This window comes from Homarus americanus, unplaced genomic scaffold (assembly GCF_018991925.1).
Source record: "Homarus americanus isolate GMGI-L3 unplaced genomic scaffold, GMGI_Hamer_2.0 scaffold37032, whole genome shotgun sequence".
NCBI lineage: Eukaryota > Metazoa > Arthropoda > Malacostraca > Decapoda > Nephropidae > Homarus > Homarus americanus.
Window position 1 is genome coordinate 10,651,192 of NW_024731852.1, and position 72,089 is coordinate 10,723,280.

General features: G+C 39.4%; 2 protein-coding genes and 1 long non-coding RNA gene across 8 annotated transcripts in view; 2 read left to right on the forward strand and 1 right to left on the reverse strand.

Moving 5' to 3' along the window:
• The window catches only part of LOC121868047 (lysine-specific demethylase 3A-like), an 83,228-nt gene extending 77,011 nt beyond the window's left edge, over positions 1–6,217 (forward strand). For all 5 annotated transcript variants that reach the window (XM_042368313.1, XM_042368311.1, XM_042368312.1 and 2 more), the window contains 4 exons: positions 625–881; positions 1,604–2,301; positions 2,545–2,861; positions 4,506–6,217. In XM_042368313.1, coding sequence (XP_042224247.1) covers positions 625–881; positions 1,604–2,301; positions 2,545–2,861; positions 4,506–4,772 — 1,539 coding nt within the window. In that variant the 3' untranslated portion in view covers positions 4,773–6,217. The remainder of the gene's footprint in view (positions 1–624; positions 882–1,603; positions 2,302–2,544; positions 2,862–4,505) is intronic.
• A 6,486-nt stretch (positions 6,218–12,703) lies between these two features.
• LOC121868050 lies at positions 12,704–36,678 on the forward strand. Of its 2 annotated transcripts, XR_006089294.1 has the most exons (5): positions 12,704–12,827; positions 14,721–14,839; positions 31,555–31,641; positions 33,819–33,937; positions 36,133–36,678. It is a non-coding gene; the product is annotated as an uncharacterized LOC121868050 (long non-coding RNA). The 2 variants fall into 2 exon arrangements; XR_006089293.1 differs by lacking the exons at positions 31,555–31,641; positions 33,819–33,937; positions 36,133–36,678 and adding an exon at positions 17,160–17,447.
• LOC121868049 (transmembrane protein 209-like) lies at positions 25,237–39,243 on the reverse strand. The gene is made up of 12 exons (XM_042368316.1): positions 39,217–39,243; positions 36,748–36,913; positions 36,372–36,553; positions 34,329–34,559; positions 33,803–33,918; positions 31,244–31,424; positions 30,654–30,785; positions 30,091–30,209; positions 29,681–29,860; positions 27,515–27,673; positions 26,968–27,120; positions 25,237–26,637 (listed from the first exon to the last, which is right to left on the reverse strand). Exons 2-12 carry the CDS (start codon positions 36,870–36,872, stop codon positions 26,446–26,448), a joined length of 1,770 nt encoding a protein of 589 aa, XP_042224250.1. The 5' UTR covers positions 36,873–36,913; positions 39,217–39,243; the 3' UTR covers positions 25,237–26,445.
• Positions 39,244–72,089: the final 32,846 nt, after the last annotated feature.

The window sequence follows — 72,089 nt, forward strand, 5'->3', positions numbered from 1 at the left end:
TAAACTCCTTGTCTCATGCTATCACATAGTGGGATGGAGGATATCGCTGATTTTTTATGTATTGCCTCCAAGATATTTGTTACCAGAGTTTCACATGTTAGTTTTTTCTTCCACAGGTGTGGAAATTACCAGAGATCAACACACACCAGTTATTATACATTAAAATATAAATACAATCTATTAAATACTAAAGAACTGTAGTGATTCTTTGGGTGTCTTGTTTGCCATCCAACCAGCTGCCCTTGCTACAAACTGACCGCAGGCTTCAGGAGTGAACAGTCAGTAGGTGGGGAGTGAAATTTTGATGCTAGTTATTCTTTTGGGTACATTGTACATATACAGTTGCTTCATTTATCTGTTTGGAATATAGGCGTGTCCACTAGGGGTCTAGCCTGTTTGCAGATATTTCAGCTTTGTATACTTTGCAAAATTGGGGAGTTTATCCATGTTATAGTCCTAAGGGTATGCCTCTTACCAATTGATCTGGAGAAAAATTCTAAAGCCCAAGCCCACCCTTGTTATAGGTACTTTGCTACACTACACAAAGCTGTTGGACCACTTGATATTCACCCTTGCTTACTTACACTGATTGTTACATAATTAATGAAGTACTTTTGTTTCCAGAGTTCTGATTCTGACTCGGACTCGGATTCCGATGAGAAAGAGGGCAACTTTTCTACATTACGGAAGCTGTTAATCCAACCTAATGGTAGCACGAAGGAAGAAACGGGAAGCAGCACAAAACCCAGCAAGGAGAATAGTAAAAAGAAACCCAAATTGGACACAGTGGATGAAGTGATTTCCTGTGTAATAGAGCACAATTCTGACAAGGATGATGTGAAGGACAACAACCAGATGGTGCTCAAACATTTCATTAGAAAGTAAGTTCATGGGGAATTCATACAAGACATTACATGTTTTATCAGTTCATCCCTTACAAGCAAGCACACATACACACACACATTCTTTACATGGTGCACATACTGCAGTAAATGACTACACTTCAGTTTCTCATATTCCCACTTAGTTTCCCAAAAGTCAAAATAAAATGTGAACATTTGATCTTTTCATACTGCACAGCCTCCCTTCAGTTTTCATCATGACTCATTCTCACTGCTATAGTAGATACGTAAACCTGTAGTACACACTTTAAAAACGTCAAAACTTTGAATATCCATCTAGTTTTACCCTTCTATTCTCAAGCCAAGCACACCCTTTCGCAGCCATCTCGTATTATCCATACAGTATATTCTTAAGTCAAGTACACCCTTTAGGAGCCATCTCGTATTACCCATATATTCTTAAGTCAAGTACACCCTTTAGGAGCCATCTCGTATTACCCATATATTCTTCAGTCAAGTACACCCTTTAGCAGCCATCTAGTATTACCAATATATTCTCAAGCCAAGTATACCCTTTAGTAGCATGTCATTCTACTTAAGGCCATTAACACCATAATTTCCATTGAGTCGTTCATTCTGCTGTGCCAAGGAGTCCCATTCTCTGTGTAAAATTTTTCCACTAAATAAGTCAGAGGTGGATTATCAAATACATCAAAGCTAATGATGATAGATTTTTAACATTTAATGTGTATATTTTCTAGGTACAACTACGGCCCCCGTGGTCGTGATCCACTGCCAATCAGGATTATGACCAAGACTGAAAGCAGCTTGTTATACCCGGGTGTGGCCCATTCTTGGTTGTGTGATGGGAAACTCTTGAGGTTGCTAGAACCCCTAGCACCTGGCAACACTCCACTCTTTCAGGACCAGTGGAAACGTGGTCAGCCTGTTGTTATATCAGGTGTAGGACTAAAGCTCAATCCTGATCTCTGGACACCTCAGTCCTTTTCTAAAGACTATGGAGATATTAAAAATGATTTGATAAATTGTCTCACTGGAAATATAGTGCCCAATCAGCCAATGAAAAAGTTTTGGGATGGTTTTGAGAACTATGGAAAACGACTTAAGGATGAAAAGGGTCAGCCTATGGTACTGAAACTCAAAGACTGGCCTCCAGGAGATGATTTTGCAGAGATGTTGCCTTCGCGGTTTGAAGATCTAATGAATGTCCTACCAATGGGAGAATATACAAGAAGAAATGGGCGTCTTAATCTTGCGGGCCGCCTTCCAGATTGCTTTGTCCGACCAGATCTTGGACCCAAAATGTATATTGCATATGGATCAGCCATGCATCCTAATAGAGCTTCCACTAATTTACACCTGGACATATCTGATGCTGTTAATGTTATGTGTTATGTGGGAGTTCCAAAAGATGCAGATTATGAAGATCATATAAAGGGTATGTATTTGTTTTAAAGATGGTTTATGTTTATTCATTTTATAAATAAATCTCAAGCTCTGAATCTCATCCAGTATTAATACAATTTATTTCTATTTGGTAACCAGTGCATTCTTGATTGTGAAGGGGAGGTACAGTGCAGGTATATAAATATTTTGTTAAGCATGAAGCAATGGGCTTACAGTAAAAATATATACAGTATGTCTTGTGTTTACTAAAAATATTGATCATTTTCCTTCGCAGAAGCTCTAAAGGCCATAGATGAAGCAGGTTGCGATATCTTGACTCGGCGGCGAGTACGTGAGAAGGAAGAGGTACCTGGAGCTTTGTGGCACATCTACCATGCTCGTGATTCTGACAAAATTCGTGATTTGCTCAATAAAGTGGCCATAGAACGTGGGGACAAATTGGAACCTCACCATGATCCTATCCATGACCAAGCATGGTACCTCGATGGCCCTCTTCGGGAGAGACTTTATAAGGAATATGGTGTTGAAGGCTATGCTATCATCCAGTGTCTTGGTGATGCAGTCTTCATTCCAGCAGGAGCTCCACATCAGGTACGTATCACTACCCAGTGTACTATATTAGTTTGAAATTGATTGCTTGCAAGTTATGGGTTTTTAAAATGTGTGCTTGGGTAAATTGGATAAATGACTTTTGGAGTAAGAGTTGATAATGTACAAGATTTTTATTGAACCAAAGCAGGTCAGCATCAACTTAGCTGTGTCTGTGTTCTAATCTTAGAACTAAAACACGAAAATATTGCAGATAGGTCCAGTATGCAGATTAGGATTGCATCATATACCTGTAATGAAACTATAAACGTTCTGGAAAAATCATTATAATACAGGTACTTTAATGTGGCTTATAAAGAAAATATAATATAAATTTATCAAATAAGAAAAATGAAGAGCGTGGGTTTCTATGGGAACTGAATGGAAGTGTGTGTAGGCGGTGTGCTATGACTACATTACCGACTTGTCCGTCCAGCCACCACGTATATTGTTACTTGTAATGAAACTATAAAGTTGTTGAAAGGTCATAATAATACTCTAATATGGCTTAGAAATAAAGAAAATTTAATATAAAACCAGAAAAATTAAGAGCATGGGTGTATTTGTGTGAGAAGTGAATGTGTGGAGGCATTTATATTCAGGCCTTGGCTAATAACTACACAGCTGACTCGCCAGCCTCTTACAGTATAATTGTTACTTGTAATGAAGTAATAAAAGTTGTGGAAAAATCATTGTAATACTCTAATGTGGCTTATAAATAAAGAAAATGTCCGGTAATATAAAACTATAAAATAAGAAAAATGGTGAGCATGTGTGTGGAGGCAATGAGCTACTAGTGTGTAGCCACGCTCCATCCTGTGATATCATGGCATACACAGTGTAGAGCAGCAGCCACATGTCTGCAAGTCAGTTGGTTGACTGCTTGGTTGAAATTGTTTGAGTGTGGATGGATTTTTTTTTTTTTTTTTTCAAGGTACATAAAATATGTGTACTGTACTATTGTATTTTATGTAATGCTGTGTATCGATTTTATTGTTTCTTATAACAATAAATATGGCAGCTCATCCCTGTTGAGCACGGTATTTAAACATAGGATACTAGCTGATTTTGGAGGAATTTTTATTATTATTACATTTTAGTGCCGGTCAGTTGAATATACCAGTTGCCCGGATAACTTGCTGGAGCAAGTGGGGAAAACTATGCTATCACTTACACTAGCTAATACTTATATTTTTCTACATTTTCTGTCATTCTCACTAATTCAAGGCAAAATATTCTATTTCTAATGATTTAACTTTCAAGTTTTTGTCTTAAGTTTCTGTCCTGATATTAAACATAATTAAAAGATCAACCTGACTGCACCACTGTATGTGTGCAAGTTGGCATGCGTGCCTTGCAGGTGAGGGAACCCGGGCTTGATCCGCAGGCATGGTAAAACTATGGACAAGTTTCTTGTCATTTGCCTCTGTTTACCCAGCAGTACTTGGAGACCTAGACGTTAATCAATTTGTGAATCTTGTACCGGTGTAATAGTTAGCCAGTGCAGTTGGATACCGTTGTCAAATCATAACCTTTTCTGAAGTAGTGAATTAAACAGTACAATACTGTATTCTTAAATTACTTTCAAATAGCAGATTAACAATGCATACATGACACTGAAATGTAATGTACATTCTTTCTTTTCAGGTTCGTAATCTGCACAATTGTGTCAAAGTGGCAGAGGACTTCGTCTCGCCAGAGAACATTTCTTACTGCTTCCACTTAACACAAGAATTCCGCCACCTTAGTGATACCCATACCAACCATGAGGATAAACTCCAGATTAAGAATATCATTTATCATGATATGAAGGACTCTATGGCCTGCCTTATGGCTGCCAGCAAGGAATTACAAATCAAGAATGAGCCTGAGGAAGATACGGACATAAAAGTGAAGAAGGAGTCAGATTCATGAAATTAGCTCAAGTGACTAGAACTTTGTTTCAATGAAATCGTGATTCTGTGCTCTTGAAAGTGTTAAGTGTTTTTCTTTGCAACTCTTGGGAATTATGGAATATATATAACCGTGAAATGAGAAAGTGACTCCAAATGCGGTAATGCGTTGTGCTGTAATCGAACTGACGTTGCAGTGAACGAACGTTTCAGTGGTCTCAAAACTTTTGTTTTTATACGAAATGTTTCCTATTTTGAGTGCAAATAATCAATTCCACTTTTCATTTGTAAGGAAGATGTCATGATTTGTATGGAACACAAAAAAGTCCAGTTCATTTTGGTGTTTATTAACAAAGACAAGTAATGTAAGTAGAAATGGTGTAATTATTTATTAATCCTATATGATGTACTAATCACAATGGACCTTATTGTTAAGGGCCCACATTAATCTCTATGTATCCACGGTGTACTTAAACCAGTGATGTGACATAGAGTGCGCAAGATGGTGTGCACGTTAAAAGTTTTGGGCCAATTTTGGCTCCCCACTTGACTTGAGTGTGTCCACACAACTTAGGATGTGCACTCTGATTACTGGTGTTAGGTGTTGATAACTCCAGCTGGGAAGCCAAATGCAACAAGTGGTGTAGTTGAGAGCCTCCGTGCTAACAGGCTGGGAACCCTGTTGTGGCCAGGCAACTGCTCCCCCCTCCCCCCCCCTTCCATGCTCTTTCTTTTTATCCATAACTTGAATTGTATCTCTGTAGTAATCTCTGTATCTGTCTGTTGCACACACACAACATACCAGTATACATAATACCCAGGCCTCATCTATTAACACACAGGCTGAGGCCTTGATTACATCCATATATGGGTGGGACTTTGCCCAGCTATAACATTGGTAGTGATGGTGGAGCAGGGAGCTCAAGACCAGGGGGGGGAGTATTGGCTGTGCAGTAGTGACAGTGATCAGCTCCACAACGACCCTCCACCTAAGCTGCTGCTGCTGCCACCTCTCTTCTCCCCCACCTCGCTCCCTGCTGACCTTAAACCATGTCAATTCATTTTGTACATTGATCTCATTGTTGGTGTAAATGTGAGTAGTCTTGAGGGATGGATGTTACTTGTAGTGTGTTTCTCACATGTCATGTTGTTATATTTGTTTATTACTGAAGTCTGTGTTTTATTTGAAAAGGAAAAATTACAAAACACAAGTGATAGGCATATTGTTGCCATTGACCTTTCTTTTATTAAAATTAAAACTTAAAAGAAGAGAGAATAATTTATTTGCTTGTAAAGTGTGGGCGGATGTAGAAATGTACATTGATGTAGGCGTGTAGTGCGCGAGGGGTGAGCAACGCCCTGAAGACTGCCCCTCACCCCGCCTCACCAGGAGGACGCAACTCTACTACTTTTTTGTACTGTCAATATGTAAACAGATCACAATTTGAATAGGAAAAATGATGCCAAGATTGTATTTCTCTTTCCCTATTCTCAAAAAATGTAAAATACGTGCATTTATTATATACACTGTACAAGTTTTTATACACATGTGAGGTGATGTATTTACATGGACTGAGAAGTATATAATTCATATCTGCCACTGAGCTAGGGGGGATTTGGAAGGAAAAGAAACAAAGCACAATAGGCAGAGATTATCTTGGGGAGCTGCAATCCTGCCTCCTGGCTAAGAGGGTGCTTGGAAGTCCCACACATATTTGTCCAGTTCCCGCTTTAAAAAAGTGGGTTGGTGAGTAACTAGGATTGGAAAACTTAGAAATTTTCCAACCTTTTAATCCAAGATCTTTTTATCAGTCTGCCATAATGGCAGATTATATCTTGGTTGAAACTCCCTTTCTTTTACAATTTAATACTAGCCTATTTAATTTGCAACATCCACATCACCACCAAAAATCAACAAAATAATTACAGAAGGCAAATAATTAGAGTTGCAAAGCGAATTGAATTATTCTTACTCATTAAGATAAGCAATAACTCGATCAGAAATCGACCCCCCACTTGTTTTTGTCTTATTACCCCAGTTCCTTAATGTGTTGAGTATCAATAGTGATATTTGAAGAAGGTAAAGTAAAAAAGTTTTCAATAGTTTGACCAAATGTGAGGGGTACTCCTAGCTGCTTGAAGAAAATACTTTCTCTTTGATATTGGCTTATATCATTACCTTTATATCCGGGTGAGTAATTCGGGTTACAAAAATATTTCGAGAGCTTGAGATGCAAACAAGCTATGGAAGATTGTTTTGCAAGAAAAATAAGAAAACTAATGGCAACAAGTAAACCTTGCCAAATTCTAACTGACTGAGCACACCGAATTGAAGTACATTACCATAATGCCCCCTGATATTTCTTTTACTACAAAGCTCCCAAAATACTCCTATGGAGGTACACTACCAAAAATATTGCAGAATTTTTGCTAGAGACAGCAGGAGTCCTAGCGTTCATTTTTACATCTATCGGACCCTGCCTTGCAGATAGTTTCTGTAGCAAGTGTACGGTCAATTTAATCTGGTTATATTCCCAATGTTTCCCCAAAGTACATGTATTGCCATTTTGGATCGCACCAGATAATTATTTTTGTTAATGTCCTAGGCCAGACACCCAAGCATGCCCATTGCAATGGCTCACGGCCTGACTGGGTTGAGGTTGGGTTTTGAATGAGTTTCGTCCAGTTTTACACGACTGTTTTATTCGTTCATACCTGGAAATACATGTCCCACTATCTGTTGTAAATACCAAACACAAACAGTAATCATCATACCTCGTATTTTAATTCATTTCTCATACTAGCAATCAAGTGAACTTCTCAAGTTGGCTGAATACAATTGCTCAAACTCGCTTGTGACGGATCTGTTATGACACGTAAGAACAGTAGCAGACGATTTTGGACGAGTCATCACCGTACCGTACACTAAACTCCGTAGCTGGGTCACTGACACACAGTTGCTCGATATTGGTTAGAAGTCGTCGCCGGACACGTAACCAGACTACCTCGTGTGCTCACTGTCCTCACACACTGTCATCCTATAGCTAAAACCCACATCTGGCCACCACGTCTCATTCTCTTATCGAGTAGTTAATGGACTTGGCGCTGAAGCTTCAAAGTAAAACCCTCGTCTCTTTCCTTCTCCCTACTGCATCTCATGTCCTATAAGAGGGCAGTAAAACCTATACAGGGGTATTAATATTTAATAAGGAAAAGGCAAGACTCTTGGGACCATAATAGTAAACATCCCTCACATGGAAGTTGTCATATTGACAATCCTAGTTATGAAAAATTTGAGTCCCAACTGCAGTCAGCCGTAGATAGAGATCTTTATCTTAGGCACTGAGTGCAGCGCTCGATGGAGAGGTGTGGAAGTAAGACGAACTAAATGTTGTATTGGAATTTGAAGGGATGGGAAGTAGCTCGTCTTTGTCTCATTGGTTCCTTATAATGAACTAAGAAAAAACCTATTTTAAAAACCTGTTTTTATTGTTACTATTTTTAACTTTTCAATACTTGTGCTGTGGCTGCCGCCAAGGGACATACCTATTCAGCTTTTGGAGACTTCTCATTCTACAAACTGTTACTAATCAAGTAAGTACATTTCAGATAATATATAAAACTTTTTATATGTTTATGAGTTTTTGTCTAAAAAGCATAAGTTGGCGTGTTCCTGAGCTAGAATTCTCAAAATGGAGAGCCAAAATCCACTGGGAAGACTATATACTAATGCACCTCCGGCATACTAAGCATACGAGTTATTTATCTGATGCTTTTTAATGACTATGCTGGGATAAATTAATAACAGAATTAGGCCCAGCCCTCAAGGTGAGGATTTCTCGGTTTCAAACTTGCAGACCCTGGCTAGACATTAGTGTTACTACAAAAGTAGTTTGCGTATCTAAAAATTTTAACCACATATATAAGCTAGACAAAAGCAGCTATAAAAGTAGAGTGAAAGAATATATGGCTGAAGCATAATTGTGATATTCTCGCTTAAACGAATTATCCTCTTTCCCAGTAGTGAAGTCTGTAGTGTGTTTCAGTCCGTACATTGTAGTGGAGAAATGTGTTTGTGTTTATATTAAAAGCGAAATCAGCAATGTTTACTGATGTCCATTTGGCAGTGGAACTCAAAGTAGGTATCTATCTATACCTACCTTGGTGGGACTTGCATCATGTTAATTTAGTTACACTGGTATTTGGTTGAATATCACTTGAGAGCCTAACTTGCTGTTAATTAATTGACAACTAGGTATTATTTTACGTTCGGACATAGCGCCCCCGAAAGTTATAAACTACTGGCGGAAATGGATAATAGCGACAGAATTGAATTTAATTGATTTGAAGTAGTTTTCAGTCTTCGTCTGTGAGATGATGTCATCGGCGCATCATGCATGGGCAATGTTGACTGGCGTCATCCAGTCGTGACCAATGAGGGTATCGATATCTTCACGCGATTTTTTTTTTACTAATCACATTTGATTTTTTGTTTCAAAGGAAGCAGCTTGGGTAATTTCATAGATCAGATCAGTCTCACACTGGGCGTGGTGGAGGTTGTTCGTCATTTGTGATCCTACGATTATTTTAAGTTTATTACCAGTTTTACGAGAAAGACCAAAATGGTAGTGAGAAAAGACACCAAGGAAACGCCAACAGCTTAGTGTAAAAACTCTTTTAGTCCTTTGATAGACGAATTGGACGTTAGCATAGCCGGGGACAGGGCTGGCAAGGTAAGTATGAAAACCTTAATTGTTGGCGATTCCCAGGTACGGTACCCATTTGTGGTAAAAATGAAAATAGGATGAGGGTTTGTTTGGATCAATACCATGCATTTGGAGTTTGACACACTATGTAAATGGCGAAAGGAGTTTAGCAATAATCTATGCAGTTGACATGATTTTACGGATTAAATGCAAAGTTGGGGCTTTACTCTGAAAAATCAAGTTTATGGTGTTCAGTTGCGACAATATGTAATTCAAAATTCAAGTAGCAGAACACAAGTCTCTCCTCAATTACCCTGCTATGGAAATACAGTTTAGGGGATTTGCTACTGTTGGAGCATTCTTGCAACGGCTTTCTGGAGTGACAACCACCTTGAGGCACAGGCATGAAATATTTGTGTGGTTTGAGTTGACAAAACCCTGGAATTTCTAAACTCGCATTTCCTTTTGGCACTATGGGAAAGGTAAATGTACACATTTCTCAACACATCTTCACGGGTACGTGGCAAGGTCTTCGCTGCTTCGGTGGCACAGAAATGCATACTATGTGCAACACGTTTAAATATGGTAATGCCAGGCATTTGAACTTTCATTCTGATAGTTACACAGTTATATTCGCCCATAAAGTTTGATGCACCATCTGCAGCAGACCCAGTGAAGTTGTTCAATGGTATATCATGTGTAGTGAGGCACTGTAATAGCATGTTATATATTTTCACCAGTCGAACCCTGATTACCGTCAAATAAGCCAATCAAATCCAGCATCGCGATTTTGTTATCTCTCCGGATCAAAATACTTCACTATCACTGTACGTGGTTTACTTACTGAACAGTCGGTACTTTCGTCAGTAATTACATTAAATTTATTTGTAGTTTCCTAACCAAGTTTTGAGTAGCAGATACCCCAAAGGCTTGCACGATGACCTTGCACCTGGTCCGTTTCGTTGCCGTTTGAGCGGCTGTCTTGGAATCGGGATCATTCGCTTATTGAGGTCGACAAGGTGGTCACATAAGCTAAAAGGAATATTACAATTATTAGGCTATAGTTGGAATTGAAGATTGCGAGATCACATGTTGCTAAACGAGTAAGGTTTCTGCCTTGAGTCAGTCTGGGTCGACCTGTGGCTTTCTTCTCAGGACACTCACAGCTTCGGAGCACAAGCTCTCTTCTGTCGAAAAGGAGGTCTACGCCACAGTGGAGTCATTGAGAAAATGGAGACACTACTTAATTGAGCAGCATTTCGGTTGATCACGGATCAGAGGTCAGTCGCCTTCATGTTCAACCCCAAAAGTTCAAGCAAAGCCAAGAATGAGATCACTAGATGGCAAATTGACCTATCATGCTTCAGTTTCGACGTTCTCTATCGTCCTAGCAAAGCAAATGCCGTCGTGGATACGTTCTCACGCATGTGCAGTTCGGTATCTGCTACAGATGATCTGCAGACTTCACAATAATTTGTCATCCAGGCGTTACAAGGATGATGCACTTTGTACGGAGCAGAAATCTACCATACTCTAAGCACTTGCCAACAGTGCGTAACAGAGACGTGGCCGATTGCCCAAGCGTCTAACGAGCCGATCAGTGAAGAGGATAAAAGTAAAAAAAAAAAAGGTAAGTAAAAAGTTGGTTGAAAATGCCTGCACTTCGGCACCTCAACTACCCTGAGAGATTGGAGTGCCTGAACTTGCTTAGCTTATACTACAGACGGGCAAGGGGCGACCTAATTGAGGTGTATAAGCATCTCGAGGGGCACTACTCAGTCGATTGTCCTTACTTGGAGCTGGCGGACGCTCGCCCCACAAGGGGTCACAGCTCAAGATTGAAGAAGCCGCAAGTCCAGAAAACTGTACGGGCCAACTTTTTCGGAGTGAGAGTTGTGAACTCTTGGAACAATCTACCAGAAAGTGTTTTGACGGCCCCAAGTGTGAGCTCTTTCAAGACCAGACTTGACCAACACTGGGGCAGGTCCAGGAACATTCAGGAGCCGGTGCATGCCCAGTACTTGCCAACAGTGCGTAACAGAGACGCGACCGATCGCCCAAGCAGCTAACAAGCCGATCATTTGGTGAAGAGGATAAAAGAATGAGAAAATTAAGAGACGTGACCGATCGCCCAAGCGGCTAACGAGCCGATGAGTGGTGAAGAGGATAAAAGTAAGTAAAAGGTACTGTAAAGTTTTCTAGTGTACAGAAATTTATTTGCCATTTTGTTTTCAGGTTCAGGATGCAACTTGAGCAAGGTGGAATTGGCTACACATTGAGCATTGTTGGTTTTTCCTTGGTGAGTTACTTTTTTATTCTAAGTCTAAGATAATGGTGTTTTTTGAAGAGTGAAATTTTCACTAGCTAAAATATTCTTTGGATTTTGCCAAGTGTGATTTGGATATCTAAGTTTAAAATAAACCACTTGAACTGCAAAGTCTACTATGAGTATTTTGGCCAGTCTATTTCACTTCACAACACCATTATCTTAGATCTACAGACAATCAAAAAGTAACTTGCTAAGGAAAACCCAACAATGTTCAATGTATTCCCAGTTCCGGTCAAGTTGCTGCCCAGATTTTGAGCTAAACCTATCCAGGCTGCTGTAGCTTATGTCCATGAGATGACTGCTCACTTTTCGGGGCAAGGTCAAAAAAATTGTTAAGTCCAAAAATGTCTGTGTTTTGACTTGGGACATAATAAAGAAACTTTCAGGAGATGCTTCTTCTATTTCCTAAAACATAAGTTGTGCTTGGCAAGATGAATTGCTGAGCACAAGTAGAAAATACACAAGTATGTATATATCTATCTATTACTAATGAACGTAAACAAGCCAATTGCCTCATTATCGTAATCGGTAAGTAATCCGTCCGTATTTATCCCCCGTAAAGTTTCCCCAAGTTAAATATTTATTGATTTTTAAAATTATTATATTAATATTAAATAAATTTTAATGAAATAGTATTAAAATTATTAAAATTTGAGGATTATTTTAGGATTTAATTATGTATTGTTTACAGATAATGTTGGCAGCCATGTTGAGTGGACAGATCGGTACAGTTGGCTTCTCTCCGAACCACTGTTGGCATTTAAGCTTGACTATTCGTCTTTATATTTAATTTCTTACGTAAATTTCTTCTTATTTTTTAATATTTCTATATTAATAAATTACTTAATTGACCAAAAATGTATATTAAAATTTGTAAATGATAAAGTTTGTATTATAGTTAATCATTCGGACGAGGTGGTGTGAGGGAGGGAGGAGGGTCCAGACAACGTTGCCATCATCACTTACACTCAGTTACCTCCGGGAGTCACACGATTGGGGCTGTCACTCTGAGCTCTACGCTATACTCCACGTTTCTTATACGGTATGTGTTAATTGTGAAGGAATGTTTAATATAGTATATTCAATATTGTAAGTGTTTATGTTGACGTATTTAACGATATTTGGTGTATATTTTAGCTGTAGATGCGTCTTGGTTTTATTACCTTACATCTTGATTTAAATGTGCTAATTGGGGCTAATGGATGCGTGTCATATAGGTGTATGGTGCAGGTATACGGTGTGCTGCAGGTAGTGCTGGTGTGGTGTAGGTATATGGTGCAGGTGTAGTGAGAAATTAAAGGTAGATAGTGAAGACGAGTTGACCAATAACCACTATTGAATAATGTACTGTACACCACGGCTATTGAACAATGTACTGTACACCACTACTATTGAACAATGTACTGTACACCACTACTATTGAACAATGTACTGTACACCACTACTATTGAACAATGTACTGTACACCACTACTATTGAACAATGTACTGTACACCACTACTATTGAACAATGTACTGTACACCACTACTATTGAACAATGTACTGTACAACACCACCATTGAACAATGTACTGTACACCACTGCCATTGAACAATGTACTGTACACCACTGCCATTGAACAATGTACTGTACACCACTGCCATTGAACAATGTACTGTACACCACTGCCATTGAACAATGTACTGTACACCACTGCCATTGAACAATGTACTGTACACCACTGCCATTGAACAATGTACTGTACACCACTGCCATTGAACAATGTACTGTACACCACTGCCATTGAACAATGTACTGTACACCACTGCCATTGAACAATGTACTGTACACCACTGCCATTGAACAATGTACTGTACACCACTGCCATTGAACAACTGTACACCACTGCCATTGAACAATGTACTGTACACCACTGCCATTGAACAATGTACTGTACACCACTGCCATTGAACAATGTACTGTACACCACTGCCATTGAACAATGTACTGTACACCACTGCCATTGAACAATGTACTGTACACCACTGCCATTGAACAATGTACTGTACACCACTGCCACTGCCATTGAACAATGTACTGTACACCACTGCCATTGAACAGTGTACTGTACACCACTGCCATTGAACAGTGTACTGTACACCACTGCCATTGAACAGTGTACTGTACACCACTGCCATTGAACAGTGTACTGTACGCCACTGCCATTGAACAGTGTGCTGTACACCACTGCCATTGAACAGTGTGCTGTACACCACTGCCATTGAGCAGTGTGCTGTACACCACTGCCCAGTGTACTGTACACCACTGCCATTGAACAGTACACCACTGCCATTGAACAGTGTACTGTACACCACTGCCATTGAACAGTGTGCTGTACACCACTGCCATTGAACAGTGTACTGTACACCACTGCCATTGAACAGTGTGCTGTACACCACTGCCATTGAACAGTGTGCTGTACACCACTGCCATTGAGCAGTGTGCTGTACGCCACTGCCATTGAGCAGTGTGCTGTACGCCACTGCCATTGAGCAGTGTGCTGTACGCCACTGCCATTGAGCAGTGTGCTGTACGCCACTGCCATTGAGCAGTGTGCTGTACGCCACTGCCATTGAGCAGTGTGCTGTATTGTACACGGCTCACAAAATTCTCAAACACTTGGTCATACAATACAACAAAACTAATTATAAATCTGAATACTGCCGAGGAAGTTTTAATGTAAATAATCTTTCTTTTCGCCTGTAAAAACTATAGATGAGCAACATTTATAAAGTCTCTTCACAACCAGACAACGACCATTTCGATTTGTGTCCAGCTGTTCCTGGACTTGGTGGCTGTTGTTCCAAGAGTTCTGTATAGTATACTGTAGGTGTGCAATGACTGTAAGAGTGTTTAATTTTTTATTAATAGTGGTTACAATATTATTCATTCCAGGACGGTGACGCGAAGATGGAAGATGCAGGACACGATGAGCACAAGACTGGTTTCTACTGGTGAACGGGACTCTTGGTGCATCACATCAGAAACCTGACTGTCTACTATAACCAGTTAAGGTATAGTACAGTGCGTCTCTCATTGTGGTTTCTTCCTTAGTTCCAATAAGGATCTGGGTTCACAATTTAAATTTTCGAGTCATTAGTGTAATTAATGGCATTTGAAATATATATATATATATATATATATATATATATATATATATATATATATATATATATATATATATATATATATATATATATATATATATATAAAATCTAAATTTAAAATAGATTATGGTTTTCCTCTTAAGTTTGTCTCCTTCACATACATTTACTAAAATACTTAATATCTTTATTATATAAACGCGTTAGTTTTAAACTTCCCCCAAAATAGATATGGGTCAAAAATACCCATTACCTAATACCTTAATTTCTTTACTTGGGAGTAAAAAAAATATTGCTGAAATTTTATACCTAGGTGCTACTTTTCATGCGGAATAAGGATCTGGGTTCAGAAAAATTCGAGTAATTGGTGTCAACTAATGGCCTTTGAAATAATTATACATATATTTCTAAAGTAGATTAAACTCTGCCTGGAAGTTTTAAGTCGCCTTTACAGTATATGCATTTTCTTAAATTTAGGCTCGTGGTGTCTACTGGTCTGGTAAAGGCAGGTTACTTTATTTTGGGGCTGGAGACCCTGAAAAAAGTTGGAAATATTAAAAATAAACATGGAATTTTATTTGAATTTGGTGTAACTTCAAAATAATACATTGCCAGCAATCTTGCCATAGATTAATGCTGTACTGTATATTAGGTAAATAAAATTTTAGGAACGTTACACTACAATAATGTTATTGTTTGTGTACTGATCATATTGTATGTTAGTGATCAAATAAACAAATATTACCAGTTATATCTAATTCTGCGATAAGTATTATCCGATGAATTGTTATTATAATTTAGTGACAGGTGGTTCAAGTGCATTTTTCGGTTTTTACCAAGTTCCGACTTTTTGGGGAACGTCCAGGTCGACCTACATGATCTCCCACAAATCTAATATACTATAGGACTAGGCGTGTCTGTATCTGGTTTTTTTCTGGGCAGCCGACACGGCACAATCTTTTGTCATCAAACTTGGTGGAAAAATCGGAAAAAATTCGTAGTGGAACAAACCTGGTCCCATGTCGATGGTTTCTTTAGGAAGGCATTAATTAACCGTTTTATTTAAGATGAAAAACGATGCAAGTCTACTGACCTGGCGCACCCTCATTCACTGTACGCTAGCCAAGCGCGAGTGTTCAAACTTTCACTGGGCGCGAAGATGCCCACGATCACTTGTCAAAACTATGGAGGAGGCGTGTTGAGGTTTTCTGTTCATCATAGGCCTGGGGTGGGTTGCGAAAGGGACTTAAATTTCTTGATTAATATTTATATGTAATAGTAGTATAGAGGCTCCCGAGTCCGGTGTACCTATACTGAGATTTCATCAATCTATTTTTTGTTGCTTATTTCTGTAAAGTACTGTAGGAAATTGTCAATAGAACAATGTTAAGAAAATGGTTTGATAGTTTGAGGTATTTTATTACTTTCATGTGTAGTATGTTACTTTTACGCTACTTTGAGAAGTTTTGTTACTTGTGGAGTTGTTCACTTTACGTTTGGGAATGGTTTCTTTTCTGTAGTTTTATTTTTACGTTACTTTTAGGAACTTCGTTACTTTCATGTGGAATTGTTTCTTTAATGTAGTTTATTACTCTTACGATAATTTTACGAATTTTAGTAGTTTTGTCTTGTTACTTTTGTGCCATGATAAAGTAAAGGTATAGTTAGTCCTGGGTAAAAACTGAGCAGCTGGTAACAAGAACTTCCACTTATTGTTAAATACAATTTATTCATATTTTACGTTAATATTTAGTCTTTATTCTAGTTTTGTACAGTTTATTCATATTTTACGTTATTTCTTATTTATACAATTTATTCATATTTTACGTTAATACTGTCTTTATACAATTTATTCATATTTTACATTAAAATTGTTTTATTAAATTTTTTATACAATTTACTCATATTTTACATTATTTAGTTTAATTCATCTTAGATTTTATAAAGTTTAATCTTATTGGTGAATATTTCGTCTTTATTATTTCTTCCTTTCATCCTCTTAGCCACTGATCGGCTCGTTAGCCGCTTGGGCGATCGGTCACGTCTCTTATTACTTTTCTTTTCATTTATACAATTTATTCATATTTTACATTATAGTCTTTATTAGTTTTTATACAGTTTATTCGTAATACTTATATTTCATCTTTATACAATTTATTCGTTTTACTTATATTGTAGTGAATACTCTCCCCTATAACTGCTGATTGGTCACCTGCCTTCCTCTCCTCAGCCAATCAGCAGCGAGTTCCAAAAACCGGGCATTGCTTTCGAACTGCGCGGTGATTGGCCAGTTGCCGCCTTCACTTCAGCCAATCAGCAGCGTTTCTCATCTTTGCACCTCGACCCGTGATCCGGCAGAATAATATAAGTGCCCCCCTGCCTCGCCGTGAGGGCAGACAACACCACGCTCTTAAGCGAAGACCTCCTTTAAAGAAGCTCCTTCACGGCAACTCTACAACGCAGTAACTTCCCAGCACCTGACTGCTCTGTACATATAATATATATATAAAAATCGCCATTGTGAATTTACTTGATCACCTTCATCCTTAGTGCGAGATCTCCTCCATGTATGTATGTGAGCCTGACAAAGATAAATTAGACTAATGGCCACATACACTGCCCTACAATTGGAACCATGTGAAGAGGAGATGCCCAGGGACTCTTTGAAGGTCGAATGATGCCGTCTTGCAGGAGTCTGATGAATTCCGCCTTGGCTGCATTCAGGAGCTCAGGGGGAAGGCGGCGAGGGCGTGAGAAAACTGGAGGTTCTATATCTCTGTTGCGGTTGAAGACTGGAAGAGATCCGTTTCTCATCCATCATTGTGAGAGTGCGTCCTTTCCATCCACACCACCGACAGGAGCACACCAAGAAGCTGTCGAGACGACATGGTCACTTCTGTTGGCTCGCATACCTATGTCACTACTATATATAACCCAATACACCACACCCCCCAAAATACCCTTGACCACCCCTCCCTTCTCTACTCCCTCCACCTCCCTATATCTACTCCCTCTTGATCGACTCCCCCCACCCCCTCCAATTAGTAATTAGGTAAAGGTTAAGACTATGCCCCATTAGTTACTGTTTATTGACCTTTGTTGTTTGAATTATATCTTTTTTAATTAAATTTATCCTCTTCGTCCCCTGGTTAACTTGCGAGCTTAAATTGTTCGTTTATAGGTTTTATTTTATACCGCAGGACCGTCTCCCACCAGTGGTCGTGAAGGGGGGTAATTGTGTGATCTACTGTCGATATGTTGTGGTTCTTTCATTCAGTGTGTTAGTAAACAGTGATAAAGAGGTGGTGGAGGTGGTCACTTATTTACCTGTGCGTGAGGACTGGTGGTGGTCCTCTTCTACTGTGGTGTAACAGTCTGGTGAGGAACATGTGTTGTGGTGTGACAGTCTGGTGAGGAACATGTGTTGTGGTGTGACAGTCTGGTGAGGGACATGTGTTGTGGTGTGACAGTCTGGTGAGGGGCACGTGTTGTGGTGTGACAGTCTGGTGAGGGGCATGTGTTGTGGTGTGACAGTCTGGTGAGGGACATGTGTTGTGGTGTAACAGTCTGGTGAGGGACATGTGTTGTGGGACAGTCTGGTGAGGAACATGTGTTGTGGTGTGACAGTCTGGTGAGGGACATGTGTTGTGGTGTGACAGTCTGGTGAGGGGCACGTGTTGTGGTGTGACAGTCTGGTGAGGGGCATGTGTTGTGGTGTGACAGTCTGGTGAGGGACATGTGTTGTGGTGTGACAGTCTGGTGAGGGACATGTGTTGTGGTGTAACAGTCTGGTGAGGAACATGTTGTGGTGTGACAGTCTGGTGAGGGACGTGTTGTGGTGTGACAGTCTGGTGAGGGACGTGTTGTGGTGTGACAGTCTGGTGAGGGACGTGTTGTGGTGTGACAGTCTGGTGAGGGACGTGTTGTGGTGTGACAGTCTGGTCATGTGTTGTGGTGTAACAGTCTGGTGAGGACATGTGTTGTGGTGTGACAGTCTGGTGAGGGACGTGTTGTGGTGTGACAGTCTGGTGAGGGACGTGTTGTGGTGTGACAGTCTGGTGAGGGGCATGTGTTGTGTTGTGGTGACAGTCTGGTGAGGGACATGTGTTGTGGTGTGACAGTCTGGTGAGGGACATGTGTTGTGGTGTAACAGTCTGGTGAGGGACATGTGTTGTGGTGTGACAGTCTGGTGAGGGACGTGTTGTGGTGTGACAGCCTGGTGAGGGACGTGTTGTGGTGTGACAGTCTGGTGAGGGACGTGTTGTGGTGTGACAGCCTGGTGAGGGACATGTGTTGTGGTGTGACAGTCTGGTGAGGAACGTGTGTTGTGGTGTTATAAGGGGGGGGGTTCCTTTGTGTTTTCTTTCTTTTCCTTATTCATTCATTTTTTCCATTAGTTGTCTAATTATTTCGTTTCCTACAGTTACTTCATAACTTCTGACCTTTGGTATCAAGCTATTGGACAAGAATAAAGGTAGATACTGAGGGAAAACGATACCCCTAACATACTCTAAAAATGGTTTATTCATATGAAATTAAATTTGGTTAAAGATGTCAATAACATACTACAAGGATCTACTCCTAGGCTTTACTCATCTGCAGTTCCAATTAGATACTCTTGCTTCTTGCATCAATACTGGTTGTACATTTAAAAGAACACCCAATATAACAAGCTTACATATGGCACCTTCACTAGAACTTGGTTGGTAGTACACATGGAGGATACACTCACAACACGTTATTACTGGTACTGTACTTTCAATATTTTTGGGTTCACTACTGAACATGGGATAACTATATTTCTGCTAATTATCCCCAATCATATACAACAATAATACTTTGGCCCACATAACTGTAAGGAGTTCCCCAGGGTGTCACTCTGGTGTCACCACAACAAACGCAGAGTGCTGTTAGGGTCGGTTACAGTCCGACACATGGCGAGGGAGTTCGGGCCTAGTTCCCAGGGCGTGGACTCCCAAAATTTAATCGTGCCGAATTAACGACATCCTGCAAGGCAGCCACCTGTGTGTAGCTACCTGTGCCCCTGTGACTGTCAGGTATTCAGCTAACACACACAGTGCCTGAGATATGATGGGACAGTGTCAGAGGTCAAAAATATCTCCATCACCAACAATCTTTCGTCTGGCAACAACAGACGATATTTGTTACATTAATTCTTTCACTGGGTAAACATGAACACTGATATTCACAAAATTCACTAAGTTAAGCTGACTTCATATGGTGGGCGTGGGAACGTACACATACCTGAGATATGATGGGACAGCGTCAGATGTGACGCTGTTCCTCGGGCACGAGTTTATTTACGGCTAACTGGTAATTCAGGCCTGTGCGCTACACATGCCAGAAAGGCTAATTACGCAATGACAGAAATTACATGGGTAAGGTGAATTTCTTACGTCTGTTTTTATAATCTAATCAGATTGAGCTTGCCAGGAAGAAGTGAAATGGACGTCAAATACACACTGGATAAGCTGGATTTCTAGACAAGGACCCCCTCTGGGTATACGTTAAGATCTTGGAGATAAGAGTGTGACATATTCTTTTCAGGAGATTAATTAATTTCTTAAATAGGCAACTGACAATGATCAAATTACAAATATCAGATTCTGAGGTTTGGGAATCAAAATAATCTAACTATAGTAGCAATTGGAAACTCATGGCTATCCCCAAGGACGATATCACGGGATGTCATTCGTACTGGCAGACTCGACACTCACTCACTCACTCGCTTGACAAGTGTTAAGGCCCGTCCACAGATCGAGCAGTGCCCGGCCGGCACGCGCTAAATGCCCGTTATCGGGCAAAATTGGCGGGCAAACTAGCAGTGCCTATGCCCGTCGTTGAGCAAAGTCATGGTCTGCCTGTCTGGTGGTTTGCTGCCGGATATGGAGCTCACTCTAGTCCCATAGCTTCCTGTCTATGCATATCATAATTCTAACATTATTCAATGAATTTTTATGTACTACAAATCTCACCTGCAAGTAATCTTCCTTGAGTACTTCATACATGACTTGACAAGTTGCATGTATTATGCGAGACAAACTTTGTTTTGATATCCTTGTTCTATACTGAAGTGACGTGTAGGTGCACCCAGTTGAAAGATATGAGCGTTGCATCTAGACGAGCCTCTGCAGATATACTCTCCCTCATATTGGTATCCTGTTTTTTTTATATATGGTTCCACTTTTGCTAGAAGTTTGTAAAACTTGTTGGGGTCCATTCTCATGTAATTGGTGAAGTCTTGCTCATGTCCATCTAGCAGTTCACATAAAATCGTGGCATGACTTCCCAATACTTTTCTTCGACCTAACCACTCTTTGCACCATTCCCTTTTCTGCATTTGGTTCTTCTTTTTGCACATAGCAGCAATTAATATAGTACACAACGCTATGCTCTTCGCTTTAACTGTCTGGCGATTATTCCTGCGACACACCATGGTGATCGTACCGCACCCGCCACTGCCGACCACCTACTAGCTACCGGCGCCCCTCTATGACTGCCGCCAACCACCCCCGTGTGTACAACAACACACAGGCTTTGCCCGGTAAACAGGCAAAGCCTGCCAGGCACTACTCGATCGTGTGGACGGGGCTTTACTAACAATAAAGACAGTTGAAGCTTTCAACATCGCTTGCAAAGGATCTTGAATGCTTTAACTGTAATCAGACATACTTAAGTCGACTCAAAACAATGGTGCTCTCTCTCTCGCATTCAAATTTACTTTATAAGAGTTTGGTTTCAGGAAGTTGGATAAAATGGATGGCACCTAAGCTAAGGAAAACACATTTCTTCCTAGGGATAACTCCCCAGTTATCCACTTGTTTTGCGGGCGTGAAGCGTAATATGAATCCTCAGGTTTCAAACAGACCAGCAGTGCCATTGTGACCATGACAGTGTGACAGTCTGGTGAGGGATATGTATTGTGTGACAGAAGCAGACCGTGTACACACACACACACACACACGTTGAAAGATCGTGTGTTGTATAAACTGTGAGTTACAACCCTCTCGTAGAGCATCACAACACCTAATAGAGGCTCACCTGGGATACCTTCAGTATGTAGGAAGAATTAATCCGAAGGGTAACAGCTTCAAGTTGTTAATGTGAGAAATTTATGTAGGAATAAATTCATAAAATACACATTGAATCCTACTTTGAGAGAAAGTTTATGACAGCCATGGGAAAAATTTATCAATCAGAACAGATATAATTAGTTTACGTATTATTCATTTACTCTCTACATACGTCAGTTATTTACACCCCTCCCCACAACATGCATGCCATCTTTGTGTCTGTCCGTGTGTCGAGAAGTTGTCAACAATATTACCTGAACAACTGACGATAGATGCGATGCAACTTTGGCATGTGGCTGTTTCTCAACAAGATATGACATACTGTATTCAATAATCGGTATTGTGTTAAGTCCGTTCACAGTGATGGCCTCTTGTATTTGTTTATAATGTATACAAGAGAACTTGATCACCTTGCATAAACAAAAATTATATTTGTCCACAATCAGCTGTAAGCATGTTACTGAAGTTGGTTTCATGTACAAATATTGTATATATAGTACAGTACACCCATTGCCACTGTACAGTACTTACAATAGTCCAGGGAAATTAGGAAAAAAGTTGATCTAATTCATATCAAAGTTCCCAACCAATCTGGGGTGAGCTTTTGCTGCCATCTTGAAAAAATGGCAGCCGTTTGCAGTTTTCTGTGTTTTACTTGTTCACCGTTGATTTTAGGGATATGGCACTTAATATTAAAGAAGAAAAAAATCTGCACATGATGGTATATAATACTGTATTTTACTTTGTGTAAGATTAATAATTTATGAGAAAATAGTTTTACCTCCCCACTGGCCAAATACCCATTTCCTGTGCATATACACTGAGACCGATAGAAATCTGCAACAGGAAAGATCATGTGCCTTACTGGGTCATCTTGGCATTTTTGGGGATATCACACTAAGTAACAATGTGCAGTATATATCTATGTAAAGGTGTTTTAGCTGTATAAGTCCCCTACTTTAAAATTACACCTGTTAGAGCGGTAAATTTAATAGAGATGAAAAAATATTGGAAAAAAATAGGTGACAAATTTTTTTCTCATCATTCTTAGAAAAATCAAAACCATCAAATTAACAGAAATGATAATAATCAAATATAATGAATGATGTTAAATGTAAAAGGACACATCTAAAAGTATATTTTTTTTATATCTGGTCATGCTAATCTGATGGACATCTGGTGGACACTTCTGGGTGAACCATATGTCTGCCACTTGTCCACCAGATTTTATTCCAAAATAAATGAGCATGGAATCTAGGACACATGACATTTGTGATCTTTTCTGGGCAATTTTGTATCAAGATTTGTCATTTAATTTCGCTATTAAATCATTACTCTAATACGTCCCCACTCTTTGATATCACCATATTTTTTCATATTGGTCATTAAACCTGACAATTATCTCAAATGCTGACCATCTACTCTTTTGCTCACAGAAACCCCGATAAAAATATCAAGGCTTGTTCTTAAACAAGTGTGTCAGAAAATCGTCATTGAGTCTAGCTTTTGCTTCTGATCAAACAGGTTTATGGTGGCTTGACCCTCACAAGTCACAATGGCCAGATGGTCATTAAATTTTAAGTGAATATGTTGATATACCATACAGGAAATTAAGTCAAATGGCTCCAGGGATTTGGCAGGTATGTGGAAATATCAGTAATCATCTGAGGGTGTCTGAAGGCAGGTGTGTGAGGATGAGCAGGAATATGAGGTCTCTTAATTAAGGTCACAAGTATGCTAGTCAGGTCATCTGCACTACTTTAGCCAGAGGCACCTAAAAAGTTTTATGAAAGTCACATGAACACACACACCCACAAGCACCCTAGTGCATAAGCACACAAAAAAGTAACCCGTCTGCAGTGGTTTCCTTCCTCTTAACTCTAATATATATTGGGTTTTGTTTTGATGGCCACATTGCTTAAAATACTGTATGGAAAACATTTGCATTTTGAGGCAACCTCAATTTTTTTTCTTGACTAAGTTCTGAAACCTTTTAAGTGGTAAGTATCAGATTTGGAATACTTAGCCATGCCTTGGAATTACACGATATGCTTTATTACACTGGGATGATGTTGCCACAATAAAATGTTAAGTCAAAGTTGCAGGGTTAGTAAACCAAGTCTTTGGCCAATCAGCTTTGTACTACACCTGGCAATTGTAGTACATAGAATGAAGAAGAAAGGAAGCAGATGCATGTTCATTTGCTTAATGATCCTGAGCTGAATGTAAAATCTAAAGCAAATAACATTAGGGTGTTGACAATTGTTCATTTTCTTTGAAAACATTTGAGCTACAATGTGATGAGTTATGTACTGTACTAATAAGCTGTCACTTTATAAAGTTCTTTCAGTGAACAAGTTAGTCAAGTATGGACTGGCATTTATATATGTAAATAATTGACAAAAAATTCACTTGAATGTGAAAAAAAATAGTTTTCAATTGCACATATTTTTCCTATTATATTGTAGGGTTGCTGGACAAATGCTAACCTCTCGATTCTTAAGCCTTCAGCAGCTTATGGGTTACCCCATCCTCTTGGCAGGATGCTAAATCACTGAAGGCTTGTTCCATCATCAGCAAGTGCATAATACATCTGTAATATTTAGGCAGACAATTTATATTTTACATACAAACACAAAGGGACCAAGTAACAATTCCCCAAGACCTATTTCTGGTTTATACAGAATATAATTTTACAAACAAGGAACCCCTTTTTTTTAATATATATATATATATATATATATATATATATATATATATATATATATATATATATATATATATATATATATATATATATATATATATATATATATATATTGGGGTATGTTATAGCGAATGGATTCTACTACGAATATTCCTATAACGAACGGTTTTACCTGTAAAATTGAGAATGCTATAACGCGAACAGTATTTTTTTTTTTTTTTTTTACTAATTGTTTTTTATTACAAGTATTAATGATATATTCTTTATTTCAGGAGTTTAGATGCATATTTATGCACTTTTTTAAAATTTTTACAATTTTATATTATATTTTTCAGTATTAAGTAGTTGTATTTGGGGGCCTGGAACGGATTAATCCTATAACGAATGAATGCTATAACGAACGAATGCTATAACGAACAAGGTTCTAGAACCAGTTAGATTTGTTATAGCATACCCCACTGTATACTATTTACTTGTTAATTAAGGTGTACTGTATAAGAAAAAGCTTTTTCGTAATTTCTAAATTTATTCTGTTTCCTCTCAACATTTACTTACTACTTCCTCCATTTGCACACATCACTTCCCACATAAGGTGGAGTGTAGTACCAAGTGGATAGATCACTTGGCTTATGACACCATGGTTACTGGTTTGAGACCTATGGTACACTGAGTTGAGTACCCCCAGTTATCTCATCTGCAGAATGAATACCTAGTTTTATCGTGCCACCATTGAGAGATGGTAGAAAGTAAAGTTGACCACATTAAATACTGTACTTGCATACCAAAGACTTTGTCTTCAAGGTGTTGTTTCAAAATTGCCCCTGTGGCTTAGCATTAGGGGATCTACTTTCACAGCCAACATCATTATCAATATGAATTTATGAAAGACTATAAATATTCAACAAGTACAGGTAGTCCTGTGTGTAAAATACCGTATATAATACTGTATATGTATTGCTTTAAGGTAGTGTAATGCTAAAATATAAATATTTTAAATTAAATCATTAGATACTTAATAAAAATTAGAGCCATCAATGGAATGGTTTATTTCCCCCTAAGTTCAACTAAAACTGCTAGGGTTCATCAACTGTGTGTAACTAATGTGTGAAATTTGGTTGGGATGTGCCATTGGTTGAATACCACTTTTTTTATCAAGGGGCAGAGAGCACCATGATTGCAACCCCCAAGATCCTTTAAGTTTGAGGGATAAGGAGAGACAAGTTTTTTTTCATGCTTTTGCATTACTGTAGGAAAAGCAAGTGGTGCAGATGTAGTAATGTAACAACTTATTTACCATTTTGTTGGTATGAAGCAAGATATAAAATGTATTTCATAAATACTAATACTATACATGTATACCAAGTACAAATGAAGAGATGCTATACAAAAAAATAAAGTACTGCTTATTTAAAAATTGAAATACAAAAAGTATTCCAAACTAAATCAAAATCACAATGAATATATAAAAAACAATATTCAGGAAGGGGGTGTGAGGGTGGGCCTTTTAATCTTAAACCTTTTACCTGCTTTGTTTTATAAGTTCACACCACATTACGGAAGACCCAGTCAAAAATGGAAAACTGATATTTTTGTGTAAATCATAGAATTTTGATCCCCAAATTTATCTGTCCTCATGTGCACAAATAACATATAAAAATAATATTGAACATGAGATTCACATTCACTCACTTAATAATACAAAAATATTCTTATTCTCAACTGCTTCGAACAACCCAAGAAAGGTTTACTCCCGACATTGTGAGGTTGATATTTGCAATGCGTGAATGTTGTTGGTGGGTGACGTGGTGGATGAAGAGCAGCAGTGCATGGGTGAAGTTGTTCCGGCCACTACCAACCTCACATTCTTCATCCGGGGGCAGGACTATCTTCACGTGGGGTGGATTGATCTGTGGGCAAAAATGAATGACTAACAGCAATGCTTAAGTGTCACTGTTCCTCCCATTTAGTTAGGAAAGGTTTGGTGACTATAAAAAGTAATAGATGTATCTTTTACATACCCAAATGCTCTCCAAATATGTATTAGTACAGTATATTGTCTTCCCAAAACATTATAATTCCAACTACATTATATCAATAGCTCTTCATGATGCAAATAGTGAAACTTATCATGTTTCACTTTTCAGTATTAACCCCTTTCTATGCTGAATAAAATCGTCTGGCGTTAGCCAAATCAAATTTTAAGTGGTGCCACCATAGTGAAGGGGTTAATGTTTTACCTGACTAAGGTACAGCAGAGGCCGGGTGGTGGGCTTAACAGGTTTCTCTGGTGCCTTGATTACATGTGTGCTTGAGAACATGCGACCTTCCGGCTGTTGGATATCTGGTGGCAGTTGGCGATCCATGTACATTGCAAACAAGTGCAACAATATCTGAAAGAGGAAAGTATAGTAAGATTATTCTGCCTTACCTTTATTGCAATGTGAAGATATTGTAAGCTATGATTAAAGATGTTAGGTTAAGATTAGCTAATTGTGAAAATTGAGTTACTAGATTTGCACATTAGGAAATGATTAAATCTAAGCTGCAAACTGGGTTTAATTATAGGAAATAACTTATGTACAGGCAACCCTCACTCCCTCCCTCCATTTCTATGATCTAGTTAACCTAGATCAACTAAGTGGTCCCCACCAGTGGCTGACCAAAGGACTCAAAGCAGTGATGGTTGGGTCAGCAAATGAGTGGTGTAACCACTTACAAACCCTAACTCATACAATGTAGACAATGGAGAAAGTGTAAGCCAATCCCGCAATAATTAGTACACACAGCAGTATCAGTAGGGTATTCTTCCTTCCAAGGTTTGCTATTGAAAGTGGAGCTTCCTCCATTCCAACGGTATGCAGAAATAGCTCCACCCGCACTAAGCTCCCTGAGGCGATGAACTAAGTAGTCTTGATGAATCGTTACATCCAGGAACGGAACAACCTGGCAAATAAAAGACAAGTTTAAGACACTTGGTTATCATTTAAGCACAGAATATAGGATGCAGTGATCAGTAAATGTGTGCAGTGATCAGTAAATGTGTACAGTGATCCCTCGGTTAACGAATTACCTTCCATAAGATTCTTAACTTCGGTTAACGAGCATTCCCTCGATTAACGAATTCCTTACGAGGGCCCCTCCACATGTTTTCGCTTGCACACTAGCTGTCATATTAGTCTGCCAATACAGTAATCGGTTCTAGGGCTTAAAATCCTTACTATTTTAGTAAATATCAAGAAGTTTGTACTATTCAATAATTTTAAGTCTTATATTAAAATTTTTAGTCATTTTAACAATTATTTAACATAATTTAAGTACAGGGAAACTAGTTTTTAGTGCACCAAACAGCCTGTCAACAGACCATACAGGCGTCAGTCTGTGTCTTTTCAGTGGAGGTAACGTCTTGCTTGAGACACTGTTCAACATAAACGCTTTTTTTCTGTGTTTCCAGTCAAATTATTGGTCATTTTGAAATTTATTTTACATATTGACAATATATAATGCAGTGCAGTGTTGATTTAAAGAAAATAATCTTTAATTACACCAAGTGAACTAAAATTTTATGGGTGAAATGGCACCAGAATGCCTTCTCTTCCACCCGAATGCCTTCTCTTCTCCCTTCTCCTCCACCCCCATTCTAATTCCCATCATCATCATCATCATCATCATCATCCAGGAGCCTTCTACATACACACCTCAAAGTAAGTGTACTTAACTACCTTTTTTGTTGACTTTAGGCAATTTTCGGTGAGCTGGAACCAATTACCAAAAAACCCGTTGAAACAATGGTTTCGGTTAAAGAGCAACCTTCTAGAACGAATTTTGCTCGTTAACCGAGGAACCACTGTACTTAAGCCATGATGACATACTCATACTGGATAAGAAGTATGAGTGAGAGATTACTGTATGTGTAGTACTTTGACAGATGCGCACACACAAATACCCTCCATCCCCAATGAGGTTATGGGACACTCAACCTCCTACTACCCAGGTAGGTCATTTACTCCATCCCCTGATAAGATATTCAATTAAGAAAATATTTTTAATTTTTACCCTTGTGTCTTTGGAGTGCTATCATAAATAAATAAAAAAAATCAAATTAAATTTTAATTTCAAGTTGTAAAATCAAGGAGAATCTTGAGTGCTAATATTTCTTCACAACAAACACATCATCATGTACTGTACAGTCACAAACAACAGTCCTCTTGCCTCTCCTGCTGCTTCATGAACCGAGATTCAGACTTGTGAATCCAAAGCATTCATTTGACAGCATAATGATGCATCAGTGTCTACTTCTTCAGGTTCAAGAGTCTAAATCTCAGTGTTCGTAGAGCAGAAGAAAAGGCGATAGAAAAAGTAACCAATTTTTAACTTTTGAAGGTATGTGGTTACTTTGTTCTCTCATACTACTACCATCCACATTTTCTACAACTTCCACTAAACCACCATAATCATTATTGTCACAAGCCACAATAAAAATTTGAGATGTATATTCAATTCAGGATTATTATAATTAAAAAAAATTATCCTTAATTAAACATCCACAATCATGACAACAGATACAATTAATGCTTGAACTATAACCGTGACCTACAGTGGAAATGACTAACCCGCCATAAAGCCTTGACAGTGTTTTGAAGGCCATCACCAATAAAACTATTTTAACCTTTAAGAAATGTTTGGGTTAGGTGAACAGCTAAACAACTAAGACCAGTCAGAATGACCTCAAATTTCCTGATACAATGTTGACAACTAATTTTGTCAAAACTTGAGAGACATAACTTTAGAATAATATACCAATACATGTTTTGCCCAAACCATGAAGAAGCCACAGCCAACTGGTTACACAGTACAAAATAGTCATACACCTGCACTAGTAATAACCAGTTTCTGAAACTGATATGAAATTTGTCCTCTGAGTGGAGGAAACACAAACTAATACTGCCTTACATCAGCTAATTGCTTGAGTCCAGATATATTTTGTGCCGTTTTTTTCAACTTGTCGACGCCAACACAGCCAATTTGTATCTCAGGTGCTGCTGCTCTCAGTGCCTTGTTAGTATTGTCAATATCTTGCACAAGTGGGACCAAAAGAGTGGCAGACATCCAAATCCGCAAATTCTCTGTAAACTGTAACCAAAGATATTTTTATCTTGAGATATATATTACAGAGTTATGATGAAACAATAGATAAAGGAAAATTACTGTATATAAATTTGCAGATGTAATAGATTGCTAAAAGCTATGAAGCAACTGTCAATAAGTGGGAAAAAAGGGAATAATTTAGAATACAAGTTTGGTCTTCCTTCCTTCTACTAAATGTACTGTAACAGGTGTAAGATCCTCGACAATGATCTCACCTGGAAGAGTTGTTCTGGGGTGACGTTCCTCTTGTGCCATATTTTGCTGACGCTGCTGCTGCACAGTGTTGAGGTTTTGGAGTCATCACTCTTGCTGTCTGCTGAATTTGTCTCCTGACCTAACGACCAGTACAAACATCAGTCAATATATCCAATGTATAACAAAATCACTCATATATGGTAAATACTCTCGAGAACATTCATAAGACAAAATATTATTTAAAGATGTGAATCGTAGAGCATCACAAGACCCAAGTGACTAAGGAAGTGACAAGTGAAATTAAGGGCATTCTATGAACTCTTTACCTATAACAAAAGAGAAATGAGCAAAAAATTGGGTAAAGGTTAGCAAATGATGGAATGACAAGAGCAACACTCAGGAGTACGATAATGAAGATGTGAAAGTTAAAAAAAATTCTTAAACGAATAAAATCAAGAACTTCTCTTGGGCCAGGTCAGTGTATGCTGGTCAAAAAGTCTCCTCAGTAACTTGTTCCCAATTTTTACAAGCCCTCTGCTACTACACTGCAGGTTAACTTAAGAAGTGAAGGAAGCCAATTTACCCATGTCTTTGGTGGCAGCCTGGTAGACATTCTTGCGGAGGATGTTGCCATGATCAGAGAGTTGAGAGTGTGGTGAAGTTCCATAGGCCCACAGAGAGCTGTTCATGCTGTTGTTGCCCTCTGACTGTGACACTGCAGCAGAATAAGCCAATAAACTTCACAAAAAACATAACTATATAAGCAATTCGTATCAGTATACCCTCTGTATACTGTACATGTTAGTTAAGGAATAGTTATTAATGAAATAGAGTGCAAAGATAAGTTGAGGATAAGAGCGACCACTCATAAAGTATTTCTGCTTATTATATTAACACTTTACTGTTGCTTACTACACTTATCTTACATTCCTCTCTACCATTTCCCCCTTTCTACAGGTTTGTGTATTTTCTGAAGTCACTCTACACAAAACAGAAGAATAGAGTTAATAAGTAGAATTAAGAATAATTTTTCACCTGGGAAACTTGTTGATTTTCTAGAATATCAGATAGAAATTTCTTAGTCTATTAACTTAAAGGTTCTATATTTCTAGAGCTCATATTCAGCAGGTCAAAAGATACAAATCTTTCATGCCAATACAGTACTGTACTTACTTATCTGTCGCAGCTTTTCCCGTTCCTTGTACTGTTGTAAATAGTCCTGTAAACCAGCTTCACCACTAATGGGAGGACCATAAGCAGCAGGGGACACCGGACTATTGGGACTGCTGCTTACACGGTGAGCCAGCAGAGAGTCAGATAGTTGGGATGGTGAGAATGAATGCTGCTGTGGACTCTGGAATTTGTACCAATTATGTATAAAACTATTGCACAGGGATTACAGCCGAGTTGGTCTACCTGCCATAAATATAATTATATTACTTACTGGCTGTGTTAATTCTCCACATTTTTATCTTTTTTTTCAGGGCACCCTGAGCTGTTAGAAGTTGCGGCCCTGCCTTACCAGCTGAGAGGGAGCTTGAAAGTCCTACCTATAATGCCTATTTCCCATGGTAAAAGTTGGTTGATGATTGAAGGGCATCAGAACCTATGACCCTTCAGGCTTTTATGCCCTTAATGTACGAGTCATAAAGGCAAGTATGAACTTTTCATACTTCCCTGTTGGGCGCTGTAAATGCTTCTGCGCTTCACCTTGCACAGGATGTAAGGGGGTGCCCAATAAACTAGCCCCCTCGGGGGCAAATCTGAAATCTGAATTGAAGGGCATGAAGCTAAAAAAAATTGCTTAAAATTTACTTGATGGTAACTGGGGCACCATATCATCAAGTAATCAAGGCCAACTCATGAAAGCAGGGCTGTGGAGTCGGAGTCGAGGAGTCGGAGGAAATTTCGGCTTGTGGAGTCGGAGTCGGTAAAATTGTCCAGACTCCGACTCCGACTGAAGCTATTCTGTTCCTAAGAACAAATATATGAACTCAGGCATATTCATTGCAGTGATTCCACTGATCCCACTAATTTTCTTAAATTATTAAAAGAATTTATTTCCATTTTATAAGCATTATTATGAATTTATTGTAGCAGGCACAGTATAGCACTATAATTTTGGACGATAGTCTCTTCTTTACCATTTGAAATTTTGAATTATATCAAATTTTGTTTCGTTGAAAACTGCACAGAGGCTCTCAGCTACAAAACAATTAGCTACAACCTGTTTTTGGTGAGATTAAGGCAAATTTAATTTAATAACTTAATCATGTAAGGTTTATCCATTTTCCTTAATAAGGTATTCATTTCTTTAATGTACATAAATATATAACTTTACTTTAAAAGGAATTGTAGGATCATCATTTAGATCCACATCAGATTATGAGCTTAAACAAAATTCATATGCTGAGATCGAACTTTTAGATATACATGTAAATGGTGTTTTCTAGTTAATATCTTGAATTCTTAATAAATTTATTTTTCTTTTGATTGAAACTTTGAAAGTCAAGCCTATCATCTTTTTGTAGTTCTTAAATATCGTCCAGATCATTAATAAAGCTGTAGCAGTATAGCCACGGTGTTTTACTTTTTACCTATGCAGGTTACAACATACAAATTACAATTAGGATGGTAGAAATAGTTGTTACAAATAGGCCAAGGAGTCGGAGTCGGAAGCATAAAAATTTGAGGAGTCGGAGTCGAAGGTTTTGTCTTCGACTCCACAGCCCTGCATGAAAGTGTGATAAATGGCTGTGAAATGGTGATGGTAGAATTTTTGCTAAAAATATATTAACCAACATTTCACATTTGGTTTACATAAATTTACCAACTCATCATGAATTATTTCTTATCATAGATATAAGCACTACACAACAAATATCAATAACATTTAAAATGATGCTAACTGACCTTCTTTAGGATATATTTTTTCTTCAAAATATAACAATAACCAATTTAAAAGAAAATTGTCAGTCTTGTGCCTGGTTCAAGTAGCTAAATAATTTGTCAAAGTAGACAGGACTGATGACATAAACATTTGTGCATTTTCAGATTACCAATACTGTATGCAAAATTTCATTATATGAAATACAAATAGTAATTTATATAGGTATGAAAATATTATAAGTCACACCAATGTTATTATGAAATAATATAGAAATCATTCTTAATAAAGAGTTAATTCCAGGCAATATTAAGGTAACAGAGAACTTCTTAGTCATACATTAAGTAATTCAGTTATAATGTATAATCAACTTCAGACCAATTTATGAGCACAGTACAGGGTATTATTATTATCATCATTATTACACCAGTATGCACTTTAAGCTGTTTAAATTTACTGAAATGATAGAAGGGGTTTACCTGTCTTTCTCTAGAAAAGAGTGAAGAGGTTTACCTGTACTTATAAAAAGGAGAGTGAAAGGGTTTACCTGTCCTTATCTAGAAAAGAGTGAAGGGGTTTACAAGCCAACTTAAAGGTTTTAAGCACATGGGCCTGGCATCACTTGAGACAGGTTGAGTGAAAAGGGCACAGGTATTATCTCACACTATTTGCTTGGATGTCTGACAACCACCTAGGTCTTTATATCATGTGGGGATATACATAGTTGTACTTTTGATACTGGCTCAAGCTGGATATCAATCACATACTGCCTCCTCAAAAGAGTATAGTACTGTACAGTATATATGAAACAATATGTGGTGAAAATAATTCTTAATTTCACTAACTGTCATAATATTGTAGGATGAACTTAGTATGGATGACTGGTTACGGTGGAAGGCCCAGGAGTTGGCTGTAACAGATCCACCGCTGCTGCTAGTTAAGCTGAAGTTCAGACCTGCGACTGAAAATAACATGACATGGTAAGAACACTAAATGCTTTTTTCTTAAAAAATTTCCATACAGCATTATAGCCATTGCACAACTTAAATCCCCCACCAACTCTTTCAAGTCTTTCCAACTATTCAAGAAGGCCAGAACAAAGAACATTTACACCAACCCACTGCTGATTTTCCATTTAAAAATTACATCTATTATGGTGTATATCTAGTTTATGTATTGTATTAATATTTTCCGCTTGGATGGTAACCAGTCATGAATATATTGAACGAACCATACTTTTTAAAGGGCCCTTTACTAAGTCTACCTATACAAAATCACACTGTGGCTGGAGTATTTCCAGACCATTCAACCATCCTCCTACACATTGTATAGAAAATGCCATTATAATAATTAGTGAAAAAGTGAACTTACCTGGACTGCTGACAGAGGAACCTGGACTTTGTAAAGGTGAGGGGGAGGCACTCTGACAGGACAGGTTACCCCATGAGCTGTGAGACATATTAACTGGGGTGACAGCTCCTGGGGGGCTCATGGGTGATGAGCTTCGTAATGTGGCATTGAACAGAGATGAGAAAGAAACAGATTTGTCAGCAACTGGTGTGGAATTAGTCTTCTTTGGAGTTGCTGGCTTAAATCCTATATCTGCAAGAGGTACAAAAGCCTTAGAGTAAATCACAAAAAGTAACTAAATATGGTACAGCATAATCATTAACACATGACATACACGAGTAAAAACTTAATAGTTCAGGTTACAATGTCTAGGAATAATGGAAGTCTTGGAGCCTGTCAGATGCACTCAGTAAATTTCTTGTATAATTCCAAATACTTAAATATATTCAGACCTTTAATCACCTAATGACAAACACATGGTTCATCTGAACCGGTTTAGAAAAATTGGGGATAGTTTGGACAATTTTGAGTGATCCAACAAATTTAACTGAGATATTGGTCATCTAACTGGTTGTAAGGGGTAAATTCCTTCACCACCATCCAAGATAAAGTAATCTGTTAGCCGGAATCCCTCAAACCCAGAAATCTCCGATAACCGGGACTGAAATTTTCTCAGAAAATCATTCCCAAAGCTGAAATTTTCTGGAAATTCTGACTTTGGGATTGATTTTCCGAGGGACACATTTTTCGGAAAATTCTGAGAAAATTTTCCCGGTACAGGTGCTCCTCTACTTAAGAATGTTCAACTTACAAACTTTCAGAGATACAGAAATAATCACTGAGGGGGGTTACCTGCCAGAACAGGTGTTTAATGTGGATGAGACTGGATTATTTTGAAGAAAATTCCAGATAGAACAAAAATTACCTAAGAGAAGAGTGAGCGAGCCAGGTTTTAAAGCTGTATTAAAGGGTATAGCTGTACTAAATATCCATAATCTTTTCATTTTTTTTACAATATGTTTGGTATCTACAAGAGTAAAGTTGGACTTGCAAACTTGTTCGTAAGTAGAGGAGCACCTGTATCCGGAAAATTCTGGGGATGGGGGAATTTTTTCCGGGTTTGAGAGATGAAAATCATGTTTGAGTAATGATGTAATGAGCAATTTCTGGAACTTGAGAAAATTTTTCCGTTACCCGGAAAATTCCGGTGATGAGGGATTTTTTCTGGCTTTGAGCGAGTCGCTTCGTTACCTAGAAATCTCTCATCCCCGGAAATGTTCTGCACCAATTGTTCCGGCTAACAGGGATATCACTGTACTTATGTTCTTGGCAATTTACAGAGCCTTTATTCTCCACATATTCTCTTCATCAAGCCTTTATAATGATTTTACAGCACTTAATAAAGTAAAAATATTAATGAAAATCTGACATGGGCAAATGAGAGTGATGTATGCAGAACACACCCCAACACAAGATTGAGGGCTACTGTTTGGCCTCCTGAATCATACTCTATCCATGAAACCCCTGAACACTGCCAGTCACATGTGTTAGTAACCCCATTTGACCTGTTTTCAATGGCCTAAAGTGTTTAGCTGATATTGGCATCTCCTGTAGCTCAATACATGTAAGATACTGTATTCATAATTTGCTAGTAAAGGTTTCTTGCACCCCCTTGGTTACCATACACATCTGAAATTGTCTGGATATTAAACATCTGTATAGTATTTTTTAATGTTATACTGTACTCAGTGGTCTGTGAGCAAAAATTCAGGCCCCTGAATGCATTCCCTTTTCCCCTATAAGTTATCAATTTCTATTTCCGCAGATTCAACATCTATGGCATCCTCCAGGGATGAACTTCACATGAAAATTGAGGATTTACTGTATTTGGAATGGGAAGTTGTACACTGAACCACCTTAAATTCCAAGAAGAAAAGAGCATCTAATATAGGCATACATAACGAATGACATTGAAGGTACAACATTAATGTAATTCATTATCACCAATAAGACCAATTCACAAAATTATGGCAACATGCACACACACATATAATGTACTGGTACCTGTTTCATGAATTGAGAGGAGGGATCGTTGTTTATCGTTCACTTCTATGGCATTGAGAGTGAAAAAATTTACCGCATAGCTCAACAGGAGCTTGACCAAAATGAGGGTGGATATGAAACAGAGGACCAGACAAGTCCACCACCATAGCTTGCTCCTCCCACTAACATTACCGCTGTGCTTCCTGTGGGCAACAATCCTTGTACAGTAATTGCAGGTAAATAATACATTTAGTATATTGTATGTGTAAAATTTTATCACTATGGCATTATTGTGTGGATGAGCCTAATAAAGCTCTACTAAACCGACGTTAAAGATTTTCCATACACACTCGGACAAAAGGAATGACTGAAACTGCAGGATTAAAAGTGAACTTACAGGTCGTGCACTAATATGGCAATGAATAAGACGATGAACACAGCCCACTTCTTGCATGATGTGATGGTCTGGCCTGCAGATTTACGTGAGAGGACCTCCCGAACTAGAGTAGACACCTGTGCCATCCCTCCACCAAGTAGCTAACTGTCCAGTACAGTAATTACACCTGAAAAATATAGTCTTCAACTACTGGTACCAAATAAATTAAGGAAATTAAGATAACCATATACTAATACAGTTCTGTACTGTGCTTTACTCGCATATAATTGCCAATAAACATTACACGGGTTACATTTCTGGAGAATGGCTGAATGTGGAATCCACAGAAATGAAAGTTACAGAAATAACTTACAGGATAAAAGAGGATGTGGTGAAGCCCACTAAAAACCAATAATAAAATCCTAATTCTCCAAATGTAATATATTGTGAGAACCTGGATCATGTGTCAAGCATACACCCGAGACTAAATACCACAATCCTGGCCTGGATAACAAGCCTTGATTGACTGGCTGCCCTACCAGAACTTTGTTTGGACAAAGACATTTTGAAATTATCTGCCAAGTTTTGCAAGGTGTTATCCTCTGGCCTAAAATATGAAGGTGATATCTCAGTTTGCCCGAGTAAAAAGTGGGTAAGGAAGCATTTGGTCCTGAATAATGTGAAAAAAGTTAAAATGTTCATCTGGCTACAACCATCAATACCAACATGCCACTGTCCAACTCTATAGCATTAGTGTGGCTTGTAGTGGGATAAAATACTGTATTTTATATATAGCAGGAAGAGGGGGAGCTACTGTACATAAAAAGTTGTACAGGTATAACATATATATGGTACCAGGTATTTACACGGTACAGTTCACACAATTTTGATAAATTTTCATATTAAGCCTCAATGATTTACTGGGGACCTACCTGACCTTAAGTATTTATTTAGTCTTAAATATATTTTTCTTTAATTACAGTATTGCACTTACAGCAACCGCTACATTACATGATTTATATAAGATGAACCATTCTGTGAGTGCTTGTACAGGTATGTATGGAAATTTGGCCGACAGTGTTTGAATGTCAAGAACATATCAGGCAAAACAATGGCATTGGATGGGCATGGCAGACGGTATTAGAATTTTTGCAGGAAGAAAAAACCGGAAAACAAAAATACGAATACGGAATTATAATTCCTCCACTTACTTTGTGGTTTTCAGAGGTAAGGAAGAAGTTAGCTTCCATATAATATTAGTCAAAAGCAGGTTAAGTCTACAAGTCATAAAATATTACGGAGATTTGCTAAAATTGGTTGCTGGAAAATTTAAAATGGTTTAATCATAAGGTTAAGTTTCTGTTGTCTGTTTTAAAAGAACTGTTGGGTAAATAATAAATATAAAATACAGTACATAGCTTACTGTATAAACAAATCTCATTACTTTGTCTCTCTTGATAAAGAAATTGCTTTCATCACGCTGCCGCTCACTCGAAATAGGTTAGAGTATGTTAGGTTTCTCAAGAATCTTTCAATTCTCAGCCATCGCCTGAGACAAGATATGTCCGTATAATTAGCCTCTGTAAAATAAAATTAGGGCACTATTTAGCACCAACTTGACAAAATTTCTCCACAGAAGATAAAACAAGAAATATTTTATTTTATATGGAGAAATTTCCTCAAGTTGGTGCAAAGGCTGGACCACTCAAGTACAGTATTGTATTACTCTAACAAAATTAGTAATTTCAGTTCTGATACCAGCTCCATAAACTATACGTCCATTCCAGGAACAATATATACACTATTGATCTAAACAAGACTGGCAAGGGATATTAATTTTCTACAGGAAAAAAAGTCAATTTACAGTAGTGCACCGTTCTTTCTTTGGGTATTAGACATGTGTAAATAAAACCATAGAAAGTCGGCCAAAACCCACCAAACCTAACCTAATCAGGGGGACCAGGGAGACTCTGCCCCCTAATTAGGTTAGGTTAGGTTAGATAGAACGGTGCACTAATAAAAAACATCAATTGCACAGCTTGATATTATCAACCAATGAAAACTACCAAATCTAGCAATTACAAGACTATTAACGACTATAATTCACAGTGTTCCGAGCAAAATTATCGTTTCAGTCATCCCTGTATTTTGATATCCAACCTAACCTAACAAACATAATTTCAACCTAACCCATATCCTAAAATTCGCCACATGCCTAAAACGATAATAATACTGTGTTCCGTAATAATGTGAATCAACGGCCCAGAGAAAAACTTAAATCTTATCAGTGGAAGAAAAGACATTTTAGTACCTACTAACTTGTCCATCACATTTATGCTCGTTTATACCCATTTACCCCCTAAAATAAAATTGAGTACGTCAGAAATAGTTTACATATATCATAGAATATGCATAAATCTCATAAAAAAACAAGAAGTGTAAAATTCACGAAAAAAAAAACAAAATTAACGAGTCAGAGAGAAGCCTCACCTCCTCTCGCGTGGTAAACAAGTGACGTCACGATCTTCTTTTGAATCTTTTAAGGCAACAAAATATTTCCCGATTATATCCCGATTATATTTTGTTAATGGAAATACAGTATATTTATGTATATTATTTATTATTATTAAATTATTACAAGTACTGTATTTGAATGAGTAAATATTTAACTATTTTTATGGGAGCCACATTAAAACGTTATTTAGAAGTATTTTTTTTTTGGTTCATTAGAAGGGTGTCTTTGTAGTTTGCAACACATCTGAAACCTCTTTATGCAAGTCTTCCGAGCCCTTCACCCTTGCTTATGCTTTTCTTGCACCAAAACAAAGGTGTCACCCAAGGTTAGCCCCGTCTGGGTGAATGTCTGTTTTGTATGAGTCTTTTGCCACTCCACTTAGATGATTGGTTAAGGTTATTTTTATACCGTCAGCCGTCTTTTTGACAATCATGTGACTTGTAGCTGGTTAATCTAATAATGAAAACGGCTGGGGCTAATTTTCAGGTGAGTGAAACAAAGCATCACTGAAGTACTGTCTCTGACTTTCTATGAAATGAACCAGTGAATGATATAACTTTCAATGCTTCTCGGACCACTGTGTGAAAAAGTTAAATCCCGCAAATAAGTTGGTCGGTCTTATAAGAAGGGCTTTAACTTAATGTGAGGTGCTTCCCCGTTTGGAGTATTGTAACTCCGTCTAGTCCCCGAGGACCTAGATATGCTAGAGACTGTCAGTTGATTGAAAATGTCTTGAGGAATGCCATCAGACTGGTGTCTGCAATACGGCACCTCAATTATCCAGAAATTAGAACAGCTGCAGCTGCCTAGCTTACACTATAGACGGGCAAGGGGAGAATTAATGGTACACCACGATGATGTCGGAAAACCAGGTTTTTAAAGAGAGATCGATTGTAAGAGTGTGGAAACTCAGAAGAAGGCAGAGCATTCCACAGTTTGGCTTTGTGAGGAAAGAAGGGTGTACTATAACGGGTTATTCTAGTGTGACCGACATGCACAGAGAAATGGTGGGCACCGAGGGCAAGATAAGCCCACGGCCTTTCGGCGGTACACAGGATGGCAAATCCACCGAGCATTGCCCGTTAAAGTACCCGTATAAGAGAAAGAGTGAAGCAACATTGCGGCGAAGAGAAAGGGAAGAAAGATTGCCAACTAAAGGAGGAGAGTTAATAAGACGACATGCCTTTGATTCAAGCCGATCTAACAGTTGGACAGAAGAAGAGCCACCCCAGATATGAGAGCAGTACTCCAAGTTGGACGAATGAATCCCTTATATGCTTGAAGCAACTGCTCAGGAGTGAAGTAGCTACGGCATCTGTCTTGAGGTCACATACAGATTTCCTCCTGTACTGAACTGACACTGGACAATGCCGGTTGTAAGAAAGACTAGACCGACAGTAAGAACAGTCAGTAAACTTAAAGTGATATACATAATAGACTAAAAAAATTAATGAAATTGAAATGCTGAAGAAAGTGGAGTCAGTTATATTATAGTAGTATCCCACTTAAATATTACATTTTCATTACTATCGAGAAAATGTTGAAGGGCAAACTTAAGTAACATTTTGGCAACCAGTTGAATTTATCATTTGTACCACTTTTTAGCTCATTAATCATTCGGGCGGTCGTCGTGTTCTTTTATTGCTTATATTACGACCCTCAGTGGCCAGTCTTAAAAGGATAGTACTTGTAGATGGATATAGATGATGGTGCTTGTGGATGGATATAGATGATAGTACTTGTAGATGGATATAGATGATGGTGCTTGTGGATGGATATAGATGATGGTACTTGTGGATGGATATAGATGATGGTACTTGTGGATGGATATAGATGATGGTACTTGTGGATGGATATAGATGATAGTACTTGTAGATGGATATAGATGATTGTACTTGTAGATGGATATAGATGATAGTACTTGTAGATGGATATAGATGATGGTACTTGTGGATGGATATAGATGATGGTACTTGTGGATGGATATAGATGATGGTACTTGTGGATGGATATAGATGATGGTACTTGTAGATGGATATAGATGATGGTACTTGTGGATGGATATAGATGATGGTACTTGTGGATGGATATAGATGATAGTACTTGTAGATGGATATAGATGATAGTACTTGTAGATGAATATAGATGATAGTACTTGTAGATGGATATAGATGATGGTACTTGTGGATGGATATAGATGATGGTACTTGTGGATGGATATAGATGATGGTACTTGTGGATGGATATAGATGATAGTACTTGTAGATGGATATAGATGATAGTACTTGTAGATGAATATAGATAATAGTACTTGTAGATGGATATAGATGATAGTACTTGTAGATGGATATAGATGATGGTACTTGTGGATGGATATAGATGATAGTACTTGTGGATGGATATAGATGATAGTACTTGTAGATGGATATAGATGATGGTACTTGTAGATGGATATAGATGATGGTACTTGTGGATGGATATAGATGATGGTACTTGTGGATGGATATAGATGATGGTACTTGTGGATGGATATAGATGATGGTACTTGTGGATGGATATAGATGATGGTACTTGTGGATGGATATAGATGATGGTACTTGTGGATGGATATAGATGATAGTACTTGTAGATGGATATAGATGATAGTACTTGTAGATGAATATAGATGATAGTACTTGTAGATGGATATAGATGATGGTACTTGTGGATGGATATAGATGATGGTACTTGTGGATGGATATAGATGATGGTACTTGTGGATGGATATAGATGATAGTACTTGTAGATGGATATAGATGATAGTACTTGTAGATGAATATAGATAATAGTACTTGTAGATGGATATAGATGATAGTACTTGTAGATGGATATAGATGATGGTACTTGTAGATGGATATAGATGATGGTACTTGTGGATGAATATAGATGATAGTACTTGTAGATGAATATAGATGATAGTACTTGTAGATGGATATAGATGATGGTACTTGTGGATGGATATAGATGATGGTACTTGTGGATGGATATAGATGATAGTACTTGTAGATGAATATAGATGATAGTACTTGTAGATGGATATAGATGATTACTTGTAGATGGTTATACTGATAATAAAGTAAGTCAAATACATTTCCGGGAGAACTTTATCATTCGAGCTGAAAGTTTTTTGTATAACATTCTATGACATTATTGTATTGAGCCCTGGAATAACTCTAAATTGGGCTAAATTTTGTATTTAAAGTTTCAGTACTGTAATATCATTTATAAATACCACAAGACTGGTGATAACCCCAGAGCCGGAAGAACGTCTACTCGTAGTTCATTTTGCTATTTCTCCAAGAAATTATTAATTATCGTATTTATTGAATAAATATGAATTTGCAGAATAAATAGTCAGCTTTATAGTGGTACAACAAAAATTTAAATACCTCAATTTGGGTTCGTTCTACGTGTATTTGAACAATATTATCATACGTACTGAGCGGACAACATATTTATCTAAATATACCCGGTCTTTAAGGGTTAAAGGAAATTCTAATAACATTGAGATAGATGTTTAACAACTATTTTCCATTGATAATATGATTGTACTACACTGACTAAATTCCTCCGTCAATCAGTAATAAGTTTAAGTGACAGAAACCAATGAATGAATTTAAATAATGGACCATCAGTGGCGGCTCGTGCAGAGGGCTGCAGTCCCCCCAGACACTCACTGCCAGGCGTATGATTCCTTTAGAGAGACAGCTGAATAATACACTACCAACAAATATATCATTTTATATGTTATTTAATTATTTTCAATACGTTGCTAAGTGAATTTTCATTAAAATCAGACCAAAATTTATGTTACTTTCATAGTTGCTGTCAATGCTGTACGATTCATGTCTGTTATTAATTGGCGCCGCCGCCGCCGCCGCACTTGAAGCAGCTCAGTCTCGTACAACGTGTGGATGGTGTGGTTAAATCGTGCTTTCTTTAATTACCCTTTGACGATGGAAAATCGAGTGAAGTATTTGCAAAACATCAACTTTTCCCAGCTGACATTAAATGAAAAGACTGAAATCAAAGCAAGAGGAAGACCTACACCAGTTTTATCCATTCAACAGAACAGTACAAGCAGGAACAAAGAATATACACGCCAGTTTAACATGAGTGTTTATCAGAATGACAGACTGTCTGCTTTAGCAGTGATATCCATTGAAAATAAAATGATAACAGAAATAAAGGATTTTAATGAAATAGTAATAAACAATTTTGCTACATCGAAGAGCAGACACGCCGACTTTATTTTCAATTAATACTGGTCCATCACCACCAACACTACTACCATGCCCTGGGAATTAGTGGACATCAACTACAACTCATACCTGAGGTAGGTCACCTACTGTTGTGTGAGGCTTGCAGTCCCTCCATTTTATTTTTCACGAGCCGCCACTGGACCATACCGTAAAGTAAACAATGATTTTATGAATGACTTTATATGACGGCTGGAGATACGAGTCTCGATAGTGAAATCTGAATTTAAAATGTGGTAGTGAATTTTTTTAAAGACGAAATTTACCTGATAAACGTGTTGAATTAATATATTGTAATTAGTATTTCATAAACGGGGTTTTAAATATAAAAATATAAATGACAAATTGTTTTCACGTAACAGTTAAAAAAGTTAATTAAAAACAGTACTTTCCCTTTAAACTTTAGTGACCCTTTTATTGGAAAATTTGGCTTTTGTGTTTTAAAGAGCGTTAATTGATTTTAGACTTTTATATCCAAACAATTTAAACAACTGCTTATAAGGCTTTTCGCGCCAAAGTTTAAAGTTTAGTTATAATAAGTTTTATTTCTTACTAGAGTTTAAAGAATGTTGTACGAGACATTAATTTTGCATTACAGTTTAGAGAACCTTGTTATGGCTAGACAACATTATGGCACCAAAATTTAAAGGGGATTATTTGAATCATTATTGTTTTACTTCACAGGTTAAATTGAAGATTTTCAGAAATTATTCACGTTAGAACTTATTTAAAGATATTTATTTTCTGACAAAGATTTCACGTTAGTATTGAAAGAGCTTAAAGAGACTCTTGCTCCCCAATTAAAAGGTGCTTTACAAACATAGTATGGGACTCACTAAAGGAGTGAATTGTATTGAGATGATTTTTAACATTTTGGAAAAGCCAGAGGTGACGTTATCGAACTAGTAGTGACGTCATCGAACCGGTAGCGTTATATTAACGTTATCACGTGTTACATGGTATTATCATGAGTTATGTAATGTTATCATGTGTTAAATGCTGTTATCATGCTGTATGTGGTGTTATCGTGTGTTATGGGGGTGTTATCATGTATTAAATCGTGTTATCTGGTGTTATATGGGTTAGGAAGTATTATAATGGGCTATGGAGTGTTACCATTTGCTATATGGTGTTATCATATGTTATGTAGGGTTATCACAGGTTATATGGTGTTATGTGGTGTTACCATGTGTTATATGGTGTTATCATGTGTTATATGATGTTATCATGTGTTATATGGTGTTATCATGTGTTATATGGTGTTATCATGTGTTATATGGTGTTATCATGTGTTATATGGTGTTAACATGTGTTATATGATGTTATCACGTCTTATATGGTGTTGTGTTATATGGTGTTAACATGTGTTATATGATGTGTTCATGTGGTATATGGTGTTATCATGTGTTATATGGTGTTAACATGTGTTATGTGGTGTTATGTGTTATATGGTGTTATCTTGTGTTATATGGTGTTATCATGTGTTATATGATGTATTAATGTGTTATAAGTGTTATCATGTGTAATATGGTGTTATCATGTGTTATATGGTGTTATCATGTGATATATGGTGTGATCATGTGTTATACGGCGTTAGCATGTGTTATACGGTGTTCTCATGTTTTATAATGTGTTATCATGTGTAATGTGGTGTTATCATGTGTTATATGGTTGTTATCATGTGTTACGTGGTGTTATCACGTGGTGTAAGGTGTTATCGTGTGTTATTTGATGTTATTATGTGTTATACAGTATGTTGTTAAAATGTGTTATTTGGTGTCATCATGTGTTTTAAGGTGTTATCATATGCTATATAGTGTTATGTGTTGTATGGTGTTATGTGTTATATGGTGCTATCATGTGTTATATGCTGTTATGGTTTATGTGATGTTATTATGTGTTATATGGTGTTTTATAGGTATGCGGTGTTATAATGTGTTAAGGGGTGTTATTATGTGTTATATGTTGTTATCATGTGTTATGCTGTTACCATGTGTCGTGTGGTGTTATCATGTGTTGTGCGATGTTATGTGGTATTGTCATGGTAATATGCCGTAATCATGTGTTATGAGGTGTTATATGTTGTGCTATGTATTATGTGGTGTTATTACGTGTTTTGTGGGCTTACCATGTATTATGTGGTCTTCTCACGTGTTATGAGGTGTTATCATATATTTTATGGTGTTATTATGGTGGTAATCTTTAAGTGATATAAGCTGGGGGTTTAACATTCAGGTGATCCAACATTATGAAAGTCAAATGTGTAACACAGCATATTAGGTTATCAGTTAATCAATAACTATCTCATTTTGTACGGGTAATTGTTTTTTTTTCAGTCGGTTGCTACTGATGAAGGGGTATTGACTATTGTGTTTAACTTAGTCTTTTCTATACATTTTTGCGAGCACGGCAAACTTAACAAATTACCGAAGTGCGATCTTGGGTGGTGCCATGCCAGTGAGCTCAACAAGAAATGCCAGACACATTGGAGATATATATGAAACTGATTCACATAGCAAGAAATGTTTAGTTTAAGATGCAAAGTCACGCAAGGATTTATAATTTAAGACATTCGGTGTGCCATGATTCTTCATATACTGTATACTTGTTCTCGGCCAAGAGACCCCATTGGCTAGTGTGAATCCGCATAAGAAGGTAGTGCGTAAAACTTCTGTCAAATATTCTTATAAAACACAAAATACGATGAATAAGATTATAAATTGTTGAGAAGAATTTATTAAAAGTTAATTTTATTTGGAAAGAAGACAATAAGAACGTATGGGACACATTATATTTTCATTTACCTGTGTATTCATCCGCGCACCTCCAGTCAGACTCGTTTTCTCTGGTAGAACTCAGTTAAGGCTCGACCAGTGTGGACGAAGGGTCAGTGCGCTTGTCAATAAGGTTTTGCAGAAATGGCGCTCGACACGGGAATGAAGTGTATAAAGTATCTCCTCTTCATCTTCAACCTGCTATTTGTGGCAAGTATAAACTTTTACAAACTTCTTAAGCAGAAAGAACGTGTATGGAAGTTTGTTTATATGCCGTTGAACTTGAGGAGGTCGGGGTGTGAATAAGGGCAGCGGTTCCCCCCCTAACACTACCGACCTCTGATAAAATAAATGTATTATACATTCGGAATCAGTTAATGTTATCAGTATTACAAACGCAGGTAACATTTTTATTTATAAATTACACGCAGGGTAATTTTTTAGTGACATTATGAGTGTTAGTGTCATTAACCTCGATAAGAATAGAAGTGTTTTTAAAAGTAACTTAATGTTTTCACATGTGACTAGCTGTATATTTGTCTTATTTCTGTATTTACTTGACACAAATGATGGGTTGATAAGGACCTGTACTTTAAACCAAGGAAGATTTCTTTGTTGACATTTGTAATTCATAGGGGACGGTCCCGTACTCCTGTGAACAATTCCTGGCGAGATTTTACAGATCATGTTTCTATGTGATTTTTATATTCATTTGATTTACCAGAAGTTCCCAGGTGTAATTACTCCCAAAGGTTTATTTTAAACCTTTGTTCTTTGTTCGTTTTTGAAACAACTTATCGCTGGCCAACTTGGGGACCTCCGTGTTGTGAGTTTCCTCTCTAAATATATTAAATGCTTCAAAGATTCCCTACTAATCATCTCGATGTAGTTCTATGTAGATTTAGTAGACAATTTAATTTTTCCCTTTAGATTTTAATGACAATTAGTGAATAGACTAGACTTTATCTCGAATTTTCCCTTTTGAATGTTATAAATACAACTAAATACCCCTTAAGAGTGCTTCACAACTTAGGTTTAATATGTTCATTAATTAGATGTTCCTAGTTTTGCACCAAGTCTAATCAGAATCGTTTTCGTACGCGTCTGGGGATCGATGTGTGGAGTTAAATAATGTATTGGTATGTCAGGCAATAGTGGGGTGGTGTGCGTGTGTGGGAATGTTTGTTTGTACACGCAAATTTCACCACACAGGAGTGAACAGTAATGACTGGGAATTTATATGTGTGGGGTTAAGGTATTATATGATTGTTTTTCATTTCTTTTCAGAATTATCGGAATTATTCATGGTTTGCGTTAATGATTTGTACATGTTAAGTTATAGGAATTTATTGACGACTACACCGCCAGATTACAAATGTAGTGACTTAATGGAAATAATTTTAATTGATAAGCGGCAAATTGACTATACTTTAGTAATAAAAAAAATCACTGAATTATGTCTGATTTTCTCTCACTGCAGTATTACCACACCTCAGTAAACGACATTATCTATTGTTTAGTTGTTTGTTCCATCTAAAACTCGGTTCATTGATCAGTTTTAATCGCCCAAGTCACGGACGTCGCTGCATAGTGGCCGCTTCTTAGGTAAATTTGCAGTAATTCCTTGCTGTGGCGCTAGATTTAGTCTGTAAACCAAAACACTGTGTAGTAAGGAATCGAATGAAAAAAATATTAACTTATTATCCTAAACAAAATTATACCAGTAATGTAAAAATGAATTGCCCAGTTTGTAAAATTCCATCGTTGTTATTGTCTTAGGTGTACAATAAGCGGAACAAAAGTAATAATAATAATAATGTTTGACTGCTGAGGTCAATTCTCACTGGGGTTATCATAAACTTTGGGATGTTGTGTTGGTTGTTCCTGCTAAAATTAGTGTAATGCTTTGGTGTTTCTTAATTACTTGAGTACCGAATACACGGCGGCCCACGGTCTACTTGTTTCTTCAGTAAATAGTTTTTAACTTGTTCTGGCACTGGGTATGCAATCTCCACATTTAAATACCCGCATAATGATTAATAGAAACCGTGCTTAATGAAGAACATTTATTGTAGTTATCGGTATACATTGAAATCAGTTTCCGAAAATCTCGATAATTTCAAACAGTATTTCACGTGAGTGCTATATGATGAAAAATAACGGATGATACAACACAAGGAAAACTCTCTTTTTACTAAATGTATCGATATTTATTTTCATTTTGGGAAATTAAATGGCGAAATGTGTGAGTATTTTGAACTCCAGCCTCGGCGAGTCGTTCACACACTGACACAAAGTACAAGAGCAGGTAATATTAGTCCCGGCTTGTTATTACTTCTGGACCTGCAGGCAGTGTCCGGCAAACGACGCATCGACGAACGTATTAATTATTGTACGACCAGTAAATGCTGGAAAAAAAAATCGGGTAATTAGAATAAAAGATTTGGGCGTTTACAGAGAGCGGTTAAGTGAGGTCAGTCTATAACCCCCCCCCCCCCTTCTCTCTCTCTGCTATCGTGTGTGAAATGATCCTTTGCACCACCAGAATAGTCATAATAAAACTACAGTAGATCACGGGGAATACAGTCACTTAGTTATGTAGAAAAATGTCAAGAAAACAAGTTACCAGAGCCAGTTTAGTTAAGGCAAAGATGATCGAGTTAAATGGGTAATTTAAATGGGATCAATAAAACCCCAGGAACGTGAGTTTATATCATTGACTTTCCTTAAAACTCGTCAGCGTTCAGTCGACAGCTCTTTAAAACAAATACGATTGTCCGCTGTTTTAAATGCTGTAGCTGTCAGGGCTAATAACCAAGTAAGGGCCAGTCACAAGGGTTAAGTTTTAATGTAGATAAACAATAACGATAAAATAAGACCCCATTAGCAGAATATCCTCCTCTTCCTCCGATTCCCACTCCTCTTCCTTCGATTCCCACTCCTCTTCCTCCGACTCCCACTCCTCTTCCTCCGACTCCCACTCCTCTTCCTCCGACTCCCACTCCTCTTCCTCCGACTCCCCTCCTCTTCCTCCGACTCTCTCCGACTCCCCTCCTCTTCCTCTCCCTCTCTCCTCCGACTCCTCCGCTCCCTCTTCTATTCCCCTCTCTTCCTCCGATTCCCACTCCTCTTCCTTCGACTCCCACTCCTCTTCCTCGACTCCTCCGACTCCCCACCCCTCTTCCTCCGACTCCTCCTCCTCTCTTTCTCCACTCCTCTTCCTCCGACTCCCACTCCTCTTCATCCGACTCCCACTCCTCTTCCGACTCCTCCTCCTCTGACTCCTCTTCCTCCCACTCCTCTTCCTTCAACTCCGACTACTCTTCCTCCTATTCCTACTCCTCTTCCTCCCACTCCTCTTCCTCCGACTCCTCTTCCTCCGACTCCCACCCCTCTTCCTCCGACTCCCACCCCTCTTCCTCCGACTTCTCTTCCTCCGACGCCTCTTCCTCCTACTTCTCTTCTTCCTCCTACTCCTCTTCCTCCTACTCCTCCTGTAAGCGTCTGGTCAACTCTGGGGAGGAGCTCTGGAGTGAGGTGGTGCTTGTAGTCAGCATTATAATAGCTCTCTAATTGTCCACATTGATGATGGTTCGGTAAGTGGCTACTGGTTGGTTCTCGGTGATGTGTAGTGTAATTGGAGGAGTTAATGTGCCACAGTGTATGATTGTTTAGGTATATTGGTACATAAAGTTTTGATCCTAGGGTAGTGATTCCTTAAATTCAAACTGGTGGACGTCACACAGCAGCGAGTCAAGGTCAACGAAATACTGTTGTTTGTTGTCTTTAACCCGAGTTGTATTTACACACCCAGAACTCAATGTCGATTTTTTTCTTCTATGTCCATTAAACCTGACAATATCCAGACGAGTTTTATATTTCAGTGCCATGGAATATATACCTTTTGCATGGACTAGTTTTTTTTTGGGGGGGGGGAGTGTTAATAAATTTTTAGATGTGCTACTGATCACTCGTATGGGTGGGTGGTTTTAGTGTAATGTATGAAGGTTTATCTTTGTGTGTGTCTCAGAACTGGCTGTGTTGAGGCAGTGGTCATTTATTATTCACGAGGGCTGGCTGGAGCAGTTGCCAGCCCTCCTGCTGCAGCGTATGCCACCACACTCGGATACCGTCCCACGACTCGCGAGGCTATGACTGACCTCTTGTGCCAATTTTTGTTCTTGCTTTTTTCTTGTTATTTTGACAGATTTTAGTTTTTTTTATTTTGTTTTCTCTTTGTACTCGGGGAATTGCTTCATCTTGATTTTGACAGATTTATCTACTGCGAATGTAACCTTAATTTATTCTGATCGTATCATAAGTTCTCATTTTCATCCAATGCGATTTTTTTATAGTGCTTTTAGTGACTCCCGTGCACGCTCTTCCTGGCCTGGCGAGGATATTTTTTCCATGAGGGTTTTGTTTTTTTAAAGATACTGATGAACGTGAAGGTGTGGAGTTGACTTTCCGCGGACACAGTGCATTGCTGTAGGTGGTCAAATTGGTCTATAGGCCTATGCATCACGCGTCTAGTAGGCTGAAGAGTTTTGCCGATACAATACCCTTGTTTGTTTGTTTGATAATTAATAGATAAGAATTCGATCCAATCTTAGTTATTCTCTTAATAACATAAGAATGGAGGAAACTGTAGTGGGCCTATTGCTCATATATCCATCCAACCATCCTATATGTGAAGCTATCCGGCGTATTCGAGTTTAACGCTTTTATACTTCATCATCTAGCATCGTAGGAGTTTGTCTGTATGTGTAGTTTACGTAAAATGTAATGTACAATACCCAATGATTTCTGTTAACGCAAATATATACTTTTCTGTATAATTAGGTATAATACGCCATATTTCCCGTTGGTGCAAACACTAAGTACGTTATTCAAAATGTTGTGTTAACGTAAATGTTGACTCGTATGCAATTAGAAGCAGTGTTCAAGATTTTCCCCCGTTAACGTAAATATTGACTTGTCTGTATCATTAGACAAGCTCAGGGGGAATCCAAGACGCTGTGTAAATATCACAGTTCCAACGCCAGGAGGAAACACCAGTGCCGGGACTCGACCTACCTACTACACAACCTTCAGCACAACGCGAGAGAGAGAGAGAGTCATTCGGTACATTTTCCCAATATTGAACTGGTGTTTTTTGAGTAGAGACTGGTGTTGCTGAAGTAAACTGTAAACAAACTCCAGTCTGATCAAACATTAGGTCATTGCATTACGAGGTTCACTAAGCTGCTTCCACCATCTCTCTCTCTCCCCTATTCCGTTTTCTCTTGTCTTCATTACTTCTTTATTTCTCCTTCTCATGGTTTAGTCGTCCGGGCGTTCTCTCCGCTTGAAACCCAAAAAAATATTACCTAACTTCTACCCAAATTAGCGAGTTGCTCTGATTACGTCAGTCTTATGAGCAGTGTGTGTATTTTGGTTCATTTGTATAAGTATTTTTTTATTATTATTATTATTGGAAGTTTTCTCTTGTTCTTAATTGATAGAAAATGTACTTTGGAATGCCTCTGTGTCTTCTTTCACTAATAGACAATGTATTTAAAGGCTCTACATTATCCTCACTTAATAGACAATGTATTTAAAGGCTCTACATTATCCTCACTTAATAGACAATGTATTTAAAGGCTCTACATGATCCTCACTTTAATAGACAATGTATTTAAAGGCTCTACATTATCCTCACTTAATAGACAATGTATTTAAAGGCTCTACATTATCCTCACTTAATAGACAATGTATTTAAAGGCTCTACATTATCCTCACTTTAATAGACAATGTATTTAAAGGCTCTACATTATCCTCACTTTAATAGACAATGTATTTAAAGGCCCTACATTATCCTCACTTTGATAGACAATGTATTTAAAGGCTCTACATTATCCTCACTTTAATAGACAATGTATTTAAAGGCTCTACATTATCCTCACTTAATAGACAATGTATTTAAAGGCCTTACATTATCCTCACTTAATAGACAATGTATTTAAAGGCTCTACATTATCCTCACTTAATAGACAATGTATTTAAAGGCTCTACATTATCCTCACTTTAATAGACAATGTATTTAAAGGCCCTACATTATCCTCACTTAATAGACAATGTATTTAAAGGCTCTACATTATCCTCACTTTAATAGACAATGTATTTAAAGGCTGTACATTATCCTCACTTTAATAGACAATGTATTTAAAGGCCCTACATTATCCTCACTTTAATAGACAATGTATTTAAAGGCTCTACATTATCCTCACTTAATAGACAATGTATTTAAAGGCTCTACATTATCCTCACTTTAATAGACAATGTATTTAAAGGCTCTACATTATCCTCACTTAATTGACAATGTATTTAAAGGCTCTACATTATCCTCACTTAATAGACAATGTATTTAAAGGCTCTACATTATCCTCACTTAATAGACAATGTATTTAAAGGCTCTACATTATCCTCACTTAATAGACAATGTATTTAAAGGCTCTACATTATCCTCACTTAATAGACAATGTATTTAAAGGCTCTACATTATCCTCACTTAATAGACAATGTATTTAAAGGCTCTACATTATCCTCACTTAATAGACAATGTATTTAAAGGCTCTACATTATCCTCACTTAATAGACAATGTATTTAAAGGCTCTACATTATCCTCACTTAATAGACAATGTATTTAAAGCTCTACATTATCCTCACTTAATAGACAATGTATTTAAAGGTCATCTTGTCCATCACTAATGAATGCTTGACTGAAGAAACTCACTGGACCACAAAACTGCCTCTTAACCTTCCCCCTCCTGCAGACTGGCTGGCTTTTCAGTGTGTGGTGAAGTATATATACAGTATATATATATATAACTTCCACCAGACTCTTGAGATGAGATCCAGGGAGTAAATTGGTTTAGTGTTGGTTTAAATAGTTTATTACGGAGCTGCCAGGTAGGTGTGCCCAGGTGTGAGAGAGAGAGAGAGAGAGAGAGAGAGAGAGAGAGAGAGAGAGAGAGAGAGAGAGAGAGAGAGAGAGAGAGAGAGAGAGAGAGAGAGAGAGAGAGAGAGAGAGAGAGAGAGAGAGAGAGAGTTAATCTGTTTTGTACATGAGTGAGGGAGATTTTCTTGTAGTGGTATTTGGGCCAGAGGAAGATCAGGAAATATAGGGTTGTTTTGTACATAAGAAATATATACAGTGCAGGTATATATATATGCAGTAATTAGCATGTGTTTATACCTTGCCGTTTTATGTGGCTTTTTTTGCCGAGAGGGAAATATCGGGTGAAATTTTGTCTATTGTGGGGTTTTTCTTCTCTTTAGCATTACATTGTTCATTTGTCCCTTGTGAATGTTCTGTTGATTTGTCCCTTGTGAATGTTCTGTTGATTTGTCCCTTGTGAATGTTCTTGTCCTGTTGTCTTGTTATTTTCCCCTTTGTGAACTCTAATAACTGTTGTCCTGTTGATTTTCCTCCTTTAACTGTTTCTCTGTTGTTTTAATTATTGTCACGTTGATTTTCCTCCTTTATATGTTGTCAAGGCAGAGTTCCTCCCTTACTCCAGGCGAGACCGTACATATATCTCCTCCAGTATTAACATGCAAATGAGAATCAAGATTTTTTTTTTTTGGGGGGAGGACAACAAAGGTTCGCGTGTGTTAAGCCCGGTGTTGTAAGCAAAACGCCGAGGAGGGAAGAGGGGGGGCTTGAGGCCTGGAGAGTGACGCAGGTACTATCAGTCCCTCACAGGTGTGTTCAAGACTCGAGGATTTCCATTTGGATTAGAGTAAAGGTATTGGTGATGGCAGTGGTATTATTAATATATGTTTATATACAGTACAGGTGTGGTATGATTATCACGTGGCAATATCTTTAAAACTACCAGGACAGGTATAGTAATTTTTATATGGTGACAGAATCATCAGGCATCTCCTAACTACGGTAGTGCGACGGGGGATTTAAATATTAAAATTAAATCAAAGTGAGCTAAAGAATTGCTAAAGTGAGTCATATGCATAAAAGTGTTGGATTAACCTAGATATGAATAGTTATGTAGGACAACGTACAGTAAGTGTGTTTATTCATACACCCAGGGTAAAGATGGTGCCTTAACCTAAACGTGGCGAGATGTATACCCAAACGCTACACGACCTGGCTCAGTAAGTCAGTCAGTCAGCGTCAGTACAATGGATCCCAGTCAACTCCATCATCTTCCCCAACAATCAGTAGTTATATACATAAAATTATCTACTAGACTACATCCTACTTGCTGGCTCATGTATGATATTGCACGAGTTAACTATGACAGTGTGTGGGGTCGTGTACTGCCTCGTGGTTACTGTAGGACCACCAGTCCCCTCAATCAGTGGGTTTTTTTTGTAGAGTAAAGGATCACACGAAGATGTTCTCTCCCGAGGATTATTTCACCTGACGTATACTACGCCCCCCCCTGGTAGCTTAAGGGTGGTTAATATTCAGGCGAATATAAGTTGGGGGAGTGGGGCGAAAATCTCCAGGCAATCCTAAAAAAGCTCTTGTGTTTATTTATAAACCCATATGGCATATAGAAAGAGATACCTGGCCAAGACCAGATGGCTCTCCAGGTGAAAGTGTCGCTCAGGGTCGTGTGCGTTTAACCCTGAGGCGCCTTACCATAAAAGGGAGACACCGCAAGCAGACAGTGAGCGAACGTTCGTCTGACGCAAACTTATTTCACGTTTAGATCAGCCAAAGCTTATTTCACCATAAAACAGTCCCCCAGCTTATTTCACCATAAGATTAACCATCCTAACCTAACCTAACCCCCGGGGCCAGGTAGCATTAAGGTGTTTTAAACATCAGGTGATATTAGCTGGAAGGCTAATCTTCTCGTAATTCTACATATGTGACGTTGTCAGAGAGTGGAGGTGAGGTGATGGGGGAGGCAGGTGGTGTGTGTGTGTGTTTGAACTATAACTTGATCAGACTTGTTTTACACCCAGCTGTGGGCCATGGTCGCTTGCTACACTGTTTGCTGTGCACTTGTTTTCTCTGTACACTTGTTCTTGTTGCACAGTGACCAGGAGAGGTAACCCGACCTCTCCCGTTTTACGCTCAATTGATATTTTAGAGGAGGAGGGAGGGAGGGAGGAGGTAAGTGGTGGAGAGGGAGAGAGGTGGTGTCTTGACTGGGAGATTCTAATCCTCCTTCTCGCCTCTTGCCCTTCCTCTCTCCTTCCCTCCATCCGTCTTACATTAGGACTTTTTCTCTCTCTCCCTAAATCCTTCCCGCCCTCCCTCCCTGCTGCTCACTGGGTCACTTTTCCTCCCCGCCTACACCCCTTCCTTACATGTTCATCTTTCGTGTGTGCGTGTGTACGACTTCCAGACTTGTATTTTTTTCTTTTTTTCTTCCTGTCCGCAATGTTTTCTTTTATTCTTTTCTCCCATTCTATCCCCATCCTCCTTCCATTCTTCCTCCCCCTCTGCCTCCCCTCCATTTCTCCTCCCCTCCTATTCTTTCTACATCTCATTATTCTGCCCGTCCATCTCGTATACCCGCCACCTCCCTCCCTCCCTCCCGCCCAACCTGACGTCATTCCTTTCTCCGTGCCATCCTCCTCTGCCTCGCCTGCTTGTCAAACTCTCCGTCCCACCTGCCTACCAACACCCTTCCCTCCTCTCTCCCTCCTTCCCTTCCCCCCTTCTTCCTCTCCTTCCCTCCCTGCATGTCAATCACACAGGGTGTCCAGCGCCTCATACATGGTGTTTTAATCAATACTTGTCAACATGTCTTAACCTGGCAAGTACACCTGCACCCGGGCCTTGTCTTCTTCATCGCTGGTGTCTGGTGGGGGGGCCTTTACGACATAATCTCGACTTGAATATTTGTGTCTTGGCTGTATCTGGGTATTTGATTTGTTACTTTACTGTACCTGTGTGCCTATACTGTACCTGTGTACCTATAGTCCTATACTGTACCTGCTTTTTGGGGTCATGGGATTTACTGTACCTGTTTTTACCCCCCTTTCTGTGGTTGATAGGAGGGGTGTATAAGTCATGGCCCTGTGTTTGTCTTGTCTACACACGCACACACACACATTGTAACCAAATTTCTGTTGGATGAGTTGTAGCCAAACTTTATACAGTAGACTTTCAGTTCTTTGTGTGCACAGTTGGTGAACCTCATCAATTTTTGGCCTCGGGGATATATTGATTTAACGATGAATTGATAACAAAATGTAAATACCGGTGTATAATATATATTTTTTTAACATATGGTTGGTGAATTTTTTGTTTGGATTGTGGCCGAGGGGGTCAGGCATTAGATCACAGACTGGCTGCTTTTATCATCTTTATTGTAGAGTGCGTTAATGCCGGCCTTGTGGAGTGCGTTAATGCCGGCCTTGTGGAGTGCGTTAATGCCGGCCTTGTGGAGTGCGTTAATGCCGGCCTTGTGGAGTGCGTTAGTGCAAGCCTTGTGGAGTGTGTTAATGCCAGCCTTGTAGAGTGTGTTAGTTCCAGTCTTGTGGAGTGCTTTAATGCCAGCCTTGTGGAGTGCTTTAATGCCAGCCTTGTGGAGTGCGTTAATGCCAGCCTTGTAGAGTGTGTTAATGCCAGCCTTGTGGAGTATGCTGGTGCTAGCCTTATAGAGTGCGTTTGTGCTAGCCGTGTAGAGTGCATTGGTGCCACCCGACTAGAAGACTGAGGCTTTGACATCTCACGGGACTCGCATCACCTTCCTCTTTGATGGGACGGGATAACACCTCAGGGACATAGGAAGTCTCGGTGCAATTTTACCCACTATCTCTGTGACGCAGTAAGTGGGCCAAGGAGATGGACCTTTACGTTGCAATGATTCTAGTTGAACGTATGAGTGTGTGTGTTGCAGAATTAGTGAACCACGAAGATACTATTTTCTGTTTATATATATATATTTTTTTTCTTGGGTAAACTATTGCAAATTCGAACTTTGTTTTACTTTCTGCCTTTATTGTCACTCGGAAAAACGTGTTGGGATTTTTTTTTTATTCTTAGGGAGATTTGTACATGAATTTCCCTCCATAGATGGTGTTGTAGGAACGTTTAATATAACTGACAGAATTAAACCACGATGCCGAGATGGTAACTAAAATGGCGACGAAACTGCAGTGTGACTCGAACCCTTTATTATCTTACGATCCACACGCCTCTATAATACCAACATCCACCCGCCTCTATAATACCAACATCCACACGCCTCTATAATACCAACATCCACACGTCTCTATAATACCAACATCCACACGCCTCTATAATACCAACATCCACCCGCCTCTATAATACCAACATCCACACCCTCTATAATACCAACATCCACACGCCTCCTATAATACCAACATCCACACGTCTCTATATACCAACATCCACCCGCCTCTATAATACCAACATCCACACGTCTCTATAATACCAACATCCACACGCCTCTATAATACCAACATCCACACGTCTCTATAATACCAACATCCACCCTCCTCTATAATACGGGGGTCAATAATAAACACTCTAATCTCTGTTGACAATTTGGGACCAGTTTAGCGAAATTAATAACCCTATTTGGATGTACAGGTATGTTACATCAGGTAAAAAAAAACAAGTGAATATTTTTTATGGTTACTCTATAAAGTTTAACCTTGTGGAGAATTATATTAGTTTTGGCTTCAGAACAGGATAAAGATCGGGGGGTTAATTTTTTGTTTCCTGGTGTTATGCTAAAACTCTTCTCGTGTAATTTTATTTATATAACAATCTAAACAATCCTCGAGTCGAGACATTAGGCACCCTAGTTTATTTCCTCTTGATTACATACACCTTTAACGCTACCTGGGTGGCGGGAGGAGAAGGTGAGGGTTAGTGTTAGGTGTTTTAATCATTTTTGGTGTAATAAGCTGGGAGAGAAGGGAAGTGAGAGGAGAGGGAGAGTATCAATGAGGGAAGTGAGAGGAGAGGGAGAGTATCAATGAGGGAAGTGAGAGGTGAGGGAGAGTAACAATGAGGGAAGTGAGTGGTGAGGGAGAGTAACAATAAGGGAAGTGAGAGGAGAGGGAGAGTAACAATAAGGGAAGTGAGTGGTGAGGGAGAGTAACAATAAGGGAAGTGAGAGGTGAGGGAGAGTACCAATAAGGGAAGTGAAAGGTGAGGGAGAGTACCAATAAGGGAAGTGAGTGGTGAGGGAGAGTAACAATAAGGGAAGTGAGAGGTGAGGGAGAGTACCAATAAGGGAAGTGAGAGGTGAGGGAGAGTACCAATAAGGGAGGTGAGGGAGGAGTGAGTGCAGCTTCAGGGGGTATAAACAGTGTATTTTTGACTCGCCAGACGCACTGTCTCGTGTGTGTGTGTGTGTACGCTTACATGGAGGTGCGCTATGAATATTTTCACGCTTACATAACCTGTGATGTATACAATGTCAGACATGTACACGTTCACATGGTGGTTATGTACGTAATGTGTAGGCAGTCTTATTATTATTACTGTTGTCATTCTTCATCTTTATGTCTCTCTTTCTCTCTTTTTTCTCTTTCTTTCTCTCTTTCTCTCTCTCTCTCTCTTTCTTATTTTTCTATATTCCCATTAAATGTTCTGTTGTTTTCTCTCCTCTTGTACTTTGTCGTATTTTTTGTTCTTGTCCTTTTTGTTGTTGATCTTGTTCTTTTTCTTCATTTTTTCTTTATCTCTCTCTTCTCTCACTCCTCCTCCTTCATTCCTCGTATTTCACGGTGTTGGTACGTGTAATGTAATGAAGGGTGGGCGGATAAGTGTCTGGGTAGGGTAGGGGAGGGCGGGGTCACATAGCAACAGAACGTGTGAGGTGTAATTCCCTGACCGGATGTTGTTGTCATGAGTATATCTGCCTTATGGTCCTGAGAGAGAGAGGTAGAGAGAAAGGTTATTTTGTGGGTGTTTTATGTGTGTATATGGGGGTGTTGGGTATGTTGCGTGCGTATGTGGCTGTGTTGTGTGCGTATGTGGGTGTTTTATGTGTGTTTATGGGGGTGTTGGGTATGTTGCTTGCGTGTGTGGGTGTGTTGTGTCGTGATATGAGTTCAGTTCGCGTATATCCGTTCGGTTACGCCTCTACGTAGTAAAAAAAAGAGGGAAGGAGAGAGGCGTTTTATTATTGCATGTAGTGTTAAGTAAAGATACTGGCGATGCGATACCCTACATCATATACGAACGCTGTGTACAGAGGAGAGAGAGAGAGAGAGTCAAGCTTCGTTTCGTATGGCCTTGGACGCCTTCCCCCACCTCATCATTATCAGCCTCTTGGCACGATGTTTATCTTCGACAGAGAGAGACTTTTTGTCTGTAAACAAATGCCCCCCCCTCTCTCTCTCTCTCTCTCTCTCTCTCTCTCTGTCGTTGGATGTGATAAAGTAAAGGTTGAAACAAGTCAGTAGAGAGTGAAACAGGACATTGTAGGGTGCTGGGTGAGGATAGTGGTGGTGTGGGGGGGGGTTAGGGGCAACTCAGTGGTTGGCGCCGGTTGCCAAGACGACGGCGACGATGATGGTGTGTGTGTGTGTGTGTCGTAGCTGCTGGCCTCACTATTAGCCTTCTGCCTGGCGTCACGCTTCATGTCACCCACGCCCCTACTTTCTCTTTTTCGTTTTTCCCTTCTACTTTCTTCTTTTTCTTCTCCCTCCTCCTCCCTCTTATTCTCTTACTCTCCTCCTTTTTCTCATTCTTTTCTTATTCTTCTTTTCTCCCCTTCTCTCCTTATCCCTTCTTCTCTTACCATTTCCCTCCCCTTCTTTCCCCCTCCCGTCTTCTCCTTCAACTTCCACTGTCCTTCCTATCCTCCCCTATCCTTTTCCTTTCCCCCCTTCCACTCCCCTTCCACTGTCTCTTCTATCCCCTCTCCTCCTCACTCCCTCCCCACTCCAACACCCCGTTTCTTAATCCTTCTCATGTTTACGCTTGTATCCTCGCTCTCCCCGGCTTGTGTGTCTGCTCTCATCATCCCTTTCCTCCCTCACCATTTTTATTCATCCGTGTGTTGCATCACTACTTCCCTCATGCCTTGACTCTCACTGGCGGATTTAACGTGAGTGGGGTTGGTCAAGGCTCTTTATGTCTTATTGTTAACTCGTGAATGGAAGGATTTAGCTATACGTGATATACCAAGTGTGATGGACAGTTAATACCCAGATATGAATTAGTTCTGTATTAATATCTGGGCTTTATGAGGTAATATATTTATATAGGTTAAGGTCATCATTAGCGTGTGTCATTAACTCAAGAACTGTAAGGAATTATAGTGTTCGTGATGTTATTCGACACCGAACGCTCATCATAATACAATCTCTGGTATGTCCTGAAACTACTACTTCTTCCTCCTACAGTCTACAAGAGGTCCTCCAGTCATCACTATTGCGTCGTCCGTTCATAGCCAAAATAGTCTTCCTTTTGATAGATTTCAGATTTATCCTCCACAGTGCATCATAAATACACTGACAAGTATATACAGTATACCTTAAGCCCCACAATATTTTAATGCACCTCCTACACTTGAGTTTAAGGCGGATTCAAAGGTCTTAGATTGTCCTAGTTGGCACCTCGAGGGAGTGTATCCTTGTTATTCAGTGTGTTTGTTCCTCCTGTTGTCCCCACATGCTCTCTCTCTCTCTCTCTCTCTCTCTCTCTCTCTCTCTCTTAGCCCGTGAGTGTGTCCCGTGTGGCCTTCAGTCGACGAGGGTTGCATCTGAGTCATTGTCTGTCTTGCGGGATGGCTGTCACGTGTACCGCCTACCATTCAAATACTTTGTTCTTTCTACCTTTGTTTTGATTTTTTATACGTCTTTTTTTTCTTTTTTTGCGTTTTACTTCTCGTTTCCTCCCCCTTTGCTTGCTGGGTCTGTCTGTGTCTGCTATTCATGGTATCTTTCCATTTCTATCCCCTTGAGTCCTTTCTCTTCATCTTCATTCATTTGTTCTATCCACCCTTTCCTGCTTAGTGTTGTAGATCTCTTGAAACTGAACGTGCCAATCGCCCCAGACGAACCCATTAATGACATTCCTCCTTGACTGGATATATCAGTTCCTATTAATTACACTCCTGCTGGTAGTAAGCAAATGTTAAACACCGATGTGGTGAGATGTATTACACTAGAAACTATTAACAGTCACTAGGGATTATTAATTCAAGTGAATGTTAAGCTTTTACTGGTGGTTCTGTGCAGACAAACAGAGGTAGAACAGGTTGTGCATTTGTAATATATAAAGAAAAGGAGATGATAGTGTCAAACAGGTAAAGGCCGAACCAAACTGGGCCAGCACAACACAAACTGAGCTAATGGGAATCTACTTAGCCACAGACTACCTTAAAGAAAATGGAGGTGCGGTGATATTCTGTAACTCTCAAAGTACTTTGAAATCAATGAACAGCCCGTCAGGTTCTATATCTAAAGTTGTCTGTGATGTTAAAATAAATGATTACTGCCAATGGGAACAACTTTCGTATTGAATTTGTGTGGATTCCGTCCTATGTTGGAATTAGGTATCATGACTGTGCTGATAAACTGGCCAATGAGGCATGTATGAAAGAAAATGTTGACCGTGACTTTGGCCTGTCCAATGCTGTACTGAAAAACATTCAAGTCAAAATCATGAACTCTGATCTAGAAGAACTGAGAAATGCAGGGAGACCTGGTAGTTGTAGCATTAGTAAATATGACAAATTTTGTGACAAGAGGTACTGGTATGGCCAGCATAAGGACAGAACTAGACAATGTGATGTAGTCGTGGCCAGAATTAGGCTAGGATACAGACACATCTGGCAAGTTAGTGACGCTGTACCCATACCGGAACACTCAGCATGTAAACTTTGTGATAAACCTTTAAAGCATACACTTGAACACTATATTATTGAATATGACACTGTCAAAGACTACAGGCCACCTGGCTTATTGTATCATGAACTTTGTAATTATTACATTGAATCAGGGGTGCTTGGGGACATTCTTGCTGTTGATCCAGAATCTGCTAGCCCACACTGATTAGTCCTCAATTAGAATGACTCCTAATGTATGTGAACCTCTGTCCTGTGTGGCAGTGAACAGTGATATCACCCGCAATGTCAAGACCTGACTGAATTACTCAGAATAGGCAAACTGTTCTCCAGGCTTCATATTAACTTCTTTTCCCTCTTATATCCCCTCGTTCACCTCTCCTCTCACCTCTCCCGTATTCCTCGTAACCTCCCTTCCCCTCTTTTTCTCTCCTCTCTTACATACTTCCCTCTGTGCGTCTTGTTTACCTTTCCTTTCTCCTCTTTCTGCTCTTCCCTCTCTCCTTTCTCTTCTTTCCAACTCTCCTCGCTCTTTCTTCCCTCCCACCTTTCCCTTTTTCTTCATTTTGTTGTTCCTTTCCTCCCACCCTTTCCAGTCTCCTCTTCTTGCTGTTCCTCCCCCCCAACCCTTCCTTTGCTGCGCTTCCTGGGTTTCTCTTTATTCTCTCGCTCTTCTTCTCTGCCTCTCTCCCTCCTTCTCCGCCTTCCTCTCTTCCCAGCAATCATCTGTGGTCAACATTACTAAGTGGACGAATCATTAAGACGACGGGAAGTAAAAGTAAATACTTGTAACTGGAAGAAATTCAAGTCGAATAAGATAAAAATATTTCGGCGGAGTAAAAAAAAAGAAAATAATAAGTAGAAGTCAAAATGTTTACGACAATACTATTAACAATTATAGTAAGAAATAACGATAAAAAAAATGAGTTTTTCGACGACAGACTTTTCCTACCATGATGACCTCTAGCAGACACCCAATCACCCCACCGAACCTCACCGTTTTGCTCCGACACTTGTTTCATACATGTTTTTATAGATTGAGGCACCGTGACGAGTAGGCTTCCGGCGTCGCCACAATGTCTGATGTCTTTGTGGGTTTTATCTGTGTGTGTGTGTTAGGTATGTGATGCTGGACTGTAGGTCGGTATGCTAAGTCTGGTTATCAGTGTTGTGGTGGCCTCAGGTTGTGTGGGGTCAGCTCTGGGACATGATTGCATTAGAGGGGCCAGTGACCTTGTGTGACCCAGCTGGTCCGGCCTAAACGTTGAACTGGTCTTATTTCTCATTGTGGATTGACATACATGTAATTTGTTTTTGTACGTGCATCCATCTGTTCACACACACACACACACACACACACACACCTGCCGATTCCAACATCTGGCAACCTCTTCCTCTCCTCCACACCCACCATGCACACACACACACACACACCCCCCCATCATGCATGCTCACACACACACACACACACACACAAAACCAGGTGACTACGTAGTGGTGGTGATCTCCTGCCGTGACATCCTGAGAGGCAGAAGGATCACAACACACACACACCCCCTCACACACAGTTGACACAGTTCTTGCACCTGTTGTCGTTTCTTGATCTCAATATCCCCTCAGCATGGAAGTATATTTTTGACAATGTTATGTGTGGAATTTGTTATTTTTATATTGTGGTGTTGTGTATCTATGTACGTGCATCTGTTGCCTGTGATATGGTTTTGTTGTTCCTCCTGTAAGAGTTAACAATACGCCTTAATTTACGTGGTGATTAGACACCTGAGTTTATTTCACCTGAAGATTAACTCCCATAATTCTAATCTAATTTAACATAGCGCCAAGGTTGGTTAATCTAAAGGTGAAATACGGTTAATTGGGTTGTCGTAATCTTCTCGGGATGTGAGTAATGTACTGGTATATAAATTGATTGAGTCCGGTACATTGTGATGTCATTGGTGGTCAAGGCACTGTAATCGCAAACGTTCAAGGAGTTTTGTACAAGCAGTGAAAATTAGGATGACGAGGATCAAGACAAGTCCCCCCCCCCCCAAGGCCAGGTCAGGTTCCTTGATGTGTTCACGCTTCATCATGGTCTTGTAATTAAAATCGGATTCCTGTGGTTGGGCGTCGACTCTTCGTCTTAATTTTGTAATCATCATCATTATTTACGTGGTGGAGGTCGACGTGGCGGCTCGGAAAGGGAGAGAGATGGGAGGGTGAGAACGAGAGGGGAGTAAGGGAGGGTGACAGAGAAAGTGGGGGAAGAGAGAGAGAGAGAGAGTAGAAGGAAGATAATAAGATGTCGGGGGGGGGAGGGGGGCGGCCAGCTAATGGTGAGTCGTTAGTGATGGTGATCCTGACAGCTCCTCCTCCTCCTACTCTACTCTTCCTCCTACTCGTCGTTAGTGATGGGTCATGTGACACCTTGATGTCTTCTTCTTCTTCCTCCAGCCTCCTCCAATTACTCTTCCTTCCTCCTATTACTCTTCGTTCCTCCTATTACTCCTCCTTCCTCCTATTACTCTTCCTTCCTCCTATTACTCTTCCTTCCTCCTATTACTCTTCCTTCCTCCTATTACTCCTCCTTCCTCCTATTACTCCTCCTTCCTCCTATTACTCTTCCTTCCTCCTATTACTCTTCCTTCCTCCTATTACTCTTCCTTTCTCTTGTACCTGTTCTTTTTTCTGATTTCATTGCTCGAGTTATTCATGTTCTCATTCTTCTTACATGCCTTGTGGTTAGAGAGGTCATCGCAGCACCCTCTCTCTCTCTCTCTCTCTCTCTCTCTCTTTGTGGTCAAGTGTTTTCGTCTCTTGCGTAATAAGTTGGCGGCTACACCATTAAGTTGAGGAGGTGACCCTCTACACCATTACCCCGGACGCCACTAAATTAACGGCACCACCACCACTATAATCTACCACCCCACCACAACCTACCACCACTTGACCCATTTCTCCCTCAGTATAGTCCAGGTAGAGGAGTGTTGTCTAATACTTAGAATCCTATAGTGTGTGTGTGTGTGTGTGTGTGTGCGTGTGCGTGTGCGTGTGTGCGCGCGTGTGTGTGCGTGTGTGCGTGTGTGTGTGTGCGTGTGTGTGTGTGTTCTTTCCCCACTACCCTACACGTGCAAAGCCAATGTACGTACATGCTAGTAATCGCATGACATTTTTACGGTCAATATGTTAAGGTCGGCCCTGGTAGCCAGTCCATACAAACCCCCCCCTCCTCCCCTCCTCCTCCCCCCAAATTGATGTTTCCATTTTTCTACGCTTACCTGAATACCTTTACAATTAGTCATCATGCACGTCCTGATTAACAGTCGTATACCTTGATAATTACTAATAATATTCATTTTTATTTCAACATGTATATTGTAATAATTAGTAATAGTCAGTTTTTTTATTATGTGTGTATACGATGATAATTATAGTAGTTGTTATTATTACTACTTTTATATTGTGATAATTTGTAATAGTGTTTCTTATTATTTATGTGAAGTTCATAAATAATTGTCGCACGAATAGTCACAAAACTCGAGATTTTTAAGTGTCAGAGCCGGATTTTAAGTTCCAGGTTCAGATTATAAGTCCCAGGGTCGGTTTATAAGTCCAAGGGTCGGTTTATAAGTCCCAGGGTCGGTTTATAAGTCCCAGGGTCGGTTTATAAGTCCCAGGGTCGGTTTATAAGTCCCAGGGTCGGTTTAGTCCCAGGTCGGTTTATAAGTCAGGATTAATAAGTCCCAGGGTCGGATTACTAAGTCCAGGGTCGGGTTTGTAGCCCCAGGGTCGGTTCATAGGTAGGGTCATTTATAGAATCAGGGTGGTTCCGCCGTTAGGGTCGGTTTATAAGTCCCAGGGTCGGTTTATAAGTCCAAGGGTCGGTTTATAAGTCCCAGGGTCGGTTTATAAGTCTCAGGGTCGGTTTATAAGTCCCAGGGTCGGTTTATAAGTCCCAGGGTCGGTTTATAAGTCCAAGGGTCGGTTTATAAGTCCCAGGTTCAGATTATAAGTCCAAGGGTCGGATTATAGGTCCAAGGGTCGGATTATAGGTCCCAGAGGCGGATTATAAGTCCTAATTAGTCCAATCTCACCTATTAAAACCGAACTATGAGACTTGAGGCTAGTCCTAAAAGACCTTACCAAACTACTAGGATGGGGACTGAATTCTAATGGATCTCTAGTACTAATGGTAAAGCTAGGTGAAGCCCCCCCCCCCATTAGAACCAGGACCCATTTAACGTGTAGCTGTGATCCCTCGCACCAGGACCCATTTAACGTGTAGCTGTGATCCCTCGCACCAGGACCCATTTAACGTGTAGCTGTGATCCCTCGCACCAGGACCCATTTAACGTGTAGCTGTGATCCCTCGCACCAGGACCCATTTAACGTGTAGCTGTGATCCCTCGCTAATATAATACGTTGACGACACAAATTGGTCTTTTGTGTGAAGTAATGCCCGGTGATACCCGATATGTGCTGTGGTGGGTTGGTGTTGGGGGGGGTTAAGTGGTTTATTTAGGCGTTATTTTGTGTGAGAGAGAGAGAGAAACCGTGTGTGTGTGTTTTATGTGTGCACGTGTAATATGTGTGTGTGTGTGTGTGTGTGTGTGTGTGTTTCTACCTGTTCTTTTGTTTATTTTCGTATGTACTATTCAGCATTGTTGATCTGTCATGAAGATATAAAAGCACTAAGTCTCTCTTTTTTTTTGTACGTATGTTTGTACGGCTTCAGTATGTTTGAGTCAGCAGCTTATCCTTGTCCATTACTAATATGTGTTTATTGTACCATTGTGTTTAGCGTGAGGGTTTATCACTTATAAGGCGAAACAATCGTAATGATAATAAATTGATAAACTTGTAGAAAGTAATAATAATAATAATAGAGATAAATATAACAATAATAATAATAATTGAGACGCAGGAACATAGTACAAAATGGAAGATCACTCAGACATCATAGCAATCTTCCAGCGTAATTCTTGCGTTATGTAAACCAACTTAATAATAATGACTACTGGCTTTATTGATATATACAGAGAAACACGAATCCAAAACACTGTGTCTTAATTCAGTGTGTGTCGTATTACTATAGATGTGTTATACCTGAATTAGTTTTAAGTTTAATGTATATACAAATAATTAGAAAACTCGACTGTAGGTGTTTGTTTACCAGTACATACATACATACGTTGAGGGTAATGGCGGCGTATGTTAGGGGAATTTTATTCAAGTAAACGCATTTAAAGAGTACAGTTTACAACTTCGCTCGTGTTGTGTTTGTTATCCGACTCACTCACACACACACATACACACACACACACACACACACTTCGTCTGAGTCATATTTATTAGATACGTTTAGTTGTGTGGAGGGTTTTAAGGTCGGGTTGTCTCAGGTTTATGATGGAGATATTGCCAAGTGTTAAGGGAATTTTGTTCACTCAACTCTCTGTGTGTGGTGGTGGTGTCCCCCCTCTACTGTATATGTCATCCCTGCCATGGTGTTCATTGTTACGTGAGAGAGAGAGAGAGAGAGGGGTTAACGTTTTAAAGGATATCCTGTGATGACGAATTTCCTTTTTTATACTTTATCTGCTGGGGAGGAGAGGCGAGGGGGGGGGTATTCAGTGATCGTCTCGTCTGTTTGTTCTTATATCCGGGTGTATGTGTGTTTTTACCATAGTGGGCTTTGGGGGGGTTATATATATTTTCCACACATGTTTTTGTTGTTTATGATGCTGATTCCTCCGTTGTGGGTGTTGTTTTTAGCGGTGCTGTAGAATATGCTTACTGGGTGTTGTAGGTGTTGTAGTGACGTTTCTGGACAGTGTGACGAAGCTTTCAAGGTCGTGGTGATGTTTTTTTATCTGTGACTCTTATATCCTGTTAAGTGTGCTGTACCGGATACTGTACTGGGCTGAGACGGTTCGTTTTCATGCTTGACTCTCTCTCTCCTTTTAACTGCTGTGTACCCTGTCTGTCTGTCCTTATTTATCCTACGTATAATAATTTATCTACGCATCTGTACGCATCAGCCTGACCTATTGAATTTAAAGAGTATAAATTAGTATACACAGTGAGAGTCGACCTATCGAGTGTTCATATACCGAGGGTCGATCATAGGAGTAAAAGCCACTTGAGTGTAGTATATTTAGCGTGTGTGTGTAGAGGTAGAGTCGACCTTTGGAAAATACTTGTATAAATATAGGGTGAGGGTCGACCTGTCTTGAGTGTGTCGACCTCTGGAGAAAAACCACGGTGGTGTAAAAGTAATACAAGCAACAACACGGCTGAGAGACTGCTTGAAGCCTTCGAGAGAAAAGACGACAGATTTCTCGCCAAATTCCTCCATCAAGGTGACTCCTGTGGGGGTTTACGGTAGGGGGAGGTGGAGGATGGGGGTTTTGCGGGTGGGGGGTTGGGGGTGGGGGGGGGTCTGGCAGTAACAGCTTGGTTGATCAAGTGGTTAGAGGTGTTGTTTAATTATTTTGACCCTGTAGAATTCAGTGTTTTGCATATGTTTTTTTCCCCGGTTGGTTTTATAATGTATAATGTTTACACGTGATTTCTGGGTCCACTCTTCACATTGTAAGTTCGTGGGTTTTGGTCATAGTCTAGATCACATATACCACGTTGATCTTTACGCCAGGAATAATATCCATGTAATACGAAAAATACACGACTAATGTGTTTATATAATAGCGAAAAATGAACGATATTATCATCACACATATTGAGGATTACTTTTTAAGACTCGCAAGATCACGTACACGTATATTGAATATTACCTTATAAGACTCCCAAGATCACGTACATTCAAGGATTAATTTATAAGACTCCCAAGATCACGTACACGTATATTGAATATTACCTTATAAGACTCCCAAGATCACGTACGTATATTTAAGGATTTTTGTACGTATTAATGGACACAGTTACCCTAAGACCCACGTTTATATGCGACTGTGGGACTATCTAAAGACCGTTTCACCTAACGACATATACAAGCATTAAAGTGAAGAACAGATAGCTTTGGGAATATTTATATATGAAATTAAATTGGACCCCGTGATCAGGTGTATGTATCGAAATGGCTAATAGAGGCTGTGGTGATGATGTGGGGGTGGGGTGGTGGTTGTGGTGTGTTGGTGGGGACGATGTGGGGGTAGTAGGTAGTGGTGATGGAGACAAGTGAGAGAGGTGGTGGTGACAGTGGGAGCTGGTGGTGGTGGAGACATTGGTGGTGGTTGAGACAGTGGGAGCTGGTGGTGGTGGAGACAGAGTGCTGGTGGTGAGGTGGTCGCGTGTGGTCTAAGCCCAACTGACATCGAAACTGAAATGTTGATGGTGTTCCCTGTGTGTGGGCCGCGTGTCTCTCTCTCTCTCTCTCTCTCTCTCTCTCTCTCTCTCTCTCTCTCTCTCTACCTCTCTCTCTCAATGGCTGATCTTTTCTCCCTCACCGACTGTTCTTTCTTCTTTTACCTTCCTTCCATCCTGTAACTTTCTCCGCTTTCCCTCCTCCTCCTTGACCTACCTTTCCATCCTCCTTGTTGCCTTTCTCCTCCTTCTATTCTTGTATTCTCTTCCATTCTTGCTTTTCCTCCTCTTTCATTCTTGCTCCTCCTCCTCCTCCCATTCTTGTCTTCCCTCCCATCCCCTCCTTCCCACCATCTCTCTCCTCTCTCCTCTCTCTCTCTCTCTCTCTCTCTCTCTCTCTCTCTCCTCCTCCTCTTTCTCATCTATTATGCCTGTGTCACTAGCTGCCTCTCACCCACCTCCCAGGCTCTCCCCCACACCCCTGCCTCCACACACTGCCTCCCCCACCACACTGCCTCCCACCACACACACTACCTCCCCACACACTACCTCCCCACACTACACCTCCCCCACACACTGCACCTCCCCCACACACTGCACTTCCCCCTTGCTGCCTCTCCCAGGCTCTCCCCCACACACTGCCTCCCCTCCCCTCCCCCTACCTCCCCCCACACTACACTCCCCACACACTACCTCCCCCACACACTGCACCTCCCCCACATACTGTACACTCTCCCAGGCTCCCCCACACTGCCCACTCTCCCACACACACACTAATCAGTCTGGACATCCATGCACCCTCCCTCACACTCCACCCTCCCACGTTGCTCACTCTCCCTTCCCCTCTCCTACCTTTGTTCCGCCTCTTATCAGCCTCTCACTTTGTTCCTCGCTCATTTGCAGTCTGGCGCCATAATTAGGCTTAATGTACTTTTTTATATTTTTTTATGTACGAATTTCTTATTAATTTATTTTATTTTTTATGATTAATGGTTTTGTTTTTATTTGGTTTATCAGTTTGTTTTTAATTAGGATGTTTTATATAATAACAATAATAATAATAATAATAATAATAATAATAATAATAATAATATAAACAATTAGTGTTTTAAGTATATAATTAAAAGGTGTTCTTAATAATAACTAAAAATAATCATAATAATTACAATACTATTAAATACTAATGAATACAGATAAGCTTCCAAGTTAAAAAATAATAATAATTCTTAACTACTAAAGAGGGTGAAAAGTAACAGAGGAAGATGTGTGAGGTGAGGAGAGATAAGAGGAAGAAGAGTAATGATAAAAAGAGTAATGATAAAAAGAGTAGATGAGAGAGAGAGAGAGAGAGAGACCTTGTATTTTAAGTAATGAATGGGAGAGAATGCTTACTTTATCAGTGTTAGGTGTTGATGTAAGTGTGCTTATAGTGACACTTATACTTATGTGGGGTTCGCTTTGTGTGTGGAAGGGGTGTTTGGAGGGGGTGTGTGGAGAGGTGTGTGGAGAGGTGTGTGGAGAGGTGTTTGTTTATGTGGGGATTATGTGTATGGGTGGGTGGATCTGTCTGTCTGTCTGTGTGTGTGTGTGTGTGTGTGTGAAGTACTAGTGGGAGGACTCTAATGAAATGTTGGGCAGTCGCGGGGTAACGAGTCTGAGGGCGACGGGACTAAACCAGGCCTAACCAACCTAATGTGACTTACTAACCTTTTTATAATCAGCTTAACTTAAAGGATTCGGTTCCCATTAGGTGAGGTTTAAACTTAATAGAACTCGGATCAATTGGGCTAGGGTCTATTAGGCCTACGACTGGGGCCTGTTTAGAGTAGAGCCTATTAAGACTGGACCAACTAGATCTAGGGCCCATTAAGACTGGACCAACTAGATCCAGGGCCCATTAAGACTGGACCAACTAGATCCAGGGCCCATTAAGACTGGACCAACTAGATCTAGGGCCCATTAAGACTGGACCAACTAGATCCAGGGCCCATTAAGACTGGACCAACTAGATCCAGGGCCTATTAAGACTGGACCAACTAGATCCAGGGCCCATTAAGACTGGACCAACTAGATCCAGGGCCCATCATTAAGACTGGACCAACTAGATCCAGGGCCCATTAAGACTGGATTCACCAGACCAACACACAGGTCAGGAACACGGTCATAGGAGGAGGTCAGAGTGGGGTCAATAAAAGGTGTCTCACGGCAGCTGTTATTGAGCTGATTGTATGAATTATTTATCAAGGTGAAGGAGAAGCCCCTCGGCCCTACTGTATACTTCCGTTCATTATGTATGTTTGTTTGTTTGTGTACTTAAGCGGTCAAGGTATGTGTACATGTGAGTAATTTGTATCAGTTGAGTACATGTGTGCGTGTTTAGCTGTAGCGGAGGATACTTGTTTATGTGCGTATTTTGATGTAGCCGAGCTTGTGTTACGTATATCTTTGTAGTGAAGTACTTGTGCGTATGGATGTGTATTTAGTCTTTTCAGAATATTTTAGTCCCCAAATCGTTCTCGTAAAGATGATCTGAGTAGGATTCAGGCTGAGAGTATGTGTGTATGAGGCTGTGTCTGAGTATGATTATGGAGACTGTGTACCAACCATCCCAGTAAAATGTAATGAAATTGAGTCTCTCAGGTCTGACGTCTCATT

Coding starts and splice junctions, on each gene's coding strand:
- LOC121868049 (XM_042368316.1), bottom strand. CDS start 36,872: ATGGCACAGGTGTCTACTCTAGTTCGGGAGGTCCTCTCACGTAAATCT. Junction 33,919..34,328: donor TTCCTCTGTCAGCAGTCCAG/GTAAGTTCACTT, acceptor TGTTATTTTCAG/TCGCAGGTCTGAACTTCAGC. Junction 31,425..33,802: donor CATCCTACAATATTATGACA/GTTAGTGAAATT, acceptor TACAAATTCCAG/AGTCCACAGCAGCATTCATT.